The following is a 72,089-nucleotide window of genomic DNA, read 5'->3' as shown; positions in this document are numbered from 1 at the left end:
AATTCGAATTTTAATTCAAGGACAAATCAAAATTGGAATATTCTGAATGCTATTTTTAGCATTTCTATTTTTGGCATTTCTTGTTGCTATTTTCAACAACGTAGACATCTATAACAAGCACCGGGAGTCATCACAAATGCCTCCCCTTTGCTCGTGTTCCTACTGATAGTTATCTTAAGGTAATTTTTAATATTAGCAACATTTGGAATAAATTTTTCCTTTAATAACTTTGATTTCTATTGTAAATGTTTATATTATTAAGAGGGAGGGACATAGTACCCTGATTTCTGGACTGTTGACATTTTCAATGTATAGTGTGTTGAAATTGAAGTTCACTAACATCATTTTTAGGTCAGGAATTTGCTTTGTAGTTGAAGTTTCTCATAAAATAGCATTGTCTGTGGAAATTTTCATTAGTTTGTTATTGTTATCTTATCATATTTATTATTTATATGACCTTGATAAATGGCAATAAGCTTGGAAGAAAAAATCATAAAGTGTATCTTATACTATGATTGTGGATTTTTTTAGCAATAGGTAGTACATAGGCAATTTATGGAAATACTTCCACTCTATTGACAATACAATGTCTTTAGCTGTATTTTTATATTGTTTTTATTTATTTTAGTTTTTTTTGTAGAAATAAGGAAATCCAAGAAAGAAAAATTACATGAAGGGCTTGTGAATTTGGAATCAAGGAAAATGAAGAAAATAAAGAAAAAGAGACCTATGGCAGTGGATGATAATGTGGATGAGGAAAATAAGGAGGATGTGTCTTTAAGAGGTTTGAAAAGTACATATAGGTTAATTGTGAACCTTTACAATGTTTTTTATTTTGATATTTGATATTTGATTGATTGTCTAAACTTTGCATGAGAGTTTCCTTGTACAGAATCTTAGTTTGTGAAAGTTTTAGAGAAGGTAGGAAGACATCATAGTTGCCATATCACAAGCTAAGTCTATCTTCAGAAATTTGACATAAAAGTATTTTAATCTCTATTTTTCATATTGAAATTTTCCTTGGAAGCAATATTTTCTTTGCTAGCTACTACATACACACATCATATATGTCCAATCCCTAGGATTGATCTTATAGGGTAGACTAACATATGTTAAAATATGTTCATCATGGAACTATAACACATTCATTATATTTTGTTTTTAGTCAACTGTCCTTACCCTTTTCTCTTTCTTTTACCATGTATGTGATACATTATTATTGTCTCAAAACTTTCCTGTGAAGCAACATTTTCTTTTCTATCCACTATATACACATGTTGCCTGTCCAATCCCTAGGATTGACCTTATGGGGCAGACTGACATACTAAAATTTGTTCATTAAGGAAATGTAATGCATTCATTATATGTTGTTTTGAGTCAAGTATCCTTGCCCTTCTTTCTTGTTTTTACCATGTGGCTGATTATTTATTATCATCTCGAAAGTTGGCTTGAAAGTAGTATGTTCTTTGCTAGCTGCTACATACACACGACATTTGTTCAATTCCCAGGATTGATCTTATGGGGCAGACTGACATATGCTAAAATGTGTTCATTAAGAACTGTAATGTATTCATCATATGTTGTCTTGAGTCAGCTATCCTTGCACTTTTTTCTTGTTTTTATCATGTTCTTGATTAATTATTATCATCAAATTCAACTACCTCTGATGTCTCCATGTGGCATGTCACCACTTAATCTCTCACATTGGATGCAAAGCCTTCACTGGTTGAAAGGACAAATGAAACTTGAAAGAGTTACCACTATCACCTTGGCACCCTCACTTTAGCTTGATTTACAATCACCACAAGGGGCTTCCCTATGTCTACTCAATCGAGGAGTGTATAACATAGAGGTTGGATCATGGAATAATCAAGAATCTTCTCTCTCTCTCTATCCACACACACACACACATATATATAGTCACAAACTATTTAGTCCAATTTTAGATGGGGTGAAATGTATAATCCATACTCTTTATGGGTTGTAAATTATTGAGGATGAGAGATCTAATTTCTAGGTTTGATTCACTGTTTGTAGAAGATTAGTACACACACAAAAATATACTCTTATAGATTATTTCTAGGGCCAACAAATCTAGACTTTCATATCTCTTTACATATTTGAGTTTATCCAAATAGTAAATTGAAAGCTGTATTAAACCATGAATATCCAGGTTTAGAAAGTGATTCACAAATGGATAAAAGACAACTATCTTTGGAAATGATTTCTAGCATAAAGGGAAGATTAGAAAACATATAAATTTGTTCTAGATATATGCTATTATGAGGTTCAACTATTATAAAATGTATAAATCTTTTCTATACCTTGAAATGATATTTTTCCTCTAGTCATTGCATGACCATTGTTGAGGGGGTGGTGAGTAATACAATACCATAATGGTAATGATAAGGAAAATGTGTGTCCATAAAATAACCCTTAGTTGCATTTCAAGACTACATCACTTGTGCCATCGATATATCTTTGGTAAGTGGAACAAAAAAATGCTGAAAGCCTTTCATGCACTATAGGGGATAACATGGAATTCAATTTACTTTACAATTCTTTTTGATAAATTGATTTTGTCTCATTAGCAGGAAATACAACATGAGTGGAATAGAATCTCAGGTAATATATATGCGAGGTTGGAAGATAAGATACTTTTATTAATGTATGACTAATGACCAAAAAAGTAGGTCAATGGGACTAAAGAGTACAATCAGTATGAATACAATGTAGGAGTTCCAGCACAACAACTAGAAAGTGAAGTTGAGTTTGGACAATGGAACCAGATACCTGCATATGGGTGGTGCTGCTCAATGGTTGAGTAGTGAAATATTTGATTCTATTTCAGTTGAGGTCTTCGTGGTGTTTAGAATACATGCTTAGGTTTGTAGTATTCTTAATGTATATTTAGCCCTTAAAAACAAGTGTTATGAATACAATGTAGGAGTGTCAGTGCAACAACAAGAAAGTGAAGTTCAGTTTGGAAAATAGAACCAGATACCTGCATATGGGTGGTGCTTCTCAATGTTTGAGTAGTGAAAGCTTCGATTTTATTTATGTTGATGTCTTCCTGATGTTCAGAATACATGCATAGGTTTATAGTATGCTTAATGTATATTTGGCCCCTAAAAGACAACCGTTATGAATACAATGTAGGAGTGTGAGCGCAACAAATAGAAAGTGAAGTTGAGTCTGGACAAGGGAACCAGATACTTGCATATGGGTAGAATTTCTCAATGGTTGAGTAGTGAAAGCTTTGGTTATATTTCAGTTGATGTCTTCCTGGTGTTCATAATACATGCATAGGTTTCTAGTATACTTAATGTATATTTAGATCCTAAAACATAGACCTATGTTACTCACACCTGAACGATAGGACACCATTTTCATGCTCACAAGATCCATTTTTCATTTATGTTTTGTGATCAATCACTAAGATATATATAGCTTAAGTATGCTCAAAAAAACTGAAAAATATTTCAAATATAATAAACATTAAATGAAAGTTTGAAACATCTAAATTCAAATTAATGAAGGCATAATGGAACGTATTCTCAAACATTCCATAAAAATTAATCAAGGAGTACTCTCCATTAGGCTTAACTCCACAACTCCGTTACATTGTCACCCATGAGTTGGGACATAAATGGAGGGATAACACCATGATTTGTGGCAAAGAAATTTTAGAGTAGATGATGTCCCTAGTCAATAAATATTTTTGTGGGAACTATTTCCGCACAGATTATTAATCTTCCAAAGGTTTAGCAAGATACTAGAGGAGCACAACACAGGAAAATTTCCCATTGTCACCTCAGCATGAGTCCCCACTCTTTAGGCCAACTCCTAAAATGGCATGGGAGGCTTGTCTACACTATCAAAACACTTTACCTCAATATTAATAGACCAGTGCCTATAAATCTTTATTGGATGATGGGATTAGGAGTTATTTTAGATGATTGCAAAACTTGAAAATGATATTATACAACAGCAAATTGCAATGAGGACACAATAAAATAGTGAAATAATCCTAGAAAATGCACTAAATTGAGTGTAAAACAACCCCTACCAATTAGGAGAATGATTAGTGTTGATTATGCCTCGATATATGACTATAAACAATGTTTTTTCTTACTACTTTGGACTTGTAAGTTTGATTTTATGTATAAATATGCATGACCAACAAGTTAGGGCCCCACTTTAGGGCCTGTATTGTTCTCTTCTAATTAATTACCTAAGGGAGGACAAAGTAGCCTACTAAACCCCATAGGCCATAGTCAATTATAAAGGGGGGAACGCATTATTCAATGTTTTGGGTTAACATTGGGTAAATTAGGGTAATTGGAGGAAAACTTGTGAAAGAAGCCATAATTGGGGCAAAGTGGAGGGAAACTCATTAGCCCCTAAAATTAAATTTATAAAAATAGACCTTAAAGGAAATCTATAAAAAAGAGAGAGGAGAATAATTTCTCTCATCATGGATTGTGGATCTTTCTGATTTATGAGCTCAGGCTTTGAGGGTTTAAGATCCTTTTTTCTTTGATTATTTTTGGTGGTGAAAGATCCTACCATAACCAATCTCTCTTATATCTCTCTCTCTATTTCGTTTGGCTTAATTTTCCGAGGCACCTTTCATCTGATTTGGAAAGTAAGGAAGGGTTTTTGTTGAGTGTTAATCTAAGGAGAAATTCAGTGGCACCAAGGTTTGTCTAAGATAGTTTAGGGCAACAAAAACATTATTTTGGGTCGCAGGAATTTCTTTGGTTGCAACATAAACCTAATAAGGTAAGTTAAGGGGAACAATGGAGTATTACTTTGGCACATAGGTATGGTCGAAGTAGGTTTAGGACAACAAAGTTGGTCTTAGCAACAATAATGTTCTCTGTGGTTGTGGATTCGTCGAAAGAAGATCTGGGAAAAAACTTGTCCTTAAGAACACTTCTAAACCTTAACTTGTGGTTGTGTAATATTTTAGTTCTCAAATTTCTCTAATGTGAATTACACACAAATTATGTTAAGAGTTTGTTATAAAATATTAATATGGATGGTTGTAAGCGAACATCTACACCTATAGAGGTTGACTTGAAGTTATTAACCACATTTTACTCTAAACAAACAAATTCATCTTTGTGTGTAGTTTTCTTCCGGAGTTCTCGCATCCATACTTGTTTGAATCGACGTTTCAAGCCATCCACTGTGGCTCATCATTAGGATAGATCAATATGTGTGTAAGACAGCGCTCATTGGAATGACTAAATAGAGTTGAGAGATGTAATGGGAATGGAAGCCGACCCTGCCATAATTGTTTTATAATGTTTGGATTTAATTTAATTATGTAATAAGAATAAAATTATTTAAATCGAAATATTTAATTATATAATAAGAATGAAAATGATTTTTAATTATTTTCAATTTATTAATTAATATTAATATCTTTATTTATATTATTTAAACATAGTATTTTATAATTATAAACCAATTCAAATTAACTTAAACTAGAAGAATTTTTATAAGAATTTCATTAAAAAGATTAATAGGATTCTTAGTCAAAATTAAAATCAATTTATAGATGATAAATAAAATAAAAATCATTAAAATTATAAAAATTTATAGGAACAACATTAATACTAAAAATTAGTATTAATTAACACTAATATTGAGATTGGATCTTAATCATTAATTCTAGATTATTATTAAAACCATTCTAATTAATTTATTCTAAAGTAAGAACAAAACCAAAACAAAACTAATTATAAAATAAAAGCAAATATAAATTAATAAATAAAAACAATTATAAAAAAAAACCTTTAAATTTGTTTTTATTCTCAATAAATTGAAAATAATTAAAAATCATTTTCATTCTCATTATATAATTAAATATTTCAATTTAAATCATTTTATTCTTATTACATAATTAAATTAAATCCAAATATTATAAAACAATTATGGCAGGGTTGGCTTCCATTCCCATTACATCTCTCAACTCTATTTAGTCATTCCAATGAGATATGTCTTACACACTCACTGATCTATCTTGATGATGAGCCACGGTGGATGGTTCGAAACATCGATTGAAACAAGTATGGATGCGAGAACTCCGGAAGAAAACTACACACAAAGTACTAATCGCAGAAGCCTCAAAACAATAAATTCATCCTTGTATAAACAATTGATGTGGAGTTTGATTCATCTGATAACCATTAAATGGGATTTTAACAAATCACATTTCTAAATTTATTACAACTACCAAGGTTGATCATTGAGTGACAATCAAGAGAATTTTGACATATGTGAAGGGTACTTTAGAGTATAGAATCAATCACATTATATGGTAGATGAGAGGCTTTCTAACTTACAAGGTATATATATTTGGTCACTGAATAAGGTATTTTATCCTATCATCAGAAACCAATGAACATATTTCTTTCCTCTACTAAACCAAAATATAAAGTAACAATCATTATAGCTTATAATATAGTTTGGCTGCGAAGGATACTCCAAGTCACACAAAAGGATAGTACTACACTTCATAAGGATATGTGGAGCATTTCAAAACTCACAAATAATCCTTTTTTTTAAGGAGTGGACAAAGAATATGGAAGTGCATTTCCATTGTATTCAAACATTTTAGCTAGATTCCAGATTTTGGGAATATTTCAAAATCTGAAAAATATGAATGAGGTCAAACAATTGACTTCACTCGTGTCTATCAGATTCCTAGAATTTGCAGCCATTTTAAGTTAAGCTATTATATTCAATAGTTGGTGGAGAATTAAGAAACAAAAGTACAATATTGTGCAATTCTTGTAAAAAATCGATTTTGATTTTATTATTTTACAATTTTGGGAATATGAATCTTTCCATAAGACTTTTCAAAATTGAATCAATTAGTTAGATGGTTTAATATGTTGGTTTGTAATTTCTGCTACTAGTATGGGAAAAAATTGTATTATATATGTTTTATATAAGCTTTAGAAATTGTCAAAATATATACTGAAGTTTACACATTGCAGTGTTGAGGTACTTGATTCTGAACTTAGAATACCTTGATTGGGCATTATGTTCCTACAACGTGAAGGCATATGCATGTGTACATAGAAGCTTTAATACCTAGATGCCTCAATGAGTTGTATCATTTTTCACTCTTTAAATAAAATCCATGTTTTCTTTCTGACAAAAATCTGTCATGGGATGGAGGAGTTCTGAAAAAATACAAAGAGGATAATGCCAATGCCAAAGGCGTATGCTAGATTCAAAACCCATAGTTATATGTTACCTTTTTGTTATGTGATATGTCATTTATATACAAAGCATCTATGGTAGACCTGGTCTTATTTTCCATTGGATATGTTTTGCATGTGTGAAGTGAAGCTATAGGAATTGAAGTGTGAACTATTTCGTGCAGGTTAATAGACAAGGAGTTGATAAATGGAAGTCAATGATAGAAGAGGTAAGGGTACACTTTGAAAGAATGGTTGTAGAATTTTTATTTTTAATGGTTGGATTTTGGTTTGGGTGTTGTTTGGTTCCATTTTAATTCTCTTTTAATGTAATTTGTGAGTAATTTTTTGTATTATATAAAACCAATTTATGACATTCAATGCCTATTAGAATTATGTCCAAAATTAAAGGCCTATGATGAAAATGATTGATTGATTTTATTAGCGATCACAATATACACATCGAATAAAAAATTGTCATGGAGAAATTTCACATATAAAGTCTTTATCATTGTGTGGATTTTGAATAATAACCTTCAACTGAATAAAATTCAAGGTTCTTTCCAACCAATATAGGGCTTCCTCACTCAGGTTCAAACTTAGTTTATCTGTTTAGATAGGCTTGTGGGTAGTGGCTCTAGGCTCAAGAGTTTAGTGGCATTATCATTGGCTTGATCCAAGGCTTATCAACGACAAGTAGTAGGTCTACTAATTCTCCTGATTAAAAAAAACCACCTTCACCTGAATAAAGTTTGTTTTTATTTTTTTGGGTGGATGTTGGTGTATTATTTCAACATTTAGGGTTTAAACAGACAAGTGTCTTTTGGTAAATCATAAGTCTCATTTTATTTCCCAATTTTGGCATGTTTTGATGGGATTCTCTAATGATTTCATTGGTTTTTGATGATAGGATAAAAAACCTTACTTTACAAAGGCTCATACATTAAATATGGAATATAAGATTGCCACAACTAAATATTTTGAAGAAGTCTGACTAGTTTGCTTATATTTTGTTTGAATGTGAATATTATGCATTTAAGTTTTGTTGTTTCATGCTCATTATACAATTTCATGCACAATAGTCTCTTTTTTGTTGATCTTTTGGAATGATATCCAATTCATTGATATTCTATCTATTTTGTAGGCTAATGAAGAAGTCGACTCTGTAGAAGTCGACAAAATTGACATGGTTGGTTTAACATCTTTTAAAGATTCTACATTCACCTTGTATGACCAATAAGATGATTATGAAATGGTTGTACTTCAGGCTATTGAATTTTCATATGAGGACTACTTGCATGAATTATAAGATTCCAATAATTATATCTTCGAGGATTAGGCATCTGAGTACTAGTCAACAATAGTTTTTTCAACAAATTGTGCAATTCCACCAGGCTTCTTAGTAAAACGTTTGATGGGTTCTTTTACCTGATGATGAATCATGATCATTTCACATGTCATTAAATATAGCACATTGAACATGATGAACCATTAATAGATATCTATTTCAGATAGATAGGTGCAACAAGTGCTGCTCAAAATTTTGTCATGTTTTTTGTTACATTTTTGGAGATGTCTAGGGGATGAAATATCCTCACTAGCTGGAAATATGGTATTCTCAATGAAAAAATATCATAACGTACATTGTTAATGTTTTCTAATGCTAAAGTTATACTTACATGCAAAGATCATATCAGAGTTTCACTTTGATATAAAGTTTGGAAAACATGGAGGTTCTTTTGCTAAAGAATCTCTGTGTTTTCCAAACTTTATATCAAAGTGAAACTCTAATATTATCTTTGCATTTAAGTATAACTTTAGCATTAGTAAACATTAATAATGTATGCTTTGTGTCAAGAGGTATTACAAAAACTCATTCTTTCAAGTTGTTTTCTTCCTAATCATAATTTTAGTGTATAGAATAATGTTGTGTTTATATCTACATTGTATTGTGAAGTTCCAGTGTATTGAATAATGTCATGTCTATATTTAATTTATATTATATTTTGAATTATGTTTTGTATAAGGTAATATTATTAGTCTATACATTTAATTTTATCATCAACTTGATATATTTGTTAGGTCAGCCATCTAGGAAGAAAATAACATATATGTTAATCTTCTGTAGTCTTCTAATGTTAGTATTTGAAATAGAATAGAAAACCTAAATGATGTGATAAGTTTTAAATAATTAAAACATTTAACATGATAATAATTTGTGATATTTTATGTTTCCACAAGAGCCACAAGCCACAAAAGCAGTGACATTGCAATCATGTGACTCTTGTTTAGTAAAAAGTTTGCAAAGACTTTGCAAAGTTTTATAATTTATTGAAAGTTGTAGAATTTGCAATTTATAAAATTTCAAGGTCTAATTTTTTAAAGTCTAATTATTTAAAGGGTGCTAGCTCAATGGAAGAGCACCTGCTTTACAAGTAGGAGGTTGGTGGTTCGCTTCCATTGTGCCCTGATATTTATATAGAATGGTGATGATAAAGTTTTGGTGAGGAAGACTCTTTTGACCATCACAAATGATCTTATGGTGACATTTTTTTACCCTCGCCAAAATATGAAATGGTGACAGTCAACCAATGCCACTATATATATGCATCATAGTGATGACCATGAAAGGTCCAGCGCTATAAATTGTTGTTGTTCCTATGAAATGGTGATGGTCACTAATTTTCATTATAATCATTATTCATGACATACCATGAACGTCATCACAACACCTATAATTTTGGTGAAAAAATCTCTTTTGACCATCACCATTGAACCTATGGTGACATTTTTCAACCCTCACCAAAATATGAAATGGTGACAGTCAATGAACGTCACCATATATGTGCATCAATGGTGACGACTATGAAAGTTCCATCACAAGAAACCATTGTTTATATGAAATAATGACGGTCAAAATTTGTCATTAAAATCATTATTCGTGACAAATATTCAATGTCACCACAACACCTATAGTTTTCATGACTCCACCTTTGGTGACATTCAATTTTTTGGTGACATAGGCTAAGGTTCATCATCATTGCTCATATGAAATGGTGATGGTCACTATCTGTTATTATAAATCATTATTGGCGATGGACCTTGAATGTCACCAACACACCTATACTTTTGGCGATGGCACCTTTGGTGACGTTCAATTTTTGGTGACAGAGGCTATTCTGACCATCACCATTTTAAGGTGGAATTTTTCGACCCTCACCAATGAGCTTAAGGTGGCATTTTTTTACCCTCACCAATGTCCTTTTTTCTTGTAGCGAATTCTTACATTAGTTTTACAAGAAAATCACCAACGATTTACTTTGACATAAGGTCTACGAAATGAATTAAATACAACAATATAGATAAATGTCATATATGAAAATTATTTGTTATATTCAAATTAAACCAGGATTTCTTGTTCTAATGTTCAAAATTTTGAAAAAACATTGACACTCTCCACAATTGGGTTAAATAAGTTATTCTAAACTAATTTTCTTTCTTAATGGGGAAAACAAAATAAAACAACTATGTAAATTACTACATATCCTCGATATCTTCATTTATTTCAAAGCATGTAAATAAATTAAGCATCTAGGAACACATGGCGTTAATTGTTTTTCCTTATTTTTTTAAGGAAGGCATTAAACTTAAAATATTGATAGTCCAGCATTAGTTTTTCCTATTATTATCATTATTACATTTTTACCTATCTACGAGTCTAACTGTTTTAATTGTATAATACAAATATTTAATGTTTGGAGGGAAACTAAGATGTTCCACAGTACCTTAGAGGCACTACCTAGTTTGGACAAAGGGAGTGAAGCTGGGTGGCTTCACAGATGTAGATTGGACAGGGATTCAATCAGACTAAAAGAGTACATCAGGTGGAATTTTCAGTGTTGGGTCTAAAATGGTTTCTTGGTATAAAAAGAAGAAAATATGTGTTGCAAACTGTTATCACTCTAAAAATTTCCCTAAGGTAGTTATCTTGTGTCAAAATAAATATTAGAGGTAATCACAAACCTACTTTTGAGATCAGGATCTAGCCTTCCTAATGCTCAGAGAGGGCTCTCTCTTTATGATTTAACTTTGTTGAGTTAATTGATTTTAGTCTAGTTGTTTTAAGCTTGATTGGGTTTTTATTTTGATTTGGTGGTGGAATCACTGACTTAGATGGATAGAGGGATGTCTTTTACCATTGGTCTATGGGGTCAAGTGTCAATAAAACAGGACTGAATCAAGTTCTAAAGATAGTGTTTATAGGGCAAGGTAGGCTGGATGGTGAAGTGGTTTTCAGTCGGGGTCAAGAAGAAGTTAAGGATTCCTCAAACCAGATAATGAGGGAAATGATAGAGGTCAATCGAGACTAGGGAGAAATGAAGGATTCCCTACCCTGGATATCAGAAGAAAACATTAAAATGAATAATTGTTCAAGAAAAAGTGTACTTAAACAAATTCTATAATAATATTCCAATTATTTGATTCAATTTAGATAACATGCAAGTATGTGAAACACTTAAGAAGATAACAATTTGACAAACAGAAAATACTTCACTGAAGTGGCCCAACACATGAATCCGATAATGCAATGCCTTTATTACTCAGTCTAGTCTGCTGACTTAAAAAATGGTACAATGAACCCTTAGGTTTCAGATCAATACAACTATAGAATTTTTTAGCAATCCACACTCTATACTTCGAATTATGAAGTATTTATACAAAAAATTATTACAAAATGTCCCAAACTATTTTAGGAATTATTCAAGTAAAAAGAAAAATCTTCATGCAAGAAGATAGAGACATATATGTAACTTCTGCAAGTTGTCCCTGTTTATTTGGCTCCGTTGTCATATCCTTTGCTGCTTTTTCTCCTTTGTTGTTTGTCTTCCACGCTGACTGTTCTTTTACTTTTCCTTTTGACTAATACTCTTTGGCTTAATTGATCTGCTGCTTTTCTTTCACTGCTCTGTATCCACTATTTACCTTGCATTTTCACAGTAAATCATTTAATTTTTCCCAAGTCTCTGTATCTGGTAATTTAATATTTACCATTCTCCTGTAGACTTCATCAGCTTCTGTGTATTTTGCAAAGGTGTGCTTATTTACAAAAAGATGTTTTACCTCATGCTAGAGGTAAAGAGGTTCTCAAAAGTCTAGTAAAGAACCTTTCCTATAGGCATCCCTTTCATAGAGAAACTATTGGCTTTCTCCTTTGAAACTTCTCTGATTCTCTTGCCATAGCCTTCATGTGGCATTAACCTGTCATTTATTACCAATGGATTAGGTAGATCTTTCTGCCTCAAAACATCAAATTTGATCATGAACCTGCCTTCTTATGAAATCCAATTTGATCAGTAGGGTGAACATCCCTAGCCAAAACTTCAAACTCTGTATTCCTATAATCTGTTGATGTTTTAGGCTGTTGGACTATAGGCTGCGAAAAGGACATTTGCATTTTACCAGTTTTAATGTCAAAAGCTGACATCAACCTATTTTGTTTGCTAGGAGTCTATTTGAAGTACTGGGCATATGTTTTAGCCTTCAATGCCTCATTCCTCAACTTGATTTCTTTTTACTTCTCTTTTATATCTTTCTCTTTATCCACTGGTTTGCTCGATGAAGAGACTTCATTACTATGCTGTTTTTCAATAATATGAGTATTTTAGGTGGAAGGTTGATGAGTTTCCTCTGAAACTGGTGGAGTTGTATTCATTTTAACCACTGTGTCAATATCAATGATTTCAACTGTCTCAATGGTCTCTTCTTTCTCATTTACAGGATTAGGATTGGGCTTCTTCCAGTGCATGATTTCAAACCTATCATCTGTAGTAACCATTTTAGAGCTAGAACTTTCTTCCCTGGTTCTTTTTACATTTCTGTCTTGCATGTCTGGAGTCTATATAATGGGACTAATACTTGTTTTTTCCTGTAGGGTTTGGAATCTGCAAAAAGGAACTAGTATCTATCTGCTTTTCCACATCTATTAAGGTATTTTCCAACCACTCTGACTGGTTGGCAGCCTAAAGTCATGCATAAAAGGGCTTAATTTGTTTATGAATCCATTAGGGTCATACTGCCACATGAAACTGCTACTAAACTTCATTTGCTGTAAAATTTTCTCTACTTCTTATCCAGCTTCCCTATTATTACAAATAAAAGGGCCCAGCTGGTTTTTGATCTTGAACTATGTTTTCTTCCTAGCTGATAGAAAATTGACATCATCTGATTTTATGATCTACTTGAAATATTCTAATGAAAATATTCTTATGGGGAGATATCTAGGCAGCTCGTAGGGAGTGAGCTGGCATCCACATATCCTGATTTTAGTGTGGTCCTGGTGTAGATACCAATCTCCTACTCTATTGTTTTTAGACAACTCCAAAACTCTTTTTACCTCATCACTAATCCTTGGCTGATTGCTACTAGTTAGAATATTTACAACTAAATGAACAAAGGAATCAATGAACTCTTTATAACTAAAAACATTGGAATATTTTTTTATCAATGGTGTCCAAAAGATGACAGGTCTTGGTTGACCCTTAGTGTCCAATTTTTGGATGCTGACTGGAAACTTGTCAGACTGGAAATATAGGAACATGTGGAACAATACTGAAGAGTATTTGAATACTGTTTCAGTTGGTAGTCTGATCAATTGATCATGGATTCTGTCTACCAAGAAATTGGCAAAATTGAAAATTGCAGTTGGAGGCTTACATGGGAAAAAAATAGAGAGGAAAGCAAGTACAAGTTCATCTACAAATTCACTAGTAGTATAACCAAACATACAATACATCATGGTTATAATTTTTCTTTCCCTCTCAGAGAAAACGGTGGTAGAGTATGGAGGAGTTTCTGTAGGAGTATGAGACTCTTCTAGGATGAAAGTCTAAAAGATTTGAGCTCTCTTGGGAAGGTCCAGCTTTATGTAAAGTTCAAGTAGGTTTTCAATGGAAAATGGGGTTTCATTTGGGGTTGGCTAGACCTGCAGCATTTGATTTATTGACTCTGCAGTAATGGTGAATAAAATTTGTTGGTCATGAGAGACTACGGCTCTTTGACTTGGGATATAACAAGCCTGGCAGAAATGGATAATTTTTGGGAACAGGTATACCTATGGGAACAAGTATTTGGGAAAATTTGATTCCCATAGGTGAATGTCATCATTTTGGTTAAGGAATTTATCTTTACTCCACTAGTGGAGTTTTAATAGATGGCTAGAGGTGGATGTGTCTTTAATTTGGAAATCTTTGTCGGCCAATGGGAGGTGGTCAATGTCTAGGTGAGGGGTTTGTGGGGGTTTCTCATTTAGAATGCTCTGGGAAGCCATGATTTGGTTTATTTCTATTTGAATTATTCTTTCTCTCGCTTTAGGAATAGGGTTAAAAGGCCTGGAACAGTGGGAAGGGTGAATATAGTTTGCAAGAAAGGGTTTCTTTGGATGCATAGTGGGTTTCTTCAGTCTGGAAAGGTTTTTTAATTAATTTAGTTAATTAACCTTATATAAACAGTTGTCCAGAGCTTAATTACAAGGCCATTCTAGTTCTTTCAAGAATACCTGGAAAAAACACGATTAAGTGTGCAGACAAGGTTCTGTGGTAACAACAGAGGTTTCTGACGCTTCAATTGTCTATGTGCTGCTTCAATTTGGAGTCGGCAGGGTCTTTAGGTTGCAAATGGCTAGAAAATGGTTGAGCAGGGTTCTTGGGCATGGAATTGGTTAACAAAGGTATTTGCAACAAAAATGAGTGAAAGAGTAAAAAGGGGGCTTTTTGGTTTTTAACCAACAGTGGTTAAATTTGGGCGTGAGATTAACAAATGAATAGTGGATGGTTTGATTTTACACGGGGAGGCAGTTTTATGCAATATCACACCGCTTTTGGGTGGAGGGTGGTATTTTTCGAGAGCATGTGATACAACGTGGTGTTGCCACGTAGTGAAATAGTGACCGGCCAAAACCACAAATCTCGCTTGCTTTTGGGATTTTAAGTGTCAGACAATGGGAGCGCGCGATATGGATATGAGTCGTCAGATCTGGTAGCATTTTATCGGAGGGCTATCACACGGCAGAGTTGTGAGAGTGTAGTTGGGATGTGGTTGGCAGGGCTAGGGCATAAATAATGTGGCAGGTTTAATACATTCAAAGGTTTAGTGAGGGTCGAGGAATTATATGGTGGGGGGTTATATACATAAAACGAGACTATAGATTAGGAAATAACTTAGGATAAAGGGGTTTTAGCGCGTTTTTAAGGAAAAAGGGAAATTAATAAAGGGGACGGTATTATTTGTGATGGGAATGGTTTTCACACTATGGAAAAGGGGTTTTGGGAAGGGGAAATAGGATGAAATAAGGGGGAAAGTGAAATGAAGGGGAGGGGATATTTTTACAAGGGGAAATGAAAGGAAATGGTGCTTAGAAATTAACAAGGGGAAAAACATTAGGGAAAGAAAGGCAATGAAGGGATAATGTAGAAAGGGAAAATTAATAAAGAGTTTAGTGAAATGAGGGGAAATTAGTGAATAAGATTTAGTGAATGTCCTTTTCCTTTGATAATTTCTCCTGCACATAAAATATAGGATTAAGCATGATGCAGGTGCATTTGAGCTGGCAACCTTGTATATCTCCAAAACTTCTTCCGCTTACCCTTTATTTACCCTAGCATTTTCTCTTCATTAATTGGGTGCATTTGAGCTTGCTGATTGTTTATTTCTTTTTCTTTGATAAGAAAACTATCTAATTCTAACCTTATAACTTCCAATGGCTTAGATTAAACTGATGAGCTCATTATTATTCTCTACCTAACTACTGATTTGCCAATATTAAACAATTTGGCCACATCTTTATTCTCTATCTATCAACATGAAATTTAAAGCATGAATGAATCAAGATTAAACTATTTGACCATCATGGATTGTGGCATTTTTGACAAGCTGCACATAATATTATTTTGCAAAGTAAAGTAAAAAGGAGTGTCATTTGAATTTTCACACTTTCATGATCTATTCTTATCTCTTTTTGGGGTTCATATTTTAAATCTTTTAGATATTTTTCTTTCTTTTGGTCCTTGGATTATTCTTTTAGGACTTCACCCTATTTACATTTTATATTTTTAATATGGGAAAACATTTTACAGAATGCAAAAGTATGTACAATATTACAAGACTAATCATAGTCAATTCAAAATTATGAATCCTATAATTATAGGACCCTAACAGTGGCTCCACATGGGGTTGACATTTCCAAGTGAAATTCCAAGAACTTTAAGTTCATTAGCCTTTCAAAGTTTGACTGTGGTTGCCTTGTAACTCCTTCTCTGTGATCTACTTTATTCATACATATGATGCTACACCTTTCAAAGCTTAGGGTCTTCTCTTCGGGCTTCAACCTCAAAAGATAATCATCCAATCGAATCTAAACATTGAAATACTATGTACAATGAGAAAAGTAAACAAATGAACTAATGTTAATCTAAGGAAAGGTAATGCTTCAACATTCTACCATTGACTAGTCCACCTGGTAGATCTATTCCATCTAGTTTCCTGAAGAAAAATGCATTGTTACCTCTATAACCATAGATGATATAAGGGCCTTTCCATAGGAAATCAAATTTACCATGTTTACCATTTTCTTCTCTTCTGGAATCCCATTTGAGTACTTTGTCACCTATGTAAAAATCATTAGCTTTGGTTTTCATATAAAAAATCTTTTTGATTTTATTTGGGATTTGACATAGACTTCTTCCCTGGTTTGTTGCAAATGTATTGCATGATTTATCCTCCTTTGGATGTCATTTGGTTCTACTTGCAACTCTTGAATCATTTTCATCACTAGTACTCCTAAAGAGGATAGAAAAACAACATCCATTCCATATACTAGTTGATAGGGAGATGTACCAATGGACTTTTTGGTAGTTAGTCTGTCTTCCCATAAGGCATTAACCAACTTTTTGTTCCAGGTCTTCTTATTGTCTTCTAGTAGTTTCTTGATGATATTAGCAAGGCTTTTGTTTGAGGATTTTGCAAGTCCATTACCTTGAGGGTAATAGGTAGTGGAATGACCAAGGGTAATGTGATATATGTTACAAAAGTCTGCCATTTTCTTGGATTTGAAAGCAGCTGCATTATCAATAATGATCTTTTGTGGGCATCCAAACCTAGAAAGGATGTTGTTATCAATGAATGAAATGATGACAGAGTATGTGGCTTGTCTAGAAGGGATGGATTCTATCCATTTAGTTAAGTAGTCAGTGGCTGTTAAAATCTATTTATGCTAGGCTGAGGAGGATGGGTGAATTTCCCCAATGAAGTCCAAACCCCATTGTTAAAAAGGCATTTATGTGCAGATGGGTTTGACAGGTAATGGTAAGAGTTTCTCTGTGCCTTCAAATATTTGGCACTTGTGACAGGAGGTCACATATTTCTTGACATCTGCAAAAAGGGTGGGCCAGTAAAAACCTTCCCTTAAAATCTTATCAACAATTGTTTTCCAGTATAGGTGTACTCCACAATGTCCTGCATGAAATTCTTGCATAACTTTGTCAGTTTCATCTTTTAATAAACAATTCAACAAAATGCCACTATTATCTTTCCAAAGTAAAGCATTAACTATGATACAATATTTCATTGATTTCACTTTCAAGAATCTACCTTTAGTTCTAGATAAACTAGGAGGATCTTGTAAATTTAGTAAAACAAATATGATATCTGCATACCAAGGTGAATCTATGAAAGCTTCACTAATCCGTGGAGTCGCCATCTCTTCCTGATCTTCTAGGGCACCAATGAAATTTATATCTAAGGCTTGACAGTTTGATTCTGCCATGAGTTTAGCTAAACCTTGGCCTTTGATAAGTTTTCTAGGATTTATTTCAATGACATATTCCAAAATAGTAGAAATCCATTTTCCTCTCTTCCCTTCAGGCCCATTCTGTGTTAAAATGTCCTTTACTACTGATATGGAACATATGTAATGATGTGTGAGTATAAAATGTACACTCTAAAACATTTAATAGCCTTTACTAAAACAAGTGCTTATTTTTCCATTGTGTTGTACTTTAGTGTAGCATCTCTCAAGGATTTGTTGAAAAATGTAATAGGCTGCTCATAACCTTGATCATTCTTTTGCAACAAGACTACTGCAATAGTATGTTCTAAAGCAAAAGAAAAAAATTTAAAATAGTTTCTGAAATCAGGACTTATGAGGACAGGTGTTTTAGTAAGGGCTTCTTTGATTGCCTCAAAAGACTGCTTAGCCTCTATTGTCCACTTAAGTGCTGAATATTTCTTTAACATGTTATTCAATTATTTGATTAGCTCTGCTAGTTAGAAATGGATCTTCTAAGAAAATTTATTTTACCTAAGAATGATTGCAATTATTTCATGTTCCTAGGCTGAATGATGTTTAGGATTGCCTCTATTCTAGATGGATCTATTCTAATGCCCTCTTTTGAAATTATGTGTCCTAAGAGTTTACCTTCTTCTAGTCCAAAAAATGATTTTTTAGGATTTAAGGATATGCCAAATTTTCTACATTTAATAAGAACTCTTCTCAAATGATCTAGATGTTCATTATCTAATTTGGAAAACACTGTGATATCATCTTGGTAAACAACTAAAAATTCATGGATTTCTTTTGCAAAAGCTATGTCCATAGCTCTTTGAAAGGTAGCCCCTGCATTCATTAATCCAAAAGGCATTTTCAAATACATGGAAGTCTCCCAGGGAGTGGTAAATGTAGTCTTTGCTTGATCCTCTAGTTGAACTAAAATTTGGTTGTATCTAGAAAACCCATCAAGTAATGTGATTCTAGATGATCCTACCACCCTCTGTAGAATATGGTCCATTTTAGGGAGGGGATAATTATCCATCAGTGATACTTTGTTCAAATTTCTGAAATCAACACAGAGTCCGATTTCCCCTGTTTTCTTTCTCGTGGTGACTAAATTAGAGACCCAATCTATATATCTAACTGGTGCTATGATTTGTGCATCATACAACCTTTTTACTTCTTTTTCAATTAATGGCATAATAACTGGATTAATTCTCCTAATCCTTTGTTTGAAGGCTTTTTGATCTTCTTTGATAGGTATTTTATGTTGGATAATGCTGGTGTTTAGTCAATTTAGTTTCCTAAATTGCTTTGCATAAATTATAAATTGAGGCTCGTAAGTTGATGAAGTGTAGTGCACTGTATGTGCTAGTTAACCCTTCTTACTTCGTTGTTTTGTATTTTTATATTGTTTTGTTTTGGGGGTTTCTTTGATTCCTAATAATGTACAGTCTGAATTATGAAAAACTAAGTCTAAATTTCCTAAAGGTGAAGTAATCAAAATCTAAGTTAAAGGAAGGAAAAACAGAGCATCTATCCTATCTTGTCATTTGATCCTAAGTCAAAATCAAAAGGTGAAGTTGTAAAGCAAATTGAAATAATTAGAGAGAGTGAAACTGACTAAAGCACTTTTAGTTGTCCAAGCCTCCAATTTTGAAAGATAACTTTCTTGAGATGGCAAACAAGCAACTTACTGTACTTTATAGTTTAGAGAACCAAATCAAATATGCATAGAGTAACTAATTGATTACAATCCTTGTGTGAAATGAATGTTTAACCATTTAGTTTAGGATGGATATCAGCTTGAAATGGTGACCAAAAACATTTGTCAATGTAGTGCATTGGAAATCTTAACTAGGAAATAAATAACAGAGGCAACAAACAGTAAGTAAACTAATCAACAATGCATCCTTGTTACTTTTCCACCTTACCCTGTTAAAACAAAACAAGTTTCATTTATGAAATAGATAGGAGAAACAAGATTACACTGTCGAATTCTAACATTATGCTACTGAACAGAATTAAAAGAAAACAAACTACAGGAAATCCACCTAAACTACAAACACTGCTAAAAGTAAATAAAGAAGCTAAATTGAACAGTAAACAAAATAAAAAAAGAAAAAACTCATTTAGTGTAGGGGCCCTCTGCAACTGACTGAGTTGAGCTGCTAACTTGCCAAAGACTTTCAAATGATCACTTGGTCAAACATGGCTTCATATTATTAATAAGAAAATAAGTTCCAAAATTACAGAGCTATAAGTCTGAGCTTAGTACATGTAGAAATTTGAACTTCTTCTCAGTTATGTACAACTGATATTTAAAGAGACATTCCTAACTATCTTTTGAGAGAATTTAGCTACAGGTGGTCTCCACGTATTACAAAATATCTGCGTAAACGGTTGATCAGCTACAGGTGACTTTAAGTTAGCAAGATGGTTGCATGAAACTGTTATCACTAGTGGCTGGTTCGAGTTAATGCTACAACAAAACTATTGGATTTATTAATTAGCCATGAAGAGTGGACACAAAGTCCTATTGCTCCCAGGTTTCTTCTTTTGACTCCACCTTTGACTGTGGTCTTGAGCTGGCTTTTTTGTTGATTTGGGTAGGGTGATTAGGATAGGATCCATGTCGTAACCATTCTAGAGATGCCGATGTGGCTGGCTTCCTCGCTTGACACCTGTAACCTGTTCAACCATGGAAGTAGCTACAGAACACACGATTAGCTACAGAATGGGCTACGTTCCGTAGCTAATTTGCAAAAACTTATTTCAAATAGCAAAAACATAAAATTATAACATGTAAATCATTTAATTTCTTCCTTGAGACAAAATCTATCATTTAGCAGTGATGTGGATCTATCTTTCATGGAAAAACAAGAGAAAGAAGTGAGAAAAGTTGTCAAAGAGACAGTAATTCTAAGGTCCAACATACCCCCACTGCAAAATAATTGTATGTCCCCATGCAATTTTTCCAAAACTGTGAACTCTTCTTTGCTATTGCATCTGCTCAGATACCTATGTTAGTACATCTAACTTTCTTCTCTTTCTCCTCTTTGAAGTGACTGCCATCCTGGGTTTCCTCATGAGAAGTCTGTATTTAAGGTTGATGACTGTTTTTTTCAAGTTTCTATTCTTCCTCTTCAATTTCCTATTCTTCTTGTACCATAGCCCTAGGTGCAGTATTGTATTGTCATAAATGGCTTTATACAATTTGCTTTATTCCTTCAGGGTTTCATTGTCTTTCTTGATATACCTGTTCAATATCTCCAACTCATAGATTTCTTGTTTGAGAGAGTTAGTCAGAAGTTCTTGTGGATTGCAAGTTGTTCTGGATTGGCTGAGGATCCTGGTTCCATTGAGGCACTTTTCTTTTCCAGCGATTCTATGTAATCATAAATTTGTTGTTGTACTGGGTCTATGCCTAGGGATCCTCTGCTGGGGTTGCCTTCAAAATACTGTCTAGGAGAGTTTTGAGGACTGTATGTAAATGAAACATTTTCAGGAGATGATACAGGGGTTTCTTCTTCTAGATTTATGAACTCTGTTTCCTTTGATGATACCTTCTTTACCATACCTCAGAGCCTAGAGCTCCTTCCGAGTTGTAGGGGTTTTATGTTCTCCACCTTTGTACCCTTTTTCTCCTTTCCTATTTTTTCCTTCCTCTTGATTTGTTTCCTAATTTTTGTCAATTTTTCAGAGATTGGTTGTTCATCATCTTGTTGTAATGGAGATTCAATTGTGTTCTCAGTAATTCCACCAGCTTTCTTTTTTATCTTCTTCTTTTACTTTCTTTTCTCTCTGATCTTTGTTAATTTTTTAGAGATTGGTTCTTCATCATTTTTCTGTATTGAAGGCTCATAGTTGCTTTGAATGGTTATATTAGTCTTATTTCTCCTACTCTTTCTAACACTATCTTTTTCAAGAGATTCTGGTGCTTCTTGGAAATGGTTTCTTATCAGAAAGTTTTCCCAGGTGTCTCCTATTCCTTTCAGATGATACTCAACCAGTATTTTGACCAACCCATGATGGTACATGGTTGTCTCCAGGGATTCTATTTTCTTCTATACATTTGAAGCCATCCTCCTTAGACTATTTAGAAGGAAGAAAGGGAGGTTGATGTTTCCATTTTCTAGAAAGTTCATCAATAAACGTATATGATAAACATACATACATCCGAATCTTCCCTCACATGTAATAAATTTTTGTAATATCAAAAGCATGCTTCTCCATTTATTTTTGAGTGCTGAAATAGGAATTCCTTTTCCAAACACAGTGACATCCGTACCTGGGTTCCTGAGGATTACCTTCCAAGATTGATTGTGAAATTCTTTTTTTTGAACCATCTCTCACCAAGTCTTGGTAGTTCTATAGCCTCTGCTATGTAAGATTCTGTTACTGCAAACTTAATGTCTCCAATCTCTACTTTTGTACCATCAAATGATCTAGAAAAAGATTTTGTGATCTCCTTGTGATATCCATCAAATTTTTCAATGAATTTGAGCCATCTAGTCTTCTGCAGTATCTCCTTGAGTTGTGGGTACCCTTCCATAAACTTTGCCTCTATGGGCTCTGCCCTACCAATGAGTCCCATGGTCTCTATTTCATAGAATTTGCTAACTTTCAGTGTTATAATCCTGGTCTATGAAATGGATTGTCTATGGGTATGGTAAAAAAGAACTATGAGTTTGTATGGAATAAGTAGACGGTGAGGGTTTGGAGAGACGTGAAAAATTTGGTCACATTGTGGTTGTGACCGTTAGCAGATGGAGTTACTAGAGACCATTTAAGTACAGAGTATGGAGACCGTAGCAGAGGTGTGGTATGATGAAATCATTATAGACCATTGGGTATCAAATGTGGAAGATGTGGTGGAGATGTGGTAGTCAAATAAAATGATGACTTGTTAAAGAGACATATGACCATTTATATTATACATGACTTAAGTCTATGACTTGTTGTTTGAAATAAAATTTCATTTTAACTTAGAACTTAACCTTTTGCTTGATAAGTCTTTTGGTGTTGATCCGTAGGTACTTTGAGCATGGTTGATCTCCAAAACTTGATTCTTCAATATCCCTGCATTCATGATCTATTTGTAAGCTGTACAATTGTGCCAGAGCTGATAAGTAAGTTGTAGCTATAGAATCAAATTAGCTGCGGAATGGAACCAGTTGCAAAATGTAAAAATAAGGAAAATTGAAATATGGCTTATGAAATATGGATGTAAAAATAAAATTGGAGTTATGATAGTGAAGTGGAATGAGATGTAAGATAAAATGAGAAATAGGGTGAAATGGAGTAAAACTGTAAAAATAAAATGTAAATGAAATATGGCAGTGAGATGAAGTGGCAATGTAAAACAAAATGAAAATAGAATGAGATGGAATGAGACTATGAAATTGCAGATTCCATACTCCAAATAAATGTAGCTTTTTGTCACTACTTATTACAAAAAGGAAATGGAAAATATAGGATGTCAGAAACCTCTAATTTTCACCCTGTATTTTATGTATAAGTACGCCATTCAATGATTGGTTTTCAACCTTATACAATTTATTATTTTTTTTGTGTGTGTTTTTTTTTATCAGTCCTTTCTTGGGAAAAATAAAGACTAAGCTAGTGGAGAAGAAGGATTCTCTTTCACTAGATTCATTTCAGAGTTATCCTAGAAAATCCTAATGAACTCCTCTCTTGAAACTGGTTTTTGATATATCTTCAACCGATGACCATTCACAAGAAGAGGTATTTTGCTTCCATCTATTGTTCTTATTCTCACTGCTCCATTGTTAAAGACTTCTTCAATCTCATATGGCCCAAGCCAATGAGTTTGAAACTTCCCTTGAAAATCTTTGAACTTTGAATCAAACAATAGTGCCCAATCTCCTGCCTAAAATTTATTTTCCTTAATATATTTATCATGCCATTTAGCCCTTTGCTGTTGGAATATACTGGTTCTTTGGACTGCATCTTGTGTGATTTCATCAAGTTCATTGAGTTGCTCCAATCTATGTTTCTATGCCTCTAATAAATCCAATCCCAATTGGACTGCCATCCTGAAGGTTTTAATTTGAAACTCTATAGGGAATAGGGCGTCTTTCCCATAAACAAGTTCATAGGGTGTATGTCCCGTTGTGTTCCCCCATGTAGTTCTATAGGCCCATAAGGCTTCAGGAAGACTTTCTGCCTAGTCTCTTCTATGTAGATGCACAATCTTAGTGAGAATTCCTTCAATCACCTTATTTTTAGATTCAACTTGACCATTTTCTTGTGGATGATAGGGAGTAGATTTCCTATGTTCGATCTTGTAATTTTCCACGAGATCCTTCACCATTTTAGATGTAAATTGAGATCCCTGATCTATCACAATTTCTCTTGGAAAACCAAAACGAGTGAAGATGTCCTCAAAAAGAAAATTAACTACAGATTTTTCATTAGAAAAAGGTAATGCTTTGGTCTCTACCCATTTAGTGACATAATCAGTGCATACCAATATATACTTCTTTTGCTTAGATGAAGGATTAATTGTCCCAATAAAATCTAAGGCCTATTTTTCAAAAGGTTCAATGAGTACCTGAATTTGTAGTGGCATTTCATTTCAAGGAGAAGCTTTCCATACCCTCTGGCAGCTGTCACACCTCCTGACATATTCTTTGGCATCTTTGAAGATGGATGGCCAATAATATCCTAAAGAAAGGATTTTATAGGTTGTCCTCTTGTCAGCAAAGCATCCACCACACGGTTCACCATGACATGCCTTAAGAATCTCAAGCATTTCATCTTCCCTAACACATCTTCTGATCATAAGATCTGGGCCTGTTTTATAAAATTCATTAGTGATTCATGAGTACCTTGCACTTGTTTGAATGATTTTTCTTTTTTTCTCTAGGAAACAAATGTGAAGGCGATTTCCCTGTGACTAAGTAATTAGCAATATCTGCAAACCAAGGAGTTTGAGTAGTCACTAAAAAAAAATATTCATCAGGAAACTTATCTTCAACCGGAGTTTCATCTTTGATATTCTGAAATCAACAACTGTGTTTCATTTTCCAAGTCTATCTAGCACAGTAATATCGAATTCTTGCAAGAGTAAAAGCCATCTTGTAACTCTGCCATTAGTAATAGGTTTATTCATTAAATGTCTAATTGCAGAGTGATTTGTATGAACAAAGGTTTCAGAGCTTGTTATATAATGTCTAAACTTGTTGATTGCATGAACAACAACTAAAAATTCCTTTTTAGTTACAGTATAGTTCAACTCAGTGGGAGTGAAATTCTTACTTGTATAGTATATGGCATAGGGAATCAAGTTTTTTTGTCCTAATACAGCTCCCAGAGTTGTATCTGAAGCATCTGTTGAAATGTGTAAAGGTAGTTTCCAATTTGGACCTCTGAAGATTGGTGCTTCAGAACTTTTTGTTTTTAAAGTCTCAAATGCTAACTGGCAATCATGATTCCAATTGAATTCACAATCCTTGGTGAGTAATTTGAAGAGTGGCGATGCTATTTTAGTGAAATTTTATATAAATCATCTATAGTATCATGTGAATCCTAGAAAACTTCAAACATCCTTTTGGCAATTTGGAATTGATAATTTAGAGATGACTTCAACCTTAGATTTATCAACTTTAATCCCATCTCCTGAAATGTGAAGTCCTAAAACAATACCTTCTGTAAACATCATAAAACATTTTTCAAGGCTTAGTGAAAGGTTTTCTTCCTTACATCTTTTAAGAACTCTTTCCAAAATTTCCAAACTTCTTCAAATTTATTCCCATAGACTATAAAATCATCTATAATACCTCTACACAATCATGTATTAGATCAGAAAAAATTCCTAGTACTACTCTTTCGAATGTTGCAGGTGCATTACATAACCCAAAAGGAAGTACTCGGTAGGCATAAGTTCCCCATGGACAAGTAAATGTGGTTTTATCTTGATCTTCAAGTGCAACCTAAATTTGATTATAACCACTAATTGATCTTCAGGTGCAACCTGAATCTGATTATAACCACTAAAACCATCCAAGAATGAGAAATACGTCTTACTTGCTAATGTATCTAACACTTGATTTATAAAGAGCAAAGGAAAATGATCTTTAAGGGTAGCTTTATTCAGTTCTCGCTAATCGATGCACACCCTCCATTTACCATTCTTTTTAGGCACAATTACTAAAGGCGAAACCCATTGGCTGTTTGAAATTGGGTAAATGAAGTTTACATTCAGCAGCTTTTGCAGCTCTTCTTTCACAATTTCCCTAAGATTTGGATTCATTCTTCTCTAAGTTTTTCTGATAGGCCTAAAATTTTCCTCAACGTATATGTGATGTATATAAGTCTTAGGACTAATTCCTTTCATGTCAGTATATTCCCATGCATATGCAACGGAATGTTGTTGTAATGTCTTGATTAGCTTTTCCTTTTGTAATTTCTCCAAGTTATTGTTTATGTTCAATATTCTTCCTGGAATGGTTTCAATTGTAGAGCTACCAAATTCTAGCATAAAATAAAGAGAAATCTGCCTAGATGACAAATATTCAATGTTGGATTTTTCTTAAAATTGATCATGTTCATATTCTGGAGATGATTCAAAATTTTCCATTGTATTTAAGATTTGACTATCTTCACTAATATCTGAAATAGTAAAGAGAGGTTGAATGTCATTTTCATCATCAATCCATTCTTTGTCATCTATTTCTGTTATTGTTCTTGCTAGAGGATATAGAGTGAATTTCTTTGTTGAATTCCCATCAGAAATATACATATCACCAGATCTACAGCTAATGAAAGCATCAGCTGTGGCTAGCCAAGGTCTTCCTAATATGAGTGGATGTCCTCCTAGATTGTTCTTGGGGGTTAAGATCATAAAATCAACAGGATATTCCCAAGAATCTAAGGATACTGAAATATCTTCTAACACTCCATCTGGTTTGATTACAGATCTGTACGCTAATTGTAGTAATGTACGTGTGTAAAGAATATTAGGAAACTTGAGCCGTTCCATGGTTTTTTTGCTCATGATGTTTATTGTAGCCCCTAAATCAATCAATGTATTTGGAATTTCAACTCCATTGACATGTGTTTTCACAATTGGACTTCCTGGATCTACATATTTTTGTATGGCAATTTTTCCCATCATTATACCTGCTATTTTTCCTACCAGGTGAATTCTTTTTGTTTCTTTTGCTTTTCTTCCTGGTTTCTTTATGCTCAACTACTTTATTGTTTTAGCTAGGATTGGAATCTCCTTAATGGCTTGTAACAAAGGAATTTTTATACAGACATTTTTCAATTCATCTAGAAAATCATAATTGGGCAACATGATCTACTTTTCTACTCCTCTATCAACTTGTAGTCTTTCAGGAAAAGGAGGTGTAGAAGTAGATACTGGATGCTCAATGATAGGAGTTGAGTTCGCTAGTTCTTTTTGTTTTTCATTTTCAGTATTTTGGTTTTGGAGAGATGTTCCCTCAAAACTTTTATTGGGCTGTAGAGAATCTTCCTCAGAATTGTCTTGTTCCTAAATAACTACAGAAGGTCTTTCCTTTTCTAATATCCTACCAAATCTTAGTTTAACATCATTGAGATCTAGAGGAGTGATCATATAAGTTGGAAATTATTGTCCTTCCACCATGTAAGTATTCTAAGGATTTTTATTGTTGCGGTTTGGTAATGGTTGGGCAGGTAGCTGATTTGGTTTCTACTAAAATGGCAATAAGAGTTGAGGATTTTGGTTTTGTTGTGGAATTTGTTGTGGATTTTGTTGTGGATTTTGTTGTGGAAATGGTAGTGAAAGTTGAGGGTTCTGATTTTGAAGTTGTGGCTACTGATTTTTTTTTGGAATGTGTGGGGGAGGATAATTCTGATATGATGGAGGATATTGATAATATTGAGAAAATATCCCATAAGGATTTTGTACTCCTTGTGCCCACGATTGAGATTGAGGTTGAGGTTGAGGCCAAGTTTGAGATTGAGATTGAGGTTAAGGCCAAGGTTGCTGCTAATAATTCCAATTTGGTGGGCACTGAAGATACATTTGATTGTTAAATCCCTGATTTTGTGGCCCTTGCCAAGGTTTTCTAGAGACAAAGCAGAGAGGTTCTGCTGAATTTGGAATTGTTTCTTCTTGAAAAACAACCTTAATACCTGGAATCGAAGGACAACTATTGGTCTCATGATTCTCTGAGCAAATCATAAAAGTTTCTATAATTTTTACATCTAAAGGGCATTCTCTTAGAGCATGTTTTTTGCTACATTTTGGACAGTAAATAGCTAAAGCATCAGCCTCAATTTTCTGCTTGTTTTGCAACTTAAGGGTGTCTATTTGCTCACTAATACTCCCTAGATATCTATTTTGAATTCATCAAGCATATTACCAATTTCTGCCCTACTCATTGATCTGGTTGCAAACTTATTTACTCTAACAAGAGAAGGATCTCTTGGACCTTTCCCGGTTTTGGATTTCCCTCTTGAGAGATGAAAACATAATTCTCCTATATCACTTAATGGTAGTTGAGAGATATCTCCATTCCCCATCATGTTAAGGATATCTATCCACTCATCTATAATGGCTTTTAATAAAAGATCTTTTAAGGTATCTTCATCTAAATTGTCCATCTTTTCTCTTTTCAAATTATAGTTAAATCTCTTAATCAAATCCTCTAAGTTTTCATCCTCTCTTTGGATCATTTTGAAGACTTCATCTTTGTGATTGGTAGGCATGAAATAATCCAAATACCTATCCAAAAATGTTTTTTTCATGTCATTCCATGTTCTAATGGACTGAGTGACTAACCCCATGAACCACTTCAAAGCAGCTCCTTTCAGTGTTGAAGGGAACAACTTAAGTTTTTGAGAGTCTTCTAGATAATCATAGGTTCTGCACAAGACTTCAAACTCAAATAAAAATGTTTCAGGATCCTCACTTTTTAACCCATGGAAGTTTGGGAGGACAGAAGGTGAGATATTTTTCATTGTGGCATTTGTTTCTTCATCCACTATAGGGAATCCAAAAGAATTATCTATTTCCCTATTTCCTCTACCTCTTCCATTAATTCCTCTACCTCCTCCATTATTTCCTTTGCCTCCTCCATTATTTCCTCTACCTCTTCCTCTACCCCCTCCTCCAAACAATGTGAATTCTCCATCTTCTCCTTCTTCTGCCATTATAGTTTCTTCAGGGTCAGTATAGGGTTCAACCTGTAAGGTTATTTTCTCCTCCTCTGGTTCTTCTATTAATGGGATATGGGAGAGAGGTTCTACTTCTTCTTCCTCACCAGGTATTCCTAACTCTTCAACTAAAATGTGCTCTCCCGTGGAGGTGAAAAAGGCTATTTCTGTTGTTGGAGATTGAAGGTTTTTCTCCTCTAGGACTAACTTGGTAGATGAAGTAGGAGATTCTTTTGATTGGATTTCTGCCCCTAAAATTTCAGGAGTTCTATGACTGGGAGTATGAGTTTGGGATGGAGATGTATCTTTTATTGTTCTTGTTCGAGTAGGTGGTATTTTAGGAACTGAACTCCTGCCTCTAGCTATAAATCTACCCCTAGAGTCTCTTTCTCTATGCATATCATTTTTTTTTAATGTAAGAGATAAAGTTACCTAGTTACACTTCCCCGACAACAGTGCCAAAATGTCTAGTCAATTTAGTTTCCTAAATTTCTTTGCATAAATTATCAACTGAAGCTCGTAAGCTGATGAAGTGTAGTGCACTGTATGTGCGATTTAACCCTTCTTACTTCATTGTTTTGTATTTTTATATTGTTTTGTTTTGGGGGTTTCTTTGATTCCTAATGATGTACAATTTGAATGTCCTAAAGGTGAACTAATCAAAATCTAAGTTAAAGGAAGGAAAAACATAGCATCTATCCTATCTTATCATTTAATCCTAAGTCAAAATCAAAAGGTGAAGTTGTAAGGCAAATTGAAATAATTACAGAGAATGAAACTGACTAAAGCACTTTCAGTTGTCCAAGCCTCCAATTTTGAAAGATAACTTTCTTGAGATGCAAACAAGCAACGTAATGTACTTTATAGTTTAGAGAACTAAATAAAATATGCATAGAGTAACTAATTGATTACAATCCTTGTGTGAAATGAATGTTTAACCATTTAGTTTAGGATGGATATCAGCTTGAAATGGTGACCAAAAACATTTATCCACACAGTGCATTGGCAATCTGAACTAGGAAATAAATAACAGAGGAAACAAATAGTAAGTAAACTAATCAACAATGCATCCTTGTTACTTTTCTACCTTACCCCATTAAAACAAAACAAGTTTCATTTATGAAATAGATAGGAGAAACAATACTGCACCATCGAATTCTAACATTAAGCTACTGAACAAAATTAAAAGAAAACAAACTACGGGAAATCAACCTAAACTACAAACACTGCTAAAACTAAATAAAGAAGCTAAACTGAATAGTAAACAAAATAACAAAAGAAAAACCTACTTCAATGCAGGGGCCCTTTGCAACTGACTGAGTTGAGTTGCTAACTAGATGAAGACTTTCAGATGATCACTTTGTCAAACACAGCTTCATATTATTAATAGGAAAATAAGTTCCAAAATTACAGAGACATAAGTCTGAGCTTAATACATATAGAAATTCGAACTTCTTCTCAGTTTTGTACAATTGATATTTAAAGAGACATTCCTAACTGTCTTTTGAGAGAATTTAGCTACAGGTGGTCTCCACGTATTACGACAGATCTGCATAAATGGTTGATCAGCTACAGGTGACTTTAAGTCAGCAAGATGGTTGTATGAAACTGTTATTATCGGTGGCTGGTTCGAGTTAATGCTACAACAAAACTGTCAGATTTATTAATTAGCTATGAAGAGTGGACACATAGTCCTATTGCTCCCGGGTTTCTTCATTTAACTCCACCTTTGACTGTGGTCTTTAGCTGTCTTTTTTGTCGATCTACGCTGGGTGACTAGGATAGAATCCATGTCGTGACCATTCCATAGATGCCCATGTGGCCGGTTTCCTCGCTTGACACCCGTAACTTATTCAACCATGGAAGTAGCTACGGAACACATGGTTAGCTATAGAATAGGCTATGTTTCGTAGCTAATTTTCAAAAGCTTATTTCAAATAGAAAAAACATAAAAGTATAAAATGTCAATCATTTAATGTCTTCCTTGAGACAAAATCTATCATTTATCAGTAATGGGGATCTATCTTTCATGGAAAAACAAGAGAAAGAAGTGAGAAAAGTTGTCAAAGAGAGAGTAATTATGAGGTCCAACAACTAGTGTCATAAGATTTGAGGTCTTCATAACTCTAGACAAAGACATCTTGAAATTATTTAAATAGACTTATATATTTCAGATTTTCAGCTGGAGGTAATGCTTTGGATATTTTAATAAGATTAGGTTTTCTTCTGTTCCTATGTTACATTCTTATACATCTGATCTTAAAGGCTCCATTTTAGGTCTTCTAGCTACATCATTTCAATCAAACAAATCTTCTAATGGGAATAATCCCTTAGGAAAAAAGTTATTTTTAAGGTTTAAAATCTTAGAATCATCATTGATTATTTCTTCTATTTCTACTTTTTCTAAGTTATCTATTTCTACTTTAATGAATTTAATGGGTTTATTTACATCTAAAACATTTATATCTATCTAACTATTTATGATGTTATCTACTGTACAATTAGTATCTATGTTAGAGTTTTGGAATTCTCCCTCAGCATTCATGAAATCAAAGATTTGAGAATCTTGTGAAAAAATATACCAATATTTCAGATTATCAGGTATAACAGGTCTATGTCTTACTTTTGCAGTGCACTGGTGGTTGGGCTAAAAGGTAATCTGCAAGTGCTAGCAAAAGTAGTGAAACTATGAGTTTGCATGTTCTGTTTCCTAGGAATAGTAGCAAAATCAGTTTCAAGAAGTTCCTTAATAAGATCTAGAACAGTTTCTCTATATTGGCTAAGTCTAGGATTATTCATAGAATACTCTCCTTTAATTTTTTTTATGATCAATTCCGAGTCTCCCATGATAGAAACTCTCTTGGCTCCAAGTTTTATTACAATTTGCAGTACTAAGATTAAAGCTTCATACTCCACCATGTTATTTGTGCATTTAAAGTTTAATCTAAAGGCATGACCTTCAGAATGATTATTTTCCATGTTATGAATCCAAACTCCTGCACCTGCTCCTAACCTATTTACAGAGCCATCAAAATCTAAATTCCATAGAGACTCATGTGTTATGTTTTCACTATCAAGTGCTTTGTATTTTTCTTCTATAGTTGTGATTTCATTTTTTCCATTGTCTGAATTATATAAGATAAATGAGTCCATATCAGAATGCATGGAGTATATAGGGTAATTCTATGGTTTTTCTACACTACTTACCATGTATTTCATCAAGGTTTCTCTGTAAAGCTTTCTTTGCTGACCAAATATAGAGATGGTAGCATATGACATGTCTAATTGTAGAGATCCCTGCAATTTTTCTCCCCATGAGCGAGATAATAGCATTCCATACTTGGGTGGGATATCAACAACTACTATGTCCATTACAATACTCTTCGCTGGGCACTGGACTAGAGTTACACACAAATCTTTAATCAGGCCAAGGGATTTGACTTTACTAGAATCAAAGGGAAACCAGTCCTTGTAGGGTCTGGTGATATCTAAGTTTAATCTTTCCATGATTGCTTTAGGAATTAGGTTATGGGATGCCCCTAAATCTAACATAGAATTATGTAAGATTTTATCATGGACATTTAAGCTAATGTAGAATGGAGGGATACCCCCTTGTTGATGTTTACCATTTACTTCTGGACCAAATAATAACTTAGGTTGATCATCATTAAACTTTACAGCATCTTCGCTTTCACCTATGTTTAGTGTTTCAGTGATTTGTGCTTTATATGATTCATTTTTCACTAACTCTGTCAAAGGAACAAATATTTTCAATTTGGCTACCTCAGTATTAATGTTGAATGACAATCGAGTTTTTCCTAATTAAATGAGTTCTTCCTTAGCAATTGTGGTTTGTGTACTTTTGTCTTCTTTATCAACACTTGGTAACTCAGTTTGTGTACCAACAGTTTTGTTTTGAATTTTCTTATTTGGAATATTTTGAGCAACAATTACAGTTTGAGTTTCAGCTGAAGTTATGTCTACAATTTTTGGGCTGGAAGTTTCCTGAGTTCCTCTAGGGAGAATTTGTAGAACTTTGGTCACAGGAGCTTCTATTATTTTTTTAGTTTGCATTTGGACTAATTTCTTAGTGAGAAATTCTATATTCTTTTTTCTTCTAAGGATATAATGTTTGTGAACTTCATAGATAGCAGATTCATAGCCTTGTTTGTAGTCAAAGGACTCTCTAGATTCTATTTGTAATTGTTGTAACATGTACAGTTCTTGTTCTTCCTGAGTAAGGAAAACAACATCTTCATTTTTAATCCCCAATAGGTTTATTTGGGTCCCTTCTTCTTCCTCATGGTTTTGTGAACCTTCAGCATAATCTTCCTGGAAAGGTGGTCTAATCTGTTGATTGGGTATAACATCTCTTGTTTTTCCAGTATTAGGATTTTTCCTAAAGTTGAGGTTTCTAATTGGGGTCCTTGTTGATTTTCCCACTAAGATTTTCTTTCCATATTTTCTAATCTATCCATTATCCTTTCTACACTTTTAGCTAAACTATTTATCTTACCATCTGAAGTGGATGGTTCCTCTTTAATGGTAACTCTTTTCTCAATTCTCATCCTATCTCTCTTAGCTAATAAATCAGCTTATACACTAACAACATTACTTTGCATATGTTCCAATGTTTCAGGGTTTCTTTCTCTCAATTGGTAAGACATATTAGTGTCAAAACCATCAGGAAACTTGATTAGTGCCAAGTCTAGTGGAGGTTTGATATTTGCAAGGATTGCATTATAGATACTATTGAACCTAGTATAATAGTCCTGAACATATTCATTTGGAGCTCTTCTAATGTTTTCATATTCAGACAATATTTGTAAAGGGTTTTTCTTTCTTTCCCATCTATTGATAAACAATCTATGGAAAGCAGTTAAATCAGCAATATGATTAGTAGGTAAACCTTTAAACCATTTTTTGACATCTCCTGCTAGTGTTTGGGCAAATAATCTCATTTGTACATCAAACTCGTTAATCTCATGTAAATCAAAATAATCAGTCATTTTATTCACATGTTGTTGGGAAGTATACCGACGAGTAGCATCAAACAGAAAGATTTTACTCTAGTAGTCATGGGGCATGGCATGTAGTTGAGCTGGTAAGACCAAAGGTGTATATCTGTCTGCCATGGCTAAGGCTTTGGTTTGACTAGGGGGTAAAGTAGTGGTGCTTGAAGAAGCACTTGCAATGGTTGTATATGAACTAGATGAACTTGAGAAGTTCAGTTGGAGAGGAAGTTGAGGTATCAATGGTTTTGGGGAATGAACTGTGGTGAATATTATAGGTGAGCTGGTAGTAAATGAAGCTCTATTTACAGTTTTTGAAGACTCCGTAGAAATTTTAGGGGTAGCAGCAGTTAGGGCAGTTAATCCAACTGATTGTTGAAGATAGGCTTCGTCTGTATGCCTTATCAAAGTTGAGGTTAAAGCTTCTAGTTTGTCAAAAGTATCTAGAACATGTTGATCTAAAACAGGATGTATAGGAACCTTCTTTGATTCAATAAATTGAATAAAATTGGGGTCTATTACAATATCATGAATTGAATTTTCAGATTTGGTACGAAACAAAGAAAGCTCAAATGATAAATCAAATTGAATATCCTCTAAACTTGATAATTCTTTAGGAAGTGAATTTGCTTTAATTAACTGACTACTACTTCCTTGAGTTTCTACCCTTTTTGGTTTTCTTAAAATTCTGTCAGGATCACCAACAATTATAGCAGGGTTTGGATCTGGATGTGCCCTGGCATAATGTGTTCTTTTCGAATCCAGAATTTTAATTTTTTAAGAGAAACTTTTTAACAACCCCAAAATTACCTTAAGGTGCAGAGATGAGATTTAAGAATTCCTTTAAGGTTTATTAAACTGAGGACTTTCCCCAGTATGGTCGCCATTTATTTCAAAATATGTAAATAAATTAAGCATGTAGGAACATGGGGCGTTAATTTTTTCCTTATTTTTTAAAGGAAGGCATTAAACTTAAATATTGATAGTCCAACATTAGTTTTTCCTATTATTATCATTATTACATTTTTACCTATCTACGAAATTATCTAATTGTTTTAAGTGTATAATACAAATATTTAATGTTTGGAGGGAAACTAAGCATGTTCCACAGTACCTTAGAGGCACTACCCAGTTTGGACAAAGGGAGTGAAGTTGGGTGGCTTCAGAGATGTAGATTGGGTAGGGATTCCATCATACCAAAAGAGTACATCATGTGAAATTTTCAGTGCCGGGTCTAAAATGGTTTCTTGGTATAACAAGAAGAAAACATGTGCTGCAAACAACTCAATAGAAGCAAAATACATGATTGCAAGTCAAGCAGCATGTGAGGTGTATTGGATAAGAAAGATACTTGTTGGATTGTTTGGTCAGATGATGGATCCAATTGTGATTTATTATGATAATAAGAGTTGCATCGAACTCTCTAAAAATCTTGTTTTTCATGATCGATACAAGCATATTGATATATGTTATCACCATCTACAAGATTGTGTATAGAGGCATATTATGTTGTTGCGGTACATTCTCACAGAGGAACAAGATGCTATTATTTTGACAAAGGCCTTTTCAATAGGGAAGTTTAAGTTCCATAGGTGCAAGATAGTGGTGGTTGATAATCCATTTTTTACTGAGAGGGAGTGTTGAAAATGCAACAAGAAAATTTCATTTGGCTTTGCCTTGGTCAAACTAGAAAAAAATTAAATTTCTATTTTAGTAGAAATCTTGGAGGTGGTTAACTGAAGTGATATGGCACTTATCACTCAGTTAAATTAGTTAATTAGAGTTGGGGAATCTTGAGTTTTGTTTAGTATGATTGATTTATAATTTTTAACACTCTATTTAAGTTAATTTGAGTTATTGTGAGTTAAACTAGTTCTAACTACTAGAAGAACTAGTGGAGGTCAAGTTGTGGAAGTGGAACTTCAACCGCTCCCAGTAATCAACTAGTTAAATGATCAATCAACCTAAAATAACTTTTGCATGCAAATAATTTGAGTTACTTAGTTTAGATGGAGTTTCCAAGGTAGTGTACTATCAGTTGTATCATATTCCCATGTGTACAATTGGTGCATGCCCTCAGTGGAAGAACCTAGAGGAATTTCATAGTTAATTAGTGGGAAATTCCTAAATAATAGGGGGATAATTTCCTATAGGAACAACACAAGGAAATAGGACCTTGGAGGGCTTGAAAATTGTCTAAGTGTGGGTCAGATTCAGTCAATCGGGAAAAGGGAAAAAATATACGCTTGTAGGGTGTGCTCAAGATTGAGAAAGCATATGTATTTCATCTCTATTCTCTGATTAATGCAATATAGATAGGAAGGGGTTTTGAGCAGTTTTTTCCCCTACATATATATTTGTGCGTGTGTGGTGTTTCCTTTTGAATTTCTATGATTTTTTTTCTATATGGTGAATTAACTTCTGTAGATCAGTAGAGTAGATTCAAGTCTTGTGATTTAGTAAATTTCATGAGCAGTTTCAAATCTTCACATTAATTTCTACAATTAGTTGGAAAGTATATAACATAATAGGCTACCTCATGGATAATGTTATATCACCTCAAAGAGAAAGAGAAAGATCATTACATAGTAATTTTATTTTTTCACTTAACTTTTCTATGCTCACACTCACACGTAAGACAACTTGCATGTCATTTCCTTCAAAAATCATGAAAGTCTACTCACATGAGTAGGCATGATACATTCACATTTAAGGAGGTAGTTCTGATTATATTGGGTATATATTTATGTACGGATGAAATTTCATGCTCCCATATCATTTATGAAGAGTTCATAAAACTCACAATATCCATTCCAACATTCGAATCTCGATATTGAATGAATATATTTTACATTAGTAGTTTTTAAAATAGTTTAGAATTTCCCTATAAATTGAAGATGTGGGATATCATTTCAAGATTAGAAGGATTGCAAGATTATGTTTTTAGGAAGGAAAATGGAGATCATATATTATACTCTCCGATTTAAGGAGGTAAGCCTAACTATATTGGGTCTATATTGATGCACGAGAGAAATTTCATTCTCCCATCTCATTTATGAAGACTACAAAGAGCTCACAATATTCATTTCAAGCATTTGAATCTCCATTTTGAATTAATATATTTCATATTAGTAGTTTTTCAAAGTTTTTAGAATTTCTCTATAAATGGAAGATGTGGGGTATCATTTCAAGGCTAAAAGGATTGCACGAAAGGAAGTAAATTGGAGATCATCTATCATACTCTCTCATATTTGTTGTTCAACGCCCTCAATGTGCTTGTATGTGTTGTTTCCTCAAAGAAAAAAGACTTATTCATTCGCCATTTTCAAAGAGGGATTGCAAGAAGAAAAAGGGATGCACCCCAGAAAGAGCGTTGGAATGCATTTGTATCCAATTGTTCTCGCTAAGTGTTTTTTACTTAGTTATTTCTTTTCCACTGTCAAAATATATGACTATTTTTGTTTCTCTTGAAGTTCTTATGTTTCGATGGAATTATTTTAGTTTAATGTGTAGTTCAATTTTATGTATGCTTCTTTACTTGATTTTACTGTAGTAGTACCCTTCTACTTGTCCCACAATTAAAAATTGTCTATCATGTATCTCATAGGAAACATAATAAAGAATATTTCTCTTACCCATTACAAAAAATCATAGGCCGAATACAACCTTAAAATGTCATGTGAGATTATCTTAGGCATCCTTTTTAGACTTTGATGGATATAAGATTCTTCCAGGGCCTAAGATTCAAGTTTTCTTCCTTAACTATGTCTACAACACTTGAACCATATCTAATGCTAAAAAATACTAATTTGGAACCTTCTTTTTTCACATATATCCCTTTAATTTTTTTTTATTTAGAAATTCTATCTTTGAATCCATATCCATACTTATACGCAAAGGATTCTCTCAAGAGGTCATCTATGGGGGTTCAAGGTGTTATTCTTAGCCCTAGATTCATAAAATATCCCTTTAGACTCTAAGTTCTAGATTCCTTTTCCAAACCATCTCTAAGGCTTTGAGCCCCATATGTAATGTTAAAAAATTCATAGTGATAACTATCACCATTCTGTGACCAATGATACCATAGAGAGGCCCTATGTGGTGGTTGAATACATTGTTATTGGTATTAGATGCCCAAAAGCTTCCTTTACAACCTAAGGCCTAAGTTTCATCTATCAATTATGTTAAAGGAGACGAGACTCATACTTGTACTCAAATGTTCTACTTATTCCCATATCCCCACTTGACAATAATGTTATTTTTATGTGTTATTCATGACAATTAATCCCTAGAAGCTACCTCTAGAGCTAAATTCATGAACTTCATCTATTTAACGCTTTATCACAAATAAATTTATTCCTAGTACATATACACTCCTAATTATGCCCATATCCCTACTTGGAGGCCAATGGTGCCCTCAAGAGATCACGTGTGATCGTTTTAAGTGACATTCTTGACCTTAAATTCCTAAAATCATTCCTTATGTACTAGGTCTAGGATTTCCTCTCCTAACCATGTTCAAGGCACGATGACATAAATTTAGTCTTCAAAAAATTATAACAGAGCCCATGTATCCCATCATAATAGAAAAAAATCCAACATAAATGTCTTATGTGGTTGTTGAAGGGATTTTTCATGTCCCTTGAGCCTTAGAAGATACCTTTAGGTTCAACGGTTTGAGTTTCCTTCCCTAACAATGGTTAACATAGCATGAGTCATATGTAGATCTAAAAACCTCATAACTATGCCCATATACCAACTCAAGGGGAGAATATATTTTAATATATTAGTTGTTGTGATTCAAGGTAATTTTCATGGATTTAGATGAATAAAATATTAGTTTAGGTCCTAAGTCTTCTTTGTTCTCCCTTGACTATGTCTACGACTTTAAAAACCATTCTTGGTGTTCAAAACCTTCTTATGATTTCCATATTATTGCACGAAAGACATATATCCCAAATAGTGGTAATTTATGTGATTTTAGGCCTCATTGATATATTTTGGTCCCTCAAAGATACATTTATGGATTAATGTGCAAATTTCATCACCTGATCATAGTCTAATCCTTCAAACCAACACTTAGCTCTCCAAAATTTATGGTAACAATATTCCCACTAAGTGGTTATTCATACACTTAGGGGCCTGCATGTGGGTTCAAGGTGTGTTTTAAGGAATTGTAGGAACTAAATATTTGTTTAAGGCCTAAAGACTAGGTTTCATCTTACCACCATTTGGAGTAACCCTAGTACCATAACTTGTGCTCAAAATTTTTAATGGTGCACATAACTTGATTTGTAAGCCAAATATCCCTTTGGGAGTTCATGTGTTTTATTTCAAGGTGTTTTTCTTGGGAAATTATTTCTATATTTACTTTTATAGTTTAGTCCCGCCCCCTCCCCCAACCCCCACAACCATATCGAAGACTCCAAGTCCCATATGTAATGCCAAAAAAATCCTAATATTATTGACATACCCATTAAGAGGGAAAGAATAATCTTAATGGCTCATGTTTTATGGATCAAGGTTTTATTCTTGACTATAGATCCTTATAAGCTTACTTTATTACATAAGGCTAAGGTTTCCTCCTTAAAACACATCTATAACACAAGAATTCATGTAGGTATTATAGAAGATCTCCAAATGGAACCTATGTCCTTATTTAAAGGAAATAATAACTTAGAAATGTCTTATGTAGTGGTTCAAAATGTTTTTAATAACCTTGTATTCTCAATGATTAATTTAAGGTCCAATGATCTGGTTTCTTCCCACTATTGTATCGAAGGCCTCAAGATGCACCTTTTTTTCACAAAATATGGCAATGATGATTTTATTCCTACTTGGAAGACAAGGATGTCAATGGGGTGCCCTATGTAGTATTTTGATTCATTATTGTTTTCCTTATATGCTTAGAAGCTTTATTTACAACCTACAATTTGGCATCCCTCCCAAAAATATGTAAGGGCCTATGATTCATAAAGAGGGTTGAAATATTTCGAATTCTATTCATATCCCCACTAATAGGTGAAGAATATCATTCATAGGTCATTTTTAGTTATTTGAGGTATTGTTCTTGGAACTTGATAAGATTCTTTTATGGACTAAGGTTGACTTTCATTCCCTAACAACATAAAGGAAGCCATTACCAATACCTAATGCTAAAATCCTCATAATTTCATTTATATCCCCACTTGGTGTTAGATATAGCATCAATGAAATGTCAAACCACCAAAATTAATGTAATAAAGGTTTTAAATTAGCCACTTACTAGGAATATGATCACCAACAATATATTTTCCACAATTAGGATGACTTTTATACTCCCTACCATGGAAGGGGGAGAAAAAAAATGGAATTAAGTATTGAACAAATATTTTTGTCCTTGATGGCCATAACGAAGGCATTGAATCACAATAAAAATCCTATCTAATGGATAGTTGGCCTCTTTGAGGGATATGAGTTCCACGTATAGGTTTTAATCATAACATTTGGGTCCCAAAGACTTTGAGTTGGGACTTAGTGCCATTATTAGGTTTTTTGCACTATGTAATGCACCTAGGGCATTGAATACAGTTAAGAAAAGAACATAAGGTGTTGAGGCCCTTTTGAATCTTCTTAAGATCAAGATTCATATAGTAGACTTGGATCAATCAGATAAGACCTTTATAGGGAATCATTGGCCTTTTCGAGGGATATTTAACACTGTTGGTAAATGTGACATAATAAAAATGGGCTTCAACACCTAAAACATGGCTTGGGGGGGAAATAAGGAAGTTAGACCCAAAATGACTCTTCTCAAGATTAAGAGCTATGAACTAGAACCCAAACAATTATGTTAATAATTTTGAAGTGATATATCACCATCAAGTTCCATACCGGTTCCCTATGATTTTTCCTATGTGACACATATGGGATTCAATGCATATAATACAGTTGTTGGACGAAAATAAGGTGTTTATATCGTAGTAACAAATTTCTTATGGTCAATGGCTATCAACAAGACCTATCACTATGAATATGGGAACTATTTATGTGATTTTCATAATAAGAGTAAGTCTCATAACCCCCACCATGACCAAAGGATGAAAACAAGGGTCATTGGCCCTAAACAAGTGTTTTTGGGCTTAATGGACATGAATGAGGCTACTACAGGATTGGGGAGAACTGCAATCTCCTACAGTGTTGTAATATCATTTATGAATCTAGTAATGTGCATGTGATTTGTAGTATACATGCACCTTAGAATGTGCACTCATTCTTTTAATGCATGCATGTTCCTTTTATCCAAAATTTATTTGGTAGAACTGAGAATTCCACTATACTTGTCCTTTGACTTCATGGTGCATAGTTCGGCTTCAAATGCTAGACCTTATCAATGTTTGTGGGATAAGGGACCCCATTTTGGTGTCTGGGACCCCCTTCTTTGTGGGATAAGGGACTCACCTCCATGCAATGATTTGAATTATAATTTCTATATAGATGTACATACCCTATGCCCATGTGGATTTTAACCTGCAATCTCTTAGGGTGAAAAACATGTTCTTAACCATTAGGCCCATTATGTTAAGCTAATATAAACCAATATTTGTACAATATATAAAAGAAAAAAAAAATTTATGTGAAAATCTTTAAACCTTAATCTAATATATGGTCTCTTAAAATTGGGGCTATAATGAATTTTTTAATTTAAAAATTACAATTAACATCATAATTTTTGGAAAAAATAATCACACACAGAATAATGAATTACACCATTAAAAAAAAATCATCTTTTTTTACTCCATATATATACAAACATGAACACTGATTACATTTTATTGGGAGAAAAAATTACATCATTAAAAAAAATTAAATGTCAATAGCCATATAAATTATGTATTTCAAATCTCATTAAATTCTTTAGATTTTGAATTTTTACATTGTTCCAAATTCATTGTAAAAATATATCAAATTATGAAACATCATTTTTAAGTTACGTTCATTTCTATATTATTTTTTTTATTATAACACTCAAAAATGAAAAGTTGTTTAACCTACATTATCTAGTTTTTTGTGAGAGGTTCTTGCTATATAGAGGAAAAGTCCTAAACTTATTTGAGTTATGCCATGAACGGTGGACATAATAAATTGAAAATTTGAACTTGGGTGATCTCCATTTCCAAATCATTCTAGAGTGTAAAACTCACAGGTTGGGAAGATTTATGGTTGCCTATAAATTGGAAATTGAAAATATGAACTTGGGTGATCTCCATTTCCAAATCATTCTAGATTGTAAAACTCACAAGTTGGGAAGATTTATGGTTGCCTATAAATTGGAACACATTTTTAACAATGTACATGGGAATTTCTTTTGGTTAAGAAGGGCCTACTTTCAACTAGAAAAAGCTAAATGATGAATGATCTAGTCATGGAAACACTTTCCACATTTGGTTAACAAAGTACATAAGAATTATTTTGGTTAAGAAGGTCCTATCTTGGGAAAAAATGCCTAGAAAAAGCTAAACGATGAAATAACCAGTCATGGAAAAGGCACTTGATGCGTTGAGTACGATTTCCATGTCATTAATTACGACTGTTGTGCCATTTTCCATGGGCATGCTTAGTGCTTGGAAAAAGGCGAAGGAATTACTAAGTCAAAGGAGATTCAATGGCGTTGAGTAGGACACCTACACATTACCCACTCATGATTACTGCTGAGTACTTGAGAAATTCATGAAACGATAAAGAATGGAGCACCCAGTAAGGCGCCATGGAAGCGCCCTTCCACATTAACTCCATTATGAGATTTGTCATGGATTGGAAAGTGGTATTGACCTATGGGATTCATCATATGTTGGAACGTAATATTGAAAATTCCTCACTTCATATAAATTACTTAAATAAATGTAAAACGAATGGGGATTTTGTAAATAAAATCTGCTGAGTACTTGAGAAATTCATGAAACGATAAAGAATGGAGCACCCAGTAAGGCGCCATGGAAGCGCCCTTCCACATTAACTCCATTATGAGATTTGTCATGGATTGGAAAGTGATATTGACCTATGGGATTCATCATATGTTGGAACGTAATATTGAAAATTCCTCACTTCATATAAATTACTTAAATAAATGTAAAACGAATGGGGATTTTGTAAATAAAATCATAATTATTTTAGATGTATTTTAATTTAGGATGTATGAAGTAGAGTGATCAAATAGTAATTTTTAAAATACGATGTATCATCAGGTTTCATTGTTTGATAAAATAAGGAGAAACTGATTTATTATTCAAGGAGTGGGTATTCAAAGAAGGTGACGTTTTCGCTTAGAAAATATTGGACTTTCAAAGAAGATGACGTTTTGGTTTAGAAAATATTAGATTTTACCATATCATTTCCGATAAATTTGACAAAAAATTTTAGAAATCTAAATTATAACTATTAAAATTTAATAATTTGTATGCTTTTTTGAAAATGCTAAATCCATTTTCACTATCAAAATAATTATTCAAACACTCCCACTATCAGCTTAAAAACTTCTCACCATATTTCAACCACAAAATTCTCACTATATTCCAACCACGAAATTCTCACCATATTCCAACCACGAAAGAAAACGCCTTTTAGCAGTATGTATATTGAATCGCTTTTGAGTTGGAACCCGCCATTTTGATAGCATCTAATGCAACCATTGATTTTGGTAAATATCTAATCTATTTCCAATTTCCCGTTTCAAGTCCATGTAAATGATTTTGACATTGATATTTTAGTGTTGACCTATGTTAAATATCTAATCTATTTCCAATTTCCTGTTTCAAGTCCATGTAAATGATTTTGACATTGATATTTTTAGTGTTGACATATGGTAAATATCTCATCTATTTCCAATTTTTTGAAGTCCATGTAAATGATTTTGACATTGATATTTTAGTGTTGAATATGGTAAATATCTAATCTATGTCCAATTTCCTGTTTCAAGTCCATGTAAATGATTTTGACATTGATATTTTAGTGTTGGTTTTTTGATTTTGGATTTTAACTGTATCCTATCAAATCAATTTAAAATAAAATATTTTAATTAAAAATATCATTAATATATATAAAAGATGAAGAAAAAACAATAATACGTTAGTAAACAAACAAGTCCGTGGCTAACTATCATTGAGTGGCTCATCACAAAATAGTTATTTCTTATATTTACATTTGAAGAGAAAACAATAATATGTTAGTAAACAAACAAGTCGTGGCTAAGTATCATTGAGTGGCTCATGACAAAATAGTTAACGCTCCTTATATTTACATTTGTTATTTTATGTGATTTATTTAATTTATTATTTAAATGGATTTAAAAAGATATTTTTGCAAGAATTATTATTAATTTTTATTTTATGGATATTTGTGATGGTCTCATAAATCAAATATACTTCGAGGATAATATGAAAGAAATGTTATAAGGATAATATAAAGGAAATGTTATAAGATTATATGAGGTTAAATTATTTAATTATTTTTACATAATTAAATTATGTAAAAATAAAAATAAAAATATTAATTAAAACATCGACGAGAAAAAGAATAATTATAATTAATAATTATTTAAATTCATGATAGTTAATATATTTAAATTTTTTTAAAATTAATCTAATATATTGAAAAAATTGATATAAAAAAACAAATTAGTTAAATATAAAATGAATTGAAATTTTGTAAATATGATTATAATCCTTAAATTCATTTTAACTTTGGATTTATCAAATTTTTTAGAGATCTAATTTTTCTCAGTTTAATTTTTTTTTTCAAATTTTGCACTTAAGAAAGAGGTTGCACCTTGAGATATTTGATCCCTAAGCTTGATCAATCCGAAGTTAAAATGCATCTAGAATGGTTATAATTTTATGTACAAAATCTCTATTTTTTAATTTAACAGTCATATAAATTAAATGGTTGATAAATGTCCATATGCATCAATCTCTAATAAGCATCAAAATACTGATTTCATAATATATATCACTCTCTTAAAAGTAAAATTAATCATAAAAATCACTATATTATTATTATTATTATTATTATGTATAAAGGGGATTATTATATACGTTAAAAATATTTATATATACTTGAAAAATTATGGAACAAGACTCTTATCAATAGAGATTTAGCCCAAATTTACTATGCACATTCTTAGTCCGAGAAGGCTTTGTTATAATACCATGGCTTATCATTACCACATGCTTAAAATACCATAACTCATTTCATAGGACACTTGTTCATATAACTTTTTTTTAATTCATCAATTTGATTAAAAGAGAAAAAATGACATAACTACTTTGGATATAAATCTCAACCATTGATTTGTATGTAGTATTAAAAATATTCTAAAATATTCCATGGAGAATAAATTTATGCCATATATCTAATATTTTTTTATAAATATCCCTAATGGAGGCGGTCGACCAAGTGGAAAATAATATCGAGGAGGCGCCCGCCACCCCATCGAGTTTACCTATCATTCAGAGAGGGGTGATGTGGCCTACCCTCCCCAACATGAGGCGTGTGAAGTCCACTTCATTATTTCATGGAGAGATGCAATATGGATTATTATTACATTTGGTATTTGATAAGGGGTCGAAAAAACAACCATTAGCACGTAATTTATCTCGTGCAGATGGGATATCCCTTCCCCCTCTGTAGCTGGGAAAGGGGACTTTGTTGTGATTGTAAATCATAACTTTGGATATGGATATGGGATTTTCTAATCCTAAATTGGTAAGTAGAAGGTGGTGCATCGCCTAGGGTTAACAGTTGTTGGAACTCCTTGCTTTCTTGTATTGGTTTGGGAGATGATTTCCAGGTTGGGGTTGAAGAAGCTGGAAAATCTACAAACTCAACTTCAATAGTGATTTTTCATGTTGATACTTTGGACTAGGGAATATTTTTTTGGGTATTTTGGGATCGATATTGTTGAGCTGCTTTCCCTGGCATTTATTCATGGTTTTAAGTGGGTAATCTCTCTTCTACTACACAATATTAGAATTTTATTTGTTTTTGTTTGTCTCTGGTATGGTGTTGCTCTCTTTGTAGGGTCTATGTGGTGGTTTGTTGTTTTTTTATATATCTTGAGTTATATTTATGGTTTTTTGGCTCCCCAATATAAGGAATTGTGGAATTTTCCTTGTAGTGTTTTCTTTGGGTTGTGAGGTTGGGTTGGATTCTGTAATTAGCTGTTATTGTTTCGATGTAACTATTAGTCATTTTTTCTCATTCTAAGAATGTTTGTATAAGGATATAATGCTATTGGTTGGAAATTGGAGTGGGGAGTGGTCAATTTCTCTCGATCCTTTGATTTTTATATTCAGCCTAGAGGGGTGGTTGATGGGGTGTGAATTTGGGAATTGGTGGAGTATCTCTCTCAAGCATTGTGTGGGTCAACTACATGTGGTAGTGACTATGCATTGGTCGAATGTGTGTGATCATCAACCTTGGAAGATTGTGTGTGATCATTATTTGGTGGGTGGACATGGGCAACTCAATTGGTCATGTGCCTAGTCATAGACATAGGAGGTGGAAACTGCTTATCGTGCAACAACCCCCCATAGTATTCAGGTAGAGATTCAAACACTTGAGATGCAAGTTGCACAAGATTGACAAGATTATTTGGACTTAGAGCCTTTAGAGGTGGTGTCCCATTGGCTTCACGATGCAATTCATAACAAGGGAAGAAGGAATCAGTATATGCACTTAATAACTAATCATTGGAAGTTAAAGACACAGTTAAAGACTCCACTTGGAAGAGTCTTAAAGGAGAAGCTTGAAGACAAGAATGAAAATATATCCTTTCTCAATGATATTGAACATAATTAGTGGAAAAAACGTGATTTTTTGGATAGATTGCAAGCTCGCATAGCTATTATTGAGAGACATATACAATGTGAGTTTAATTAATCTATTCCACTTGGTTCAAATGTGAAGGTCCCAACTCCACTATCATTATCAAACACTTAGTTTAGATATTATGCTCTGGTTATGTTCCTGTATGCTCTTTTATTTTTTGATCATTTGTTTAGTTGTCTTTCCTAGCTTTCTTTGTAGACATCGTGTACTTCTAATGTAATAGAAATCAAATAATAATAAGAGAAGAGGAAAGCATAAAAAACCACATAGTCTCACAATATGTGAGATCACACTCTATTGCTCAAATTCTTGATCAAACATTACATATATAGAGACCCCAAGACAAATATTGGACATTCTATATCCTAAGAAATTGGATCTAGTATACTAAAAATAGACAATATCACAAACAGCAAAGATACCAACTCATGTCACTTAATACAAAGTAAACCAACCCAACAACCTATGAGTACAACACATCAGAAGAAATACCTCACAATTATATAACACTCCATTTTTATATTATTCTAACATCCCCCCTTAATGGAGAAATGGATTTTTCACAATGCCTATCTATTGTCTACATATTTCAAAGTTCATATTTCCAAGAGTCTTTCTAAATATGTCATCTACATTTTCACTTGTATTACAATAGACTAAGTCAATCTCCTTTGAATGTATCTTTTCCCTTACAAAATAATGTTGGGATTCAATATGTTTTCATCTAGCATGATAAATTGGATTATTTTTGAGCTTAATGGAACTTTAGTTGTCACATTTTATGCTTGTTGTACCTCTTTATTTTTCTCCATCACCTTCAAAAATCCTCCTTAACTAAACAACTTCACAAGTTGCACTAGTCAAGGCTTTGTATTCAATTTATGTGGATGACAAAGAAACAATTGGTTGTTTGTGCTTGCTCCATGATACAATTCACAATCATATATTCAATGTCCATATCTAGGGGTTTATTTTTTGTAATTTTGATTTCCAACTCAATATGAATAGATATTAACCCGGTAACTCAATATCAAATTCATTAGTATACACAATACCAAAATTAAGTGTTCCTTCCAAACATCAAAGGACTTTCTTTGCTGCTTTCCAGTGGTTTTCACAATTCTTAACCATGAACTGACCAATGAAGTTGATAAAATATGCTATATTAGGGTGGTAGTGGTGAGGTAGTTCAGACTTCCCACCAGTTGATGATACAAAGTTTCATTCACCTCTTTAGTACCATCATCACTGTATAATTTAACGTTTTGTTCTAAAGGAGTAGATATTGCGTTGCAATCAATCACATTGAAATTTTTAAGGATTTCCCTTATATATTATATTTGTATAATCAATGTCTTACTATATTCCCTCCAAACTTCAAGACCTAAACAATGACGCAATTAAGCAAGTTCCTTCATCTCAAATATCTATGACAAATGACTTTTAATTTCTTTAATCAACTTGGATGCACTACCTATTATGATAAGATCATCAACATATAAAGATATCAAAGAAATATTCCCTTCTTCATATTTCTTGATATATAGGTTAAGATCATTGTTGCTTCTCACAAAACCTTTCTCATAAAAGAAAGAATCAATTTTCACATACCAAGATCTTGATTCTTGTTCTAAACCATATAAATCTTTCTTTAACCTGGAAACAAGATGCTCCTGACCCTTCATTACAAACCCTTCAGGCTAAACGAAGTTAACTTCTTCTTTTAACTCTCCATTCAAAACATAATATTTGACATCTAACTGATGCATTTTTCTATTCTCGTTTATAGCTGATGCAATCATGATTCTAATTGTGTTCAACTTAGCTACAAGTGCAAAAGTATCTTCATAATCAATTCCTTCTTATTGTGAATATCCTTTTGCAAGAAATCTAGCTTTATACTTATAAATATTGTCATCAACATTGAACATGGAAATCCTATGAGAACTTTATTTTTAGGAAATTTATTTAATCCCCATGTGTCATTCTTCATTGTAGAGTTATATTCTTCATTTATTGCATCTATCCATTCTTTATATTCATTAGCTTCTTCATAACTTGAAGGTTCTACAAAATCCATTATGAATAAATCAATGCATAATCTTCATACCTTATGGGTGCCTTAATTTTACCTCATGACCTTATTGGAGCTTTCATGCTTCTCCTCTTCTTGGAATGCCATGACTGCTTGGTGTTTCTTGCTCTCAAACATGTACATGTTCTTTTTCTCGTTCTTGTTATTGTTCAACACTTGTATTTATTTTGACACAATCATCACTATCATGCCATACACTAATATTATTCATTTTATCACCTTCATCTACATTCTCATGAAACACCACATTCCTACTTGCAAGCAATCCTTGTGAATCGGGATCAAACAACTTGTATGGTTTTTTATCATCACAATAACCAATAAATGTGCACTTAATTGACTTTGCATACAATTTAGCTCTTTCATATTTTTTATATGACCAAATTATTTGCATCCAAATACTCATAAATGACTCACTTTTGGTTTATACACATATAATGCTTCAAAAGGTTTTTTAAGATCTATACTTTTGGTTCGACTCTTATTTTTTCAAATAAACAATTGTATTAATGTTTTCAGCCCAAAAACCATTTGATATATTTTTACCTTGAAGCATACTATGATCACATTTTACTAGTATTATGTTTTTCATCTCAACAACTCCATTTTATAGAGGTGTATGTGGCACTATAAATTGCTGCATACTCCCATTTCTTTTACAATATTGATTAAAGGCTCTTGATTTATATTCTCCCTCTTAATCAAATATGAGGATTTTGATGCATTTTTTGGTTTGTTTTTCCACCATATTTTTGAATTATAAAAAGTACTCAAAAACATCACTCTTATTTCTTATGAAATAGACCCATGTATACCTAGATATATCATCAATAAAAATAAGAAAATACCATGCTCCACTAAGAGACCTATTTTTCATAGGTCAACATACATCAATATGAATCAATTCACATCATTCCCTCTATATTTTCGCTTTATGTACAAGAAATTCCTCTCTATGCTACTTTCCAAGTGCACATGATTCAGATTCAATGTAATTATTCTTCATAATAGGAATACATTCAACCATCATTTTATTTTGAAGTAACATTAAATAATCGTTATTTTAATTCCCATATATTTGATGCCATACCTCTTATGTTGACATTGTTGAAGAGGCCAATGCTTGATGATCTTCCCTAGTCACACCCAGGTTATATAGTCCTCCAACTTTTGTACTTGTGGCAATAAAATTGTAGCGATCTTGGATGTCTTTACTAACACACTATTATTTAAGAAATTCCAATTTTAATTCTTGATAAAACATAGTAGAGACATAGATTACATTCTTTTTTATAGAAGGATTGTGCATCACATTATGGATCTCTCTCTCTTGTCCTTTAGGAAAATTCACACCTATTACTCCATAACCTTGAACTTTATATGATCTGTTATCTCCTAGATAAACTTATGTTCCATCAATGTTCTCATAATATTCATCAAACCAATACTTATTACAAGACATATTGAGTGATGCACCAAAATCGTTGAACCAAGCATTCACAACATCAATTTCTGTAAACAATGCAACATTAGAATCAAACAATCTAATATTTTTTAACCCGTCACTAGTTGAGATGTCTTTGTCCAAAAAAAAATTCATTATGCTTCTTGTTTCTTTGTTTAGACTCATTATATTTATTTTATAGAAATCCTACGAGTGATGCCTAGGTCTACCAAAATAATAACAATCATCATTTCTCTTATCATGTGTTGGAAATTTAGATTGTGTCATACCTTGAAACTTTCCTCCTTGGTTCTTGTGTCGTGGATTACATATGAATGGATTTTTACCCTTGAATGCCAATGCCAAATCTGAACTATTAGAGCCCATATTAAAAATCTCCATTCTCTCTTCTTCTTGCAGTCAATTGATCAAACATAGTGCCAAATCTGAACTATTAGAGCCCATATTAACAATCTCCATTCTCTCTTCTTCTTGTAGTCAATTGATAAAACTTAGGGGGATTCTCTAAGACATAATGTGATGGTGATCAAGTGACACATTTTCACCAATATCTCCTAACTTATTGTTGAAATGCGACAATAAGAATATTCCAATTTTAATTTGTCCTTGAATTAAAATTCGAATTTAGTCTCACGAGCTGCTTGAAAAATAATTAATTAATTCATCTTGAGTTAATTAGTTGGAGAAATTCAAGCTAGAAGTCTTTGTGAAGTCATGCAATAGTTATTCCTTAAATTAAGGAGATTATCCCTTAATAAAGGAGATAAGGACATGAGTTGTATTTGAGTTGTAATTAGTTAGCTCAGTTAACTGAGTCAAGTCCAGTTAAATTAGTTCCAAACTGTTTGAGGAACTAATTGTGAGTTCAGTTAGTTAATGCATGCATGTATCAAACTAGTGTACTCTAGATAACTGAAGATTCTATCATCGATAACTCATGCATGTCCGTTTAGAAAAAGACACAGTTGAGATTAAAGACAAGGACAATGTACAATCAGTTGCAAGAATTTTCCTATAAGAAAATCTCTTGCATGCAAAAGGAATTCATTTCCTTGAGATTTGTGCAGTTTTACAGTGTGTTGGAGTATTGTGTGAGATCAATATCACACAAGGTTATAGATGGATCACCCAGGGAAAACTGCACAAGGAAATAGGAGGATTGGAGGGCAGAGGAGAAGGCATATGAGAAGTCTATTTTGTCTATGAGCAGAGTGAGGGATTTTACTGAGAGATGGATAGTTGTGAAAGCTAAAGTTGTGTGTAATCCTAATATATTTCCACTTGTATGATAATACAGATAGCGGGGTTTTTAGCTAAGGCTTTCCCTAGAGTATTCTTTTGTGTTTCATGTGTATTTATTCTTCTTCTCTATTATACGTGTTCCGCTTGATCTTGCTCAAATCTATTAAGCTTCTGCAAGTTTGATTGTAGAAGTAGATTAAGTATTTTTCTTTAGTTATATTGGATAATCAAGTTAATCTGTAGTCATAATTTCTACATGGTATCATAGCAAAGGTGATTGAAGTTGTGAACAATATATTGAGAAGGGAAATTCGAAGTTTGAAGTTCTTGGTTACAGGTGCAAAATCGAATACTTATCATACTTTAAAGTTCACTAATGGCATTCAATGGCTTGAGACTCGAGTATGCTCTAGATGGAAGCTCGAATTACATAGCATGGAAAGATCGCATGGAAGCGGTATTAGAAGATAATGGTTTGAAGGATTTCATTGATCAAGAAATCCCCAAGCCAGTTGTAGCTAATGCACAAGAATTGGTTGAATGGAAGAAGTGTGTGGCGAAGGCGAGATGGATTCTTCTAGAGGGAGTTTGAGACCATATTGTCTCTAGTCTCCATGGGAAGGAGACTCTGTTTTCAATGTGGAAGACATTGAAGGACCTCTATCAGAACATTAGCGACCAAAGGAAACTAGCGCTCAAGGGTAAGCTTCAAAAAATCAAGATGGAGAAGGGTGACACTATTTCCACATACCTGAACAAGCTCACCACCTGCAGAGATGACCTTAGTAGTGTGGGAATAACTACTGTCGATGATGATATGGTGAGCCTCACTCTCCTTGGCCTTCCAAAGAGCTAGAATAGCTACCAGGACTCTGTGAATGGAAGAGAGAAATTTCTGGATTTGGAATGACTGTGGTCGGATCTGATGCAGGAGGAGATTAGCAGGAGCACAAGAGATGTTTCTTCATCTAAGCATGATGATGAAGAAAATCTAGCCTTAGCAAGTAAGGAAAGGAAAGGGAAAGGGAAGGCTTCCCGTTCCAAATCAAATTCTTCTCATGGTGGGAAGAAGATTGACAAATCTAAAGTGAGATGATTTAATTGTCATGAGATTGGCCATTATGAAACTAATTGCCCATTGAAGAAATCCAAGAAGGGATCCTTGAAACGATCAAAAGGTGAGGCATCACCCTCTCAATTCGAATTGTATTTTACCCTCATCGCATGCATGGTTTCATCGATGGTGGGTTGTGTTTGGTATCTTGACAGTGGAGCTTCATTCCACATGACTGGCGATAAAAGTTTATTCAGTACCTTAGAGGAGAGGACCTCAAAATACGCATAGAGATGGGTGACAATGGAAAGTATAGTGTTTCAGGAGTACGCATGGTTGCTTTTCAGAGGGAGCATGGAGCTCCTCTCACCTTGACAGATGTGAAGTATGTGCGCATCTTGAAGAAGAAATTGGTATCAGTCACGATGTTGGAGGAAAAAGGCTATGATGTTGTCTTCAGTAAAGGAAAGGCGTTCGTGAGACACATAGCCACGGGTCAGACCAAGAGGATTGGAATTCAAGTAAAGAATCTCTATAAACTAGAGGTAGATGACTATGCTGCATTGAGTTCAAAAGTAGAATTGGAGCAAAGACAAGAAATTGGTGAGTTATGGCACAACCCATTGGGCCACTTGCATCATGGTTCCTTGAAGATAATGTAGCAGATCTCTACCGGACTTCCCAAAGGTAAAATTGAGCAAGTGCACACATGCAAAGGTTGTACCTTCAGAAAGTATGCCGAGTCTTCCTTTCATCATCGAGACAGTCGAGCTGAAGCAATCTTAGAGCGATTTCATATTGATTTGTGTGGACCATTCTCAACAGCATCCACCGCGAAGCAAATGTATTATGTGATTTTCATTGATGATTTTTCTCGTAAATGCTGGGTTTATTTCATGCAAAAGAAGGACCAAACATTCTCGAAGTTTTGTGAGTTCAAATCTTTGGCTGAGAAAGAGGCAAGGAAGAAGATCAAAGCCTCGAGAAGTGACAATGGTGGAGAGTATGTCTCTAAAGATTTTAAGGAATTTTGTGCAGTGGAAGGAATTAAACGGGAGTTGACGGCACCTCATAACCCACAGGAAAGTGGGGTGGCCGAGAGGAAGAACAGAATGATTATGGGGGCAGCTTGGGCAATGTTGCATGACCAAAGCCTACCACTTCATTTGTGGGCTGAGGCATGGAACACAGTGGTCTATTCGCAGAATAGAAGCCTGCATCGCATACTAGGGATGAAGACACTAGAGGAAGCTTTCTCCAGGAAGAGACCAGATGTGGGTCACTTCAGGATCTTTGGCTCATCGGTATATTTCCATGTGACCAAGGATGCCCGGAAGAAACTTGAGATGACACCAGAGTTGGGTATACTTATGGGGTACACTGATACACCACACAACTATCGGGTTTACTTGCCTACCAGTCAGAGGACAGTGGTTCGCAGAGATCTCAAGTTTGATGAGCAAAAGGCCATGCAAGATTCCCTTGAGAGGGAACTCCAACTAGAGGCTGTGAGGAACTTTTGGTTCCTAAGGAGGAGAAGCCTCAGACTGATGTGGAGTAGCTACATGCAGAGGTTCTAGGAGTGGAGACATCCACAAGCAGAGTCTTCTAGAAAGGGACAAAAGTGCACAAGAGAAGCTGATAGATTGTTATCGAATGTGAGAGAGAATGTGGGAGAACCATCTTCTCAGCGCAGATAGAGGAGGTCACCTGATAGGTACACTGGATACATGGCCCTTGTTGGGAAATGTATTGGGACTGAGCCATCTTGCTTTGAGGAAGCAGTGCAATAACCAATTTGGGTTGATGCTATGGTGGAAGAGTATGACTCCATAGTTTGGAACAATGTTTGGGACGTGGTTCCAAGACCAGAGAACAAGTCAGTTGTTAGTTCCCATTGGCTTTACAAGGTAAAGCAAGCTGCTAATGGTAGTGTGGAGAAACATAAGTCAATATTTCTTGCCCGTGGTTTCTCATAGGTCGAGGGGATCGACTATGATGAGACTTTTGCTCTTGTAGCAAGGCACTCATCTATTAGATCGATGTTGGCACTATCAGCATAGATGGGTTGGAAGATCCATCAGATGGATGTGAAGACTGCATTCCTCAATGGCAAGATTGAGGAAGAGGTGTACATAAATCAACTAGAAGGTTTTGAGACTTTCGATTGTGAGTCACATGTGTGTCAACTCAAGAGAGCTTTGTACAGGCTGAAGCAAGCACCTCATGCTTGGTACACCACGATCAACAACTACTTCACCGGGTTGGGCTTCACAAAGAGTGAAGCAGATGTGAACCTGTACAGATCATGGTGGAAGGTAAGTAGTTGATCATTGTAATTTATGTTGATGATCTCATATTGACAGGTGATGATCAGTTGATCATGTCTTGCAAGGAGGACCTTGCAAGAGAATTCGAGATGAAAGACATGGGTCTCATGCACTACTTCCTTGGAATGGAAGTGTGGCAGAAGGATGGGGATTTGTTTGTGTCTCAAGGAAAGTATGCCAATGAGATACTCAGGAGATTCCACATCGATAAGTGCAAGCCCATGCAGACTCCTCTAGCAGGTAACTGGAGGAAGGAGGATGCTACTTCAGGAGAAGTAGTAGAAGCTACTGTGTATCGGCAACTTGTGGGTTCACTGATGTATTTAGTGAACACATGACCAGATTTGTGCTATGTGGTGAACCAGCTGAGTCAAGCAATGGTTCAGGCTAGCAAGATGTTTTGGAAGGCAGCTAAGCGTGTTTTGAGATACCTTAGAGGCACATCTCAATATGAATTATGGTACAAATGAACAGAGGGAGTGAAGCTACAGGGCTTCACTGATGCAGATTGGGCAGGGAGTCCATCAAATCAGAAGAGCACATCAGGAGGAATTTTCAACCTTGTTGTTGGCCAGATAAGTCGTTCTTGTGGACAAGACCGACCTCCCTAGTATCTAATGATATCTAGCGACAAGCAAACCAAACAAATTCTATCTTTCTCTAAATATGCAATTTATAAATAAAGGCAAACAAGTGTTTTAGGCCTACCTTGGGTCCAGTGCAATTTTGTGGAAGCCATGCTCCGTTGAACCAAACGAGCTCCCTTGTTAAGAATCTGCAAACACAAACAAGCACACACATTAAATATCACCTGAAAAGCCAATATAATAAAGCATACTTATCATGATGATCAAGGAATTCATGAAACAAATCACATAAGACAATTTGTTGAGAAAAATGAATCTGATTGTATTAACTTTAATCAAAGAAGAACTTTACAACCTTAGTGCCTTGATGCTGTACAAGCTCCTCCCAGGGTCCAGCAAGAATCTCCTCTACTTTGTCAAGTTTCACTCTCTTCCCAATGAAGCCAAAAGGTATGTAATCTCTCCTCTCAAGCTTAACTAGGAAGTCTCAATTCCAACAGCATTTACCCTCAAATATGTTCAGCTTCTAACCTCCCTAGCAACCAGCCCAATGCCTTAATTTATAGTGCAATGAAGGGAAGTTACTAGGTCCACCTTCAAAGGGATAAATCCCTCCTTCAAAGGGATAAGCTCCTCTCATCAAGGGATTAGCTCCTTTAGTATTGGGATGCATGAACCACCTAGGAGTGAACCATCCACGTCAATATTCCTTCTAGAATCATCCTAAATTAACCACAAGCGAGTTTTTAAGAATAAACTTGCGCCTTTTTGACTTTCACAGGGGTCCACACCCACTCCTTTAGAGACAGAGCGGGCAGGTCTGCAGGTAACATGAACAAGGGGTGCAGGACCATAGGTAATAGTGAGAGAAAGTGCGGAACCAGAGCTTTATTGATTTTTAAGGTCTTTCTCTCATTTTCAAAGCTTGACATGAAGAGTTGAGGTTTGAGACTTGCTAAGGAGGACAGTATGAATGATGATAGACCCATACTGACTGCAAATAGTCATGGTGACAATATTTTGTGTAACAGATTGCCCCCTAAATTCCGAAGCCTGTAGTAGATGAGGATTTCATTTATCATCTAAGAAGAGTGAAGTACTTTATCATTTCGAGGATCATCTTGTGGAGAGCTCGGTTGGAACCTATAAAAACATTCAATGCAAAATATATATATGAGATCATATCATCGCTGAGGTAGGCATTCCCATACTCAGATCAAAACTGACTAGAAAACTAACTACTGCCCTGATATAGGAATGATCTTGTAATACATCACAAGTATAGACACATGTAAACGCAGCATGGACACAGCCATCTATTTATGAATAGTCCACTATATAATGAATACAAAATTCCTCGTAGCCTGGATGGTGGAAACTAGATCCAGGGTCTTGATTTCTTCTTCTCGAAATAGTACGATTCTATCCATGTGAATGAATGTGTCGAAGTCGAACATGCTAGAAACCACTTGATTACCAGTCAATGATGTAAACTGTTAACAAGTGTGAGAGAAACCACCAGTAATGTCAATGGCTCTCAAAGTACTCAGTACAATCCATGAGATGTGAATAGATGTGTTGATGTCGAACATGTCATGGAATCCTTTGATTGAAGGTCAATGATGCAACCTATCTTCGAAAGCGAGAAGCCTGCCATTGAGGCATGCAGATCCCAAGGTACTGACGATTTCTAGATCATCTTTCTAGATAATGAGCTGAAGTCGATAGAAAGTGATCCGTTGTAGGCAAGCCCACAACACGAAATCATAGATCAAGTTTGAAGAAATTTAGTTGCAAGGACTGACTCAGGGATGGTCAAGATGGATGACAGATATTTTGCAGATGAATGGTTTATTTGCACTGACATCTTGAACACATAATGACACAGCAGATGGTTTGGTGACAATTGACCCAAAGTTAATACCTAGAAACCGGCTGAAGACTTTCAATATGGTTTGATCAACTGTTAGGCAAAGGATTTCCCAACCCAGGTGAATAAAAGTGTCGTGTTCAAGAGTGGTTACAAAGTATGACAAACATGCTCATTTTTCTCTCTTTTCCCCCACCATTTCTGGCAAGTACCTCTTTATTTTTGACAAGCTTGAGGAGGATAACATTTGCTTGATTATAAGCTGATCCTTCGGATGAGTCCAACTTAGTTTAAATTCGAACCCTAAGAAGGAGTGGTCCGTTCCTGTTTGTAATTGAACAGGTTCTTTACTGTTAAATTTTAACGAGTCGAGTATAGGAGAAACTCGGTGTTTTTCAATTTTAGAGAGTTTGAAAAAACTTAAGAAAACTCCATGGTTGTCCTTTTTCGTAAATTTGTGTCTCCCAAACCTGAAAAAGTATAAAATAATACTTGAGAGAACCGCTTGATCATTACAACCAAGGAGTACTTTTCATAATTAGTGCCTTTGATCCGAAAAAGTAAAAAAGCGATCAACGACACGTCGTTTTATAACCAATATCGAATTCGAAATGACAAAAATCTGGCAATCTTTTCATGTTTTTACTGTCAGAAAAGGGCTGTAAGTGGACTGTCTTTTTAGTTCCATTTTAACGAGCTTAAAAAGAAAAACTCGGCAATCTTTTCATGTTTTAGGAGTCAGAAAAGAGCTTAAAGGTGACTCTAATGTTTTTTGTCAAAATGACCAATTTTGCTTGAAAAATCCGTTATTCTGCACAAAAACTCAAACATTACTCATACCTGTTTAAAATAGATAAAAATGTTGCAAAAGTTACCTCTTTAAAGTGAAAAATAAACAAATTAAAAACTCATTTATTAAAAAATGCTTATAAAAAGGGCTTTTGTAAATTCATTTTTACTGTTTGACTTCAGAGTGAGAAAAGAGAGCTTTTGGTCAGAAACTTCCCGTGAAGATTGTGGAAAATCCGTCCATTGTAATCGAAGGTCGTCTCCTCCAGGTAATCCACATCATCTTACTCTTTCATTTCATCCATTTAAAAATTGTTTTTAGGGCTTTATTTTGTTTTTTAGGAAATTTTTAGGTTAAAACCCGCACGCGGGGGTCCGCAGGCATAGCACAGGAAACCTGTGGACCCCGACTTTTTCGTAAAAGGAAAAAAGTCAGGGGTCCTCACCTGCCATGAAGGAAAAGTGCAGACCCATGCACTATCTCTAACAAAGAGGGTGCGGTCCCCGCAGCAAAGGTTTTTAAACCCAAATTTTTCAAATTCCACCCAAAAAATTTGATTTTAGATATTCTAATCCGCCTTTTTATTGAATGTAGGGTATACATCATGCTTGATTGGCAGGAACGGGACCACGAGGATGTAGATCTTGCCGCGATTAATCATCAACCTTCAATTGATGCATTGAAGGCATGCGGTTTATACAAATTCTGGGCCATACCTGGCATGAGGGCCCAGGTGGATGATTTGTAGTGGCTGGTAGACAGGTGGAACATACAGGACCAGTGCTTCTTTATTGGTGGCCACCAGCTCGAAATGGAGCTGGAAAACATTTACTTTTTGACTGGTTTTCCTAAGAGAGGTGAACATTTGACTCTATTCGGGACTAGGCCAGATGGCCAGTCTGTCAATAGCCTCCGGCTAGAGTTCTGCAATGACCAAACTAGAGACAAAGGGATAGATATCAAAACCATATCCCTTCCTGAACTAAAAGTGATTGTGTTTACTGTTACCAGGCTCTGCGGAATCGCAGCACTACATATAGCCACTGGATCCCAAATGTGGATGGCAGTAGACTGTTTTCGAGGCACCATCTTCAACTGGTGCAATGCTGTGTTGGTTAATATAAAAGGCCAACTGACTAGAGCAAAGAATGGACAACTGAAGACCTTTGGATATGGTGCTTTAGTTGTGAGCTTTGGTCTAGAGAGAGTTCCAATGTTGGTCCCACAACATCTTACGGTTGGAGCCGGACTTCCTCGAGAGCCCAAACTGATGCGTTGGGTTGCAGTTATGGCCTGTCATCCTAAGGAGGGAACAGAAGCTGTTCGATTCACTCCTGAGTATTTTCATTGGTTGGAGAACCAAGGTTTTGCTATTCAGGACTTTCCTTATGCTGGGGTAGGTTATCGTGGTGACCCAGACATGGCTCTTCCACCAGGAGAGCAATGGGATGACTCAGGTAGAATCATTTTCAACATTTTCTAATTTTTTTTTTTGTTTTTATCTCGTCCCAAAATTGATAGTAAAAGTTTCAAATGTAGATGTAGGTCCACGGTGACCAGCCACTCTCTAGCCCTATGAGAGGAAACAACCAGCTGCAGCAGCACCAACCCCATAGGACGAATCTACAGAGACCTTGGCCGCATTGGAGAGTCATCTAGAGCGTTTGACAGCAGACATTCCGAAGACAAGCATAGATGACATTCTTCTTAGGCTACAGCGCTATGTGATTGGGGTCCCAGGACCTTCCAGGAGGTTCCTTTGTAGGGTGGCCCGTACAATGGTTTCTTATCGTGATCATCACCAGTGATACAATAATCGCCTGTTGTAGACACATATGACATTTTTTGCTTTTTGTACTATCATTTTTTCCAATCATAAGGTGTTTTTCAACCTATGATCGAAGACGATGTATATTTGACACACTTCTATGCTATACTATATCACTATTACCGACTTATCTTGTAAAACATGTTATGGAATGTTTTTAAATTTACTTGTATGATTATTGCAAATGTCTACTTAACATTCGAGAAGCAATTGCATCTGCTAATGTATTTAAATATATTGGAATATGCTGATATTCAATATAGTCAAATTCACGTTCCAAGAGACAAACTCTCAAAAATAATCTCAATAACACTGGATTTCTAATGGCATATACTCTATTAAGTTGTAATACAACGAGTTCAGAATCTAACCTCACTATCAAACTCTGAATCCCAAATGAGATAGATTTAGATAATAACTCAATCACTGCACTATACTCGGCAATGTTGTTTGTTGTTTGATCGAGGCTTACCCCATGCATAGATACCAACTCGTCAGAGGGTGAATAGATAACCCAAGCTGCGGAAGAAATGTTCCGTGTATTACGACAAGCACCATCAGCAAAACCAATGTATGTTTGGAGAGGCGTCGACATCTGCAATATCAAGAGTAAAATCAAGATAAGCAGGAATAATGACAAAAAACACTCTCTAAGCTAAGCACACTTTTTAATCTAAAACACACCAGCTAGAAAGAAAACTAACCTAACTAAAAATCTCCACACCCAGATTTAAGCATAATACCTCTTCAGGTAAAGACCATTTCTGGGTTTACCTAAAGAGACCCCATCAAAGTCTACCAATTCATAGGCCCCTTTCGCCAGCTTTTTCTTAACAACATAAGGACCATGCCACATGGGTACGAATTTTGCAGTGCCTAATTTATCATTTGCTTGATCGTACAATAAGACTAGGTCTCCTTCCGAAAAATTATGAGGGATAACATTTCGATCATACTGAGCTTTAATACGTTTGGCATGAGTTTCGATTGCTAGTGCAGCATCACGTCAATTCTCATCTAGTTGAGCCAAGTACAACAAACGTTTTTCCTCTTCGGAAGTGGATGGAAGTAATTCGATGGCCATTTGCAATGACGGGATTTCGCATTCAATGGATAACATAGCTTCCAAACCATAAACTAGTTGGAAAGGAGTGAAACCGGTTGACATTTTTACTGAGGGTAGATACGCCCAAAGCGCTGAAAATAGCATGTTATTCCAATTCAACCTATGAATCCCAATGATTCGTTGGATCATGATGACTAGAACTTTGTTGATGGCTTCAACCAGACCATTAGCCTGTGGATAATATGGAGTTGAACTATCGTGACACAAGCCAAGTTGGTCTGTAAGTTCAGTCATCATAATATTTCGAAAATGACGCCCATGATCAGTGATAATCGCTTGTGGAACACCAAACCTAGCAATTATATGATTGAACACGAAAATCACAGTAGTTTTTCCGTCTGCCTCAAATGTAGGCATCACCTCGGCCCACTTGGTAAAATAATCTACCGCAACGATGATATATGCATGCCCCCCGGCCGAGTGAGGGTTACATGTAATAAAATCGATACCCCATTTCGCAAAAGGACCGACGACAATTATAGGGTGGAGAGGAGCAGGAGGAGCGTGCATCTTTCGATCAAAAATTTGGCAGTTGTGGCATTTTCGGACCGCGTTAATACAATCTTTAAACAAAGTCGGCCAGAAATAGCCAACGCGCAATATCTTTGGGCTGTGGCAAACCCAGACATATGACCACCACACACTCCAGAGTGACAGTCATTTAGCACCCTTTCAGCTTCCTCATGAGTTAAACAACTCAAAAAATAGAGTCCGCCCCATGACGATAAAGTGTATCTCCAATAATTTTGAATTGTTGGGACTGGAATCGTATTTTCCGACGTTCTAATCTTGAAATTTCTGGCCGAAAGGATTGGGTCTGGAGATAAACGATGATATCTCCATACCATTGATCTAAAGTGCTGATTAGAAATAAGGATTCGTCCGCAATGGGCTCCTCTGCCACAGTTTCCGTGTCAGCACACAGGAAGTCACACATCAACTCCGCAAAGACTAAAGATTTCTTGGACTTAGATTTTTCAAATTCCAAGTCGAACTCCTGCAGGATCACAATCCATTTGGAGTACTTGCCCCCTAGCAATTGTTTGGTCAAAATATAGATCATAGGGTTGCAATCGGAAATTACTGTAGTTTTGCGTAGTAAAATGTAATGACGAAAACATTGGACAGCTTGAACAGCTGCCAATGCCAATTTCTCCACATGTGAATATTTTAGCTCAGTTGGATTTAAAGTTCGACTAAGGTAATATATCACATGTTCACTACCGAATTCATCTTCCTGAACTAACACCATTCCAATGGTGGAATGCGAGGCGGCGAGATACAAGAAGTAGTCCTGGTTGTAGTTGGGAGGATGTAATAACGGTGCATGGGTCAACACATGTTTTAGTGCATCAAAATATTTTTCAGCTATCTCATCCCAAAAGAATAGAGTATTCTGTTTCAACAACCGGGTAAAACCCTTTGTGATCTCGGCGTAGTTAGGAATGAATCGACGTAAAAAGTTTGCTTTCCCTTGCAAACTTTGGAGTTGGTGAAGACTCGAAGGAGGAGGCAATTTGACAATAGCTTCAACCTTTGAGGGATCGACGTGAATGCCGGCTTTCGAAGCAACAAACCCTAGTAACTGACCCGTTTCTATACAGAAAACGCACTTGTGTGGATTCAACCTAATTCTATAATGCCTACACCTCATAAAGATTGCTCGTAAATGGATGAGATGATCAGCTACATGTAATGAAGGAGCAGGTAAATCATCGAGATAAGGTTGCACAATGTGCTTGATGTCATGAAATGCATAAGACATGGCTCTTTGAAAATTTGCCCCGGCGTTCTTGAGCCCAAAAGGTAATTTGCAATAAGCAAATGTCCCCCATGGACAAATGAAAGCCGTTTTTGGTTGATCAGCAGGTAGAATATTTATTTGATTGTATCCGGAAAAACCATCCATGAAGGAGAATATTTCACTGCCGGCACAATCATCAATGATTTGATAGATATAGGGAGTTGGGTAATTGTCTTTTGGACAGGCTCGATTAATATCCCTATAATCGATACATATTCTTATTGTTCCTTGCTTTTTTTTAACAGGAACAATATTTGATACCCAATCCGTTAACAGAATTGGATAAATGAAACCTGCTTTAAGTAATTTTTCAAATTCTGCTTTAATGGCAGCAGCTTTTTGTGGGTGGATCTAACGCAAACGTTACCGGACGGGTTTAGCATCCGGGTAAGTTTTGATTTCATGAAAAACAATTGCTGGGTCAATCCCTAGCATTTCCTCATATGACCAGGAAAACACGTCGCGAAATTATTGAAATAGGGCCTTATATGTTTGAATTTCATTTTTCGTACAAGAGGCACCTATATGAATGTTTTCAACAATTCTAGGCTTAACCGAAATATCAATAGGAATAGTTCAAGAAATGTTTCCCAAATTTAACTCAGAATCAGGACTTTTCATTGGATTCTGACGCTCCTTGACATATTCAATCGTAAAAATAGATGAAAAATCATTTTCAAAGCGATCAATCTCAGGTAAAAACGAAGATCTATGATGAAGATCTTGCCATGGTAAATCATCAACACACAGGATTTCACGAATTTTCTCATCAGTGTGAACAAGTTCGAAAAACGTTGTTGAATCTGAGTTTGATGTTGAAAGTGATTCTTCATGGACCACATTCATTAAGTCAATTTCGGTTGAAGAAGGGTCGGAAAACGACTGCGCGGCCTGATATGCAATTTCATATGGACTCAAAGGCATAGCTTCACCAGATGAATCTATCTCAGATTCGGAAGGTACGATCCAAGGATCATCATAAACAATAGTGTCTGATGAAATCATATGAATGGTTGTAGTAGAAGATAATGCGTTGATAGGAGGAAAAGGAAAAGTTCCTAGTAAACCAGAATCTTTAACCAGTCCTACTCCAACATCCTTATACAGGATAGTTGTTTTGCCGACATGCTGAATACTTTTAGAAGAGGCTGGGTCGGATGAAAAGTAAGTTAGCTGGTCTATAGTTACGATCTTTCCATTATGAGGGAACTTTATAAGCCGAAAGACCGATGAAACAACAACTATCATAGCGTAAGACCAACTACGACCCAAGAGAAGGTTGTAATCTAGAGGGGCATCAACCACCTGCACATCTAGATTAACAGTTTTTCCTTCTACCCCTATAGGTAAATCCTGTAGAATTCCAAAAGGATGGAACCCACGACCATCAAAGGCCTTTAGAATCGTCGGGGATTGATTAAGTGTAGGAGAACCAAGGGATCTCCAACACTGGATCGACATAATATACGTTGAGGCTCCCTCATCAATCACAGTCCTATAACAAGGTCTGTTTTTTACTAACACTGGAATCTGGAAAGCCATTTGATGAGGTAAGTGAGGTGTACTATTTTCTAGATCGAAAATTATAAGGTTCGAGTCCTAAACGTCAACAGCTCCTATAGCCGACAATAGCAATTTACGATGTGCTGGACATGATTGTAGCGCTTCCAAAGCGACATTGCTGAAGGTGAAATAGCCAAATCTTCAACAATATTATAGTTCTGAGCCGCTCTCGCATGTGGATTGAAAGCTGACTTTCGAAATATATCCTTGGTGGGCGGTTTGATTACTAAGTTTGGGTTAGGTTTCTCGATCTATAGTGGATCGGAACCGGGAGTTGAAGTTGATGGGTTCGAATTAGAAGATTCTGCTTCCTTACCACCAACAGGACTTTTACTTCCATAATCTTGTGATCGAGTCACAATCCTAACATGGGACATCATCATTATTGGTTCCTCGGAGGCATTCGAGGAAGAACCTATCATGTTACTGTCTTGACTAGGAAAAGGATCCTTCAAAACAACAGGCATTTGGGAACCTTTGACGATTTTCGCAACCTCAGCGCAATGAGGGTAGTCTCTTGTAAAATGCTCTTAGTCACAAATGAGACAAGGATAACGAGGTTTGCGTTTCTCATCAGTTGATTCCGTTTTTTCTGGTTTCTCTTTCGAATTTTTATCTGTTTTATTTTTCTTCTTCCCTTTCTTTTTACCGCCAGATTTTGATTTGGTTGTAGATGACTCTACAACATGAATATCGGCAGAAATTTCTACGGAAGAATATTCTGTCGGGGAATCTGGTAAAGTTATGATAGGAGAAGAATTCTTGGAAGATTTCCTCTTACTTTTGGTATTAACCATACCAATCATACCATCAGCGGCATGAGACCCTGAAGGGGCTGCAGTTATTTGATTTTGTTTCGAAAGGTCGGGGATTTTCTCGTGTAACGTACCTGACTGCGTATAAACTAAGTCAAGGTATTAAGCTTGAGCAATTACTTGCTCTTAAGTAATGACTCCTGCCTTAGCTACATCCTCAGTGATTTTCGGTAATAAAGATTTGACAAACCATTCAGCTAAGATCTGATCCGGAATAAAAACTTTCACTAAACGTCGTCGACGTCTCCCTTCATGAATGTGATTTGAAATGTAAGTGGACATTGACTATTTTAATGAAGTTAATAATACCGTGCCATTGTCATATCTGACTGGCAACTGAAAATGAGTTAAAAACGAAGTAGCTAACTGACTAAAGTTATAAAAAGTGGCTCGCGGTAACTCAATGTACCACTTGGCTGCAAGACCAATTAGACTGTGTTGAAAATCCTTAAACAGATTGAATCATCTGAAATGGAATTAGACGCACACCAGAGGTGATAAGTCATCACATGGTTCGATGGGTCCTCTCCTGATTTGCCTTCAAACTTAGGAATATCACTAGGCAACTTATTCGGCATTGGCGGCCAAAACGGAAGATAGTTAATTGGATCGTTCGTAAGGCACGACAAGTCAGGCAAGTCCAAAGTTGCAATGAACGGTAACTGACGATTAGGGTCCTTGAAACCCTGGGTCATGAGACCAGCCCTAGGAGGAGGATATCCAGGATAACTAGGAATTGGAATTGCATTTGGGATATTATATCCTCCCGAAAAACTAGGATTAACCAGACCGTACTGGGGTTGTTGAGGTTGTTGATATGTATATCCAGGGTATGGTTGATACTGATAGACTGGCTGCTGCACAGCAGGACCGAATTGGTATTGTCCTTGGTACGTTTGATAAGTAAATTGAGGTTGACTTATGACAACCGTACTTGGACCAGGTTGTCCTACAAGCATTTGAACCGAAGTCTGAATTGTGGATCCAGACTGAGGTAAAGATGCTTGAGGAGTTGATACAGGAACAGTAGAAACCGGAGCTGTCGATACTCTAGAAGTAGGTGGGCTAGATTGAACAGATGTTGCAGCAGTTGTAGCAGTCGTTTGAGGCGGAGTATGAGGCATACTAGGCCCAGGCTGAGAAACTACAGAAGGTGCAGAAGTTTGAATAGTAGACTAGACAGGTTGCTGGGTTGAACCAGAAACCAAAGGTTGTCCAGTTTGAGATGACAACTACACATTCGGTTGCAAGATCTGTTGAGATTGAGATGGATCCCACACTAAATTCATTCCGGGGTACGGACCCATATCAGGTTGAGTATATTGAGGACCATAACTGAGTTGAGGGTAGGGTTGATAATTCAAAGGTACATTTCCAGCTCCTTGGACAAATGATTGACCAAAAGGTGGTTGGAAACCTTGGGTTGGGTACTGACCTTGAGGTTGATAACCTTGAGGCACGTATTGATACTGGGGTTGACCTTGAGGTACATACTAAGTCTGGGGTTGACCTTGAGGAATGTACTGTCCCATAGGTATGTACTGTCCTTGAGGTTGGCCCCCAGGTGGAAATCAGGGACCTTGAGGTTGCCCCCCAGGCAATAATTGAGGACTTTGAGGCTGCCCCCAGGCGGTAACTAGCCACCTTGAGGTTTCGGATTAGGAATAGTACCTGACATCATAAGAATATCTTCTACACTCAACGGCTTAGTTCCGTTATTATCAGTTAATAACCCTTGTTCAATAGGTTGAGGAGATGCTCCCGAAAAAGTACCAGTAAGTGACTGATACCCAGAGGGAACAGAAGGACCGCCATATAAAAAGGTTTCTGGAGATTGAGAAAACATGGACGACTGTCTTGACATATTTAACGAAGGATAATAACCCCTAGGTGTTGGGTGAAAAGGAATGCGAGGTGGTGAAAAAATTAGTCCTGGGTTTTCCAAAAAATTGGTCAATGAAAGATACCAAGCGTCGCTCCTAGGTGGACTGTAAAAGATCGATTCATGCTCCCTAAGTTCTATAGCTGGTTGATTTTCAGGGATAGGGATACTCTCTTCCAAAGTAACAAGTTCTTCAATAGCGATAAGTCCAAAAGGAATATTTTGGGTAATGACTCTTTCTACCCTGGGTGAACTAGGACCACTGGAAGTTGGAGAGGCAAATCCTGATGTTGGAGTAGCAACAAATTCAGTTACAGGTTCAGATATTTCAGGTTCCTCAGCTAAATCACTAGTAGATGAAAAATTACTAGTAACTTCAGAAAATGAAATAGATTGTGGATTATAATATGTTACTAGAGCTTGATAATCAGGATGTACCACCAATGAAGACTCTCCTTCTTTAGGTGACCCAACTCTACTGTCACTAGGAGTTACAAGGACTCGAAGCCCTTTAAGCTGGCTTGGTGAAAACTCAGGAGGTTGGCCCCGAAGTCTACGAGACTTCCTTGGTAATTCAGCGACGATTAAATATTTTAAATACTTCACACACAAGCAAAGAAAAATTTCAATGAAAACCACCTAAAGCCTCTAAAGAACCAAACAATTTTGAATCACACGCCTAAAGAATCTAGGAGGTCAAACCACACACAAAGAGTAACTTTCCATACCGAAAACACTAGTTGGTGATGAAATCCAACGTCACAGAATTCAATATAGAAATGGCGGTTGGACAGTTACCCCGGCAACCTGCTTAATGAATAGACTGGCACAAGTTTCTCCACTAAAACGTCTCCAGTGAAGAGAACCCCCCAGAAAATCCAAGTGAGTCTAGCCAATGTCTACTCCAAGTACAATGGGATCTTCCCTCCATCGTCACCGTAGGAAAGAATCCTATAGAATTGTCCCTATGGTTACCAATGGAAACAAATATACCTGGGGGAATAGTCTATGATCCGATACGCACACAAGGGCAAAGTAACAAGCTCAATCCCCTTGAAGGCTCCTTGACATAATCCAAGGTTTACCAACAAGTGACCCCAGGCTCCTTGACAATGGTTAATCCGAGGTCTACCATTTTTAAAACGTGAATATCTTCTATCGTTCCCAATGAGGAAGGATTGATTCCCACACTGGTTCAGATATGATCTCGTGCTTCTCCTTTAAGAGGAGCTTTCCCAGAGCATAGATGTAACAATTGGAATTTATCTCCTATCGCAAGATACAGCTACTTGTTTGTTTTACTATCTTGGAGAGTTAATTACTCCCTACTCTATGATACTAGCCTAAGCTATGTTGGTGATAAAGAGCCCTAGAAATAAAAATATTACTAGATAGATTTTACTTTAAGCGTTATTTTTATTGGTTTTTTCTTAAGTCAAAAGGTGCGGAGATGAAACTTATGGTGTGAAGACTTGACTCCAAATCACTAAAAAATGCACTTAAGATGATAAGCAATCTTTTCCCTTCAATGAATTTCTAGCTAGGAAAGAGTTGAGAATGCTAATACTTGTAAAAGCAAATCTTTTCTTAACAATCAAATCAAAAGAAGAGCTTTTTGTCTTTTCCAATACACTCAAAAATGAGACAACTAGTTATGCTCACGAAAATTTCCCTTTTCTTTCAAACACTCAAATACTACAAAAACAAACTTTTTCAAAAGATATTTTTATTTTTATTTTTATAAAACACTCAAAACGATGGAAAAATCTAATCTTGAGATCTATAAATTCTAAAAACTATTTGAAGTAAGAGCTTACAAGATTTCTTTTCAAGGATGTTTTACTTAGCTATAAGCAAACTAAGGACTAATTTGTCTAGAATCACAAATCAGTCAAAAACAACCAATTTTTGTTTTCTTTTCTAAAAATGAAATCCAAAACTTTTAACACAAGTCCTTTCGAAGTTTCGCAAAGAGAAAAACAAGATGGATTCCTCAACAAAGGCAGATTTTGCAAACAGTCAGACTCATAAGAAGGCCAGTAAAAACCAAGGTGATCTGAGGCTTCTAAGGCTTCTAAGCTCTGAGCTACTACAAGACCAAAATGAAAATCAAGCCCGGCAACCAAAACTTCTAGGAATTTCACCTAAAACCCTAATGCCAATGGAATTAACCTAAGAAAAGTTCTTGACAAGTTATGTGCAGATCTGGGCAGAGGCTAAAAACACATTAACAAATCCTAAGCTGACTGAAAGAGAAAATCTTAAGTTTTTCAAAATTTTGACAGGGTCCGCAGGCTCCCAGTTTACCCAGGTGCGGGACCGCTCTGTGTGTAAAGAAAAAGTGCGGATAGGTCCGCACTGTGTTACAAGCAGAGGGTGCAGTCCTCTCCCAAAAGTATGAAAAACAAAAAATAATTCAAGATCTACTAAACCTACCCAATCCCACACACATCAAGCCAAAAACAGAAACAAAAACACAGTTTCTCAAGTCAAAGTAAAAGCAAAGGAAAAATCAAAAATTCAAGTCCCCAGTGGAGTCGCCATTTTGTCGGCCGGATAAGTCGTTCTTGCAGACAAGACCGACCTCCCTAGTATCTAATGATATCTAGCGACAAGAAAACCAAAAAAATTCTATCTTTCTCTAAATATGCAATTTATAAATAAAGGCAAACAAGTGTTTTAGGCCTACCTTGGGTCTAGTGCAAGTTTGTGGAAGCCATGCTCCATTGATCCAAATGATCTCCCTTGTCAAGAATCTGCAAACACAAACAAGCACACACATTAAATAGCACCTGAAAAGCCAATATAATAAAGCATACTTATCATGATGATCAAGGAATTCATGAAACAAATCACATAAGACAATTTGTTGAGAAAAATGAATCTGATTGTATTAACTTTAATCAAAGAAGAACTTTACAACCTTAGTGCCTTGATGCTGTACAAGCTCCTCCCAGGGTCCAGCAAGAATCTCCTCTACTTTGACAAGTTTCACTCTCTTCCCAATGAAGCCAAAAGGTATGTAATCTCTCCTCTCAAGCTTAACTAGGAAGTCTCAATTCCAATAGCATTTACCCTAAAAAATGTTCAGCTTCTAACCTCCCTAGCAACCAGCCCCATGCCTTAATTTATAGTGCAATGGAGGGAAGTTACTAGGTCCACCTTAAAAGGGATAAAGCCCTCCTTCAAAGGGATAAGCTCCTCTCATCAAGGGATTAGCTCCTTTAGTCTTAGGATGCATGAACCACCTAGGAGCGAACCATCCACGTCAAGATTCCTTCTAGAATCATCCAGAATTAACCACAAGTGAGTTTTTAAGAATAAACTTGTGCCTTTTTGACTTTCACAGGGGTCCGCACCCACTCCTTTAGAGACAGAGTGGGCAGGTCCACAAGTAACATGAACAAGGGGTGCGGGACCGCAAGTAACAGTGAGAGAAAGTGCAAAACCAGAGCTTTATTGATTTTTAAGGTCTTTCTCTCATTTTCAAAGCTTGACATGAAGAGATGAGGTTTGAGACTTGCTAAGGAGGACAGTATGAATGATGATAGACCCATACTGACTGCAAATAGTCATGGTGACAATATTTTGTGTAACACTTGGGTTAGCTACAGTTGCTTGGTACAGTGGCAAATGGAGGTCAGTTGCACTCAACTCGGCAGAGGCTGAATACATGGCTGCAAGTCAGGCAGCATGTGAGGCCATTTGGATGCAGAAAAATTTAGTAGGTTTTTTTGATTAGAGGATGGATCCAACTGTGATCTATTGTGATAATCAGAGTTGTATAAAACTCTCTGAGAATCCAGTATTTCATGACAGGTCCAAGCACATCGACATCTGGTATCATCATCTCAGAGACTGTGTGAAGAGGAGGATCATGTTGTTGCAGTATATTTCTTTTCTTTTTGCTGAAGCAAGAGCCGAACCTTCTATTTCATTAATTCAAAAGATATTTTACAAAGTGTACATAAACCTGTCATTAAATATCGCAAGAGAACAGGTACACCTAACTAGGACAAGGAACCACCCACTTCCTCACGGAAGCACCCAACTCAAGGAAAAGACAGAAGGACCACAACAATTCGGTCAAAACACCACTCGGAGCTAACCAGTGTCATGAGTCAAGCTTGACCCCCCAGTGAACATAAAGGAAGGAAAGGATGATACACGCCAAAAGAAAATGGAGAGATGGCATGATGGGCCCCACTAAATAATGCAGACAATCCCAACCATCCATCCCGGTTGCCCAATCCGACGACCAGGAGCAATATCGCTGCTCTGAACCCAACCACACTTTATCGCGCGATGCAGGGCGGTTTCCATAACTGCCACCATGCCACATGTCGTGCATTCTATGGGATCGCTCTCAAAATTACAAAACCACTTACCAGTTAGTAGCCATGCGATCACCAGAAACCCGCCTATCGCCAAGATGGCTAACCCAAAAGCGGGAAGAGGATGCCTACTGCTACACCCCATTAAATGCCCATTCTGCCAACTCGTATCGTGAAACCTGGAGTTGATCCCGAGTTTATTTAGGAGATATAA

The sequence above is a fragment of the Pinus tabuliformis genome, chromosome 3_1, assembly GCF_031772625.1.
Source record: "Pinus tabuliformis cultivar Carrire ecotype Pingquan chromosome 3_1, CPIR1, whole genome shotgun sequence".
Classification (NCBI taxonomy): domain Eukaryota; kingdom Viridiplantae; phylum Streptophyta; class Pinopsida; order Pinales; family Pinaceae; genus Pinus; species Pinus tabuliformis.
The sequence above is the reverse complement of the archived record's forward strand: the minus strand, read 5'-3'. Positions refer to the sequence as shown.